Source organism: Arachis hypogaea, chromosome 7, assembly GCF_003086295.3.
Source record: "Arachis hypogaea cultivar Tifrunner chromosome 7, arahy.Tifrunner.gnm2.J5K5, whole genome shotgun sequence".
NCBI lineage: Eukaryota > Viridiplantae > Streptophyta > Magnoliopsida > Fabales > Fabaceae > Arachis > Arachis hypogaea.
In genome coordinates this window covers 47,901,457-47,973,545 of record NC_092042.1, presented here as the reverse complement: position 1 = coordinate 47,973,545, position 72,089 = coordinate 47,901,457, and the positions used below count along the sequence as shown (strand labels likewise).

Here is a 72,089-nt window from a genome sequence, read left to right as displayed (position 1 = left end):
ATTTTATTTATTTTAGGTAGCATTCGGAGGGATTTGATGAAGTTTCTGCAGAGAAAAAGAAGAAACCAAAGAGATGACAAGCGAAGACCGATGCGGACGCATGGCTCACGCGACCGCACGGAATGGAGAAATTGCAATGATGCGATCGCGTGCCTGACGCGAACGCGTGGACTAGAATCTGCACAAATGACGCGAGCGCGTGGACGACGCGGACGTGTCACATACGCGATCTGCAAAAATACAGAAAACGCTGGGGGCAATTTCTGGGCTGTTTCGACCCAGTTTCTAGCCCAGAAAACACAGATTAGAAGTTGCAGAATGGACACATCAAATGGTCCCCACCCATCAACTGAAGATCTGTTAATTAATTTGAATTTAAATTCAAATCTTATCTTTTAGGAAAAGATATTATTTTTTATTTTAGATAATTAGATTTTAAAACCTATTAGGATTAGTTATAAATAGGAATTTAGATCCCATCATTGGAGGAGAGTACATTACATGAGGGGGATTTCATTAGGAAATTCTATACAAATTTACATCTCACATTTAATGAGCAACTAATCCTCCATTGTTAAGGTTAGGAGCTCTGTCTATTTGTATGGATTGATTCTATTACTTTTTCTATTTTAGTTTATGTTTTGGATTTATATTTAAGAATTGTTTTCGTTCTTTATCTTATGAATTTGGGTGGAACGGAAGTATGACCCTCTTTCTATTTGAGTTCTTGTATAACTTGGAAAAGCTCTATACTTGAACAACAGCTTGAAAACATATTCTCCTAAATTCTAATTATCTGGATTTAACGGGATACGTGACATATAATCCTTTTATTCTTTGGGTAATTAGAGTTTTTGTGGCATGCAAACTGAAATTTGATCATGTACCTTTAATTGGAATTAATTGACCAAGGACTTGGCAGTTAATGAATTTTAGAGGAGACTAGGAAGGTCTAAGGAATTAGGGTCTAGTCACATATAGTTTGCCATAAATTAAATTCTACATAATTAAAATAGTTAGTAAGAAAAGTTAATCCGGAAAAATAGATAACTCTGAAGCCTTAACTATTTTTCCATATTTTATTTTTAACTTAATTACTTGCGTATCTACCTTATGATATTTTCAACTTAACCTTTTAAACATCTCAATATCAAAACCAATTTCTGCTTGCCTAACTAAGCCAATCAATCAATCATTGTTGCTTGATCCATCAATCCTCGTGGGATCGACCCATACTCACGTAAGGTATTACTTGGTACGACCCGGTGCACTTGCCGGTAAGTTTGTGGGTTTTTTAAAATACCGCACCACTTTGCCGACTTGAATTGCTTGCCTAATTGTATAACATGATCATTTGCTTCTTGAATTTCTTGATATACATGCTATACTTGTGCATTGTTATTACTTTTATTTTCTACTGGGATTGAGGAGGTTTGAAAGGCGGTGGCGATGGGATTGCATGGCGGTTAGGCTGGCGAAGGTTGTGGGACAGCGGAGAATTGCTAGATTAGAAATCCACTAAGTTATATTCTCTTATTTCATTATGTTTTTTTTTTAAGTAATGGTTTTAATTTTAGTATGCTTTATGTTGAATCTCATAATTGATATGAAGCTCAAGGATTGCCTCTGGCGTCCCGGAGTCTTATATCTTACATTATTGGGCACTGTTACCATACTGAGAACCTCCGATTCTCATACCATATTCTGTTATTGTTTTTCAGATGCAGGTCGCAACCCATCTCGGTGAGTTGCTTGATGGTGGCAGAGTAGAGGACCTTATTCCATTTTGTTGTCATTTTAGTTATTTTGACAAGTTCTCTCACTTTTGTATTTGCATTTGCCTTAGAGGCTTACTTTGAGAGAGATATTCTATATATACGGTTTTAACTTTCAAAACTCTATATGTCTGTATAACACTAGTCGGCCTAAACTTCGTGGGTTGAGGCTAGTTCCTTATGACTATTATACTCTCTTATATACTTATATTTTGTTATCTTGTATCTTTATCTTGTGCCTTAACTTTGTAGTTTCGTATGAATGTTTTGCGATTTCGTAACTCTGTTTTTGAGCTTATTTCTTCATCGGACTTCTAGAATTATTATTCCTTCTATATATATTTATGTATAAGCCTTAGGATTATCGTGACCTCTGATTAACCTTTGCTTTACGACATGAGGTAAAATTTAGGGTAATTAGGGTGTTAAAATTATGGTATTAGGATAATAAAGAGATATTTACACCCCTTTTAAGAGACCAAGTTTGATGGTACCAATCATTATGGAATATGTGAGAAAAATTCACAATGCTTTTCCAAAAAAAGTGTGGAAAAAGTATCATAAGGCAGAAAGAGAAAATCCATATAGCTTGGAAAAAACCTCCAGAGCAATGGGTAAAACTAAATTATGATGGGGCAGTTAGTGGCAATCCGGGCAATGCGAGATGCGGTGAACTGCTTAGACACGATTGTGGAAGATGGATTGCGAGGTATAATGTAAATGTTGGTTTCTGCAGCGTGTTTACTGTAGAATTATGGGGCGTTTATTATGACTTGAAAGTAGCATGGAATCTGGGGTTGAGGAAGATTGTTGTTGAGGTTGATTCAAAGCCAGTTTTTGAAACACTGATAAAGAAAACTGCTTTGGTGAATCATCCAAAAATTTTGGTCAGAGATAAACTCATAAAGAGAAGTTGGAGGATAAGATTTAGGCGCCCAATTTAGCCTTCATGTATGGTTACCGGATGCTATGGAGGGGTGTGAGATATCACATTGTTCGAGGAACCCTAGATGCTGTCGGAGTAAATGATCGTCAACAAGGTCGTTCTAGTGCGTTGTAGATTCTTATCCAAGACTTGTATCATTTGATAATGCCATGTGAATCGCTAGAAACATGTGAAGTGTATGGCTAACCCAATAACGAAAGTTTCGTAAGGGAACTGGAGCAGGCTACCATGAGACAAAAGATCTTCTTTCTAAAGAGATTCGATTCGGAACTATGATATGTCCAATATATATATATATATATATATAGCAATAGAAGAGCTGATTTCTTGGCGAAACAGAGTATTACCAACCATAATAAGCTAAGATTAATCTTAGATGATGATATTAGAGGGGTGCAATTACCCCGTAAGATTTCCATAATATAAGGATTTTTATTTTGGGCGTTAAACCTTAATGAAATACAAAAAAAAATTTACTATCATCTATTTTTTATGATTTTAGGGTTTTAGAATTTTACAATCTTTTATATTATAATTTAATCAAACACTTGCATTTTTATGTCTTTTGAGACAAATATCTGATTGAATCAAATATTTTTTGGTGGTATGATACTATATAATTGAATAGTTATAGAAAATTCTTTATGTTTATATTGTATGCAAATTAAATTATTGCAATATCTATGTATTAACTGTTATTCATTATTCATTATATTAACTTTTGATTTTATAGATGGATTAACAAGAAAACTATATTAATTACTAAGTGTATAAAGGTATTTCTTGACTTCATAGACAATAATAAAATTCTTTTAGAAGAACGTTACATCTCCTTAAGATCTTAAGCAATAAAATTTTTTAGCAAAAAATTGACAGAAATATTTTTTCTAGAATTGTTAGAGACCGATATTTTTAGTAGGAATAAATAGAGAGTTAGATAGTATTAACTTAAATATAAAATAAATACAAGAGAAAAATATTGGTCAACTTATATATTTTTCATTTAGTTAAACATCTATTATATATTACTAATTTCATGATTAAAATGTGTCACATATTACTCTATTATTATAATTGAAATAATTTTTTTCTCCAAAATTAAAGAGTTTTCCTCTTCTCTTTCTTTTTCTTTTTCTATCTTACTCATTCATTCATCCACTCTATTTTTTTTATATATTATTAGTAATTACTAATTATAAATTTGACTATCAAAATATGTAACATGATATTTTCTAATTGCACTTAAATTAAATTAAAATTAAAATTAAAATATAACTATATTATATATTACTAACTAATTTAATGACAAAAATGTATCATATGATACTCTCTTATTAAAATTGAAAAAAAATATTTTTCTCCAAAATTAATAAATTCTCTTCCTATATTCTCTTATCTACCTCTCTATCTTTTTTCTATTTCTCTCTATCCTTTCTACTCTATATATAATTTATATTTTATATTTTATATTAATAATTTGTCAAATTAAAATGTCACTAGATATTTTTTCATTACAATTAAAATAATTTCTTCTTTTCAAAATTAACAAACTCCCTCTCTCATTCTTCTTATTTATCTTTCTATTTTTCTCTACATTTCTATTCTACCAAAAATAAAATAAAATAAAATAAACAAAATATTATTATTATTATTATTATTATTATTATTATTATTATTATTATTATTATTATTATTATTATTGTTATTATTATTATTATTATTATTATTATTATTATTTAGTTTTAAACTTTTACTGCTTATCTTTCTAATCTATATTTTTACTTTTCTTCCTTCAAATATTTATTACATATAATTTTAAAAGAATACTAATGTTGTGATTAAAAGTTAGAATGAAGATTCAATTGTTTAAAAAAAATTTGAGTTAATTTTATAACTATCAATATGAATTTTTTTATGCTAATATCTAATGATATTTTTTATATACATAGAGAGAAAAAATGTTATTTTTAAATAACAAGTATAAAAATTAATTATTTTTATTTGTGTAACAGATTTAACACCTAATCAAATGTAAAAATATATACATTAATTTTTTTAAAATTTTAGATAATGAATAAAATTAATTATTAGTAAAGAATTAAACACTTTTGCAAGAAAATAATAACTAAAAATCTTATTATTTGATTTTTTTATCTACGGATACTTAGGTCTTCTTAACCAATGAGACCTTTTGTCTCCTACAACTTTTTTGGAAAAGTAATTTGATTCTATAAATTTTTTGTGTCATAATCTATAATGTCATGACAAAACCAACATAATCTTAAAAGATTTATATTCTCGTAATATTATTACCATCTATTCTATTATATATAAAAATCGGGTTTCCGCACTTAATAATGGAGCTGGCGTGGTATGTTTCTAAGAGCGTTTCCCGATTTATTTCTTTTAACTCATTAAATACAAGTTATAACGATAAACTAACTATATCACTTAATTGATTTGATTAGATATTTAAATATTATTTAATTTATTATAATTTATATCAATTTGATTTGGTAGTATTTCCTAATTTATTTATTTTAATATTTTGTTAATATTTTTTAATTTATTTCTTTTAATTTATTAAACTAAATTTATTGTGTGTGCTAATTAATTAATTTAATTAATTTATTAGTCATTAAAATAATAAATCTATGAATAAAATAGGCAATTGAAATATTTTTAACTAATAATTAAATCAAATCATATCATATATATTGAGCTAAATTCAAATCATGTGAATTAAGGACTAAATTTGTAACACCCTACCACACAAAGCTTTACGCCTAGGTCGTAAATCAATGGTGGTGAGGTATCACGACTTCTAAAAATAAAATGCATTCGTATATAATGGAAAGAATTTGATATACTAGGAGCCCGTAAAGAAAAGACACAAGCAAAATCGCATCATACTAAAAAACCGGCGATATATATAAGCAGAAATGACCGAAGTATAATATATATGATTCAAAAAGTATACATAACAACACTAGTCTTAACCTGTGAAGATAAGGCCGACTAGTTAACATAATACAACCCGAAAGTAGGACTAAAAATAGTAAACATAAATCCTATTTCTCCATAATCAACCTCTAAGAGGGATACACAAGTTATAAAATACAGTAGTGGAGAATATTTAAAATATCTAAGCAAAAGTAAAATTCCCAAAAGACAATCTTCGCTTCTTGAAAGCAAATTCTGCATGCTCAACAAGGTGCATTACGTCCAATACCTGTAAGATGGAAATTCCCGAAACGGGTGAGAACATCATCCCTTTCGGGGTTCTCAGCAGGGGTAACAGTTCCAAAGCAGAGATGATGTAAAGACTACACGAAATCTCTAGGCAATCCTAACACTTCAACAACAAAGAAATCCAAGCCTAGAAATATACTAAACCAGAAAACAGTAATGTATGCTAGACTAACTAACTGCACTCATGCACCTTTGATTTCATTCGACTTTTCTCTCTCCAATAACCCTCAAGTTCTTAAACTATCTCTTATTAGTTCTTTCACCTTTCACTTGTCATATTTCTTTCGGTCTCAAGTTCACCCCATATCATCTCAACATTTATTCTAGTGTTCATACATAAAATTGGAGACAATGAAGAGAGTTAAGCTTCCTTACCTTAACCCACACGAAATATAGATGGAATTCACTAGGAATTCATGCTAGAGCATCCTTAAACAACCAAAATCACAAAAATTCAACAACCCAAAACAAAAAATGTGAATATATAAGGAATAGAAAACTGGGCAAAAAATTGAGAGCTCTTTACCACAAATATTAGATAGAATTGAAGAGGATGAGAAAAGCTACGCGTGACTGTAAACGACTCGTCAATCAGAGTTTCGGATAAAAAATTATGTGGAATTGAAATTTGAGTTGAAAGATGAGTTAGGGTTTGAGGTTTGCTGCTGCTCCTCAACGTGTTTCAAGTGAAATGAAGGGGAAGGAGGCTGCATTTGGTTTCTTATATGTTGGGCCATGGGTCCAATTTAGGCTCGGTCCAATCGGTTTGGCTCGTTCGGTTCAATTTTTGGACAAATTCTTTAAAATTAGTGTCAAAATTTTCGTTTTAATTTTCTCTATCATATTAAACCATGAAAATCTCATTTCTCACTTTCTAAAATATATTTTAATTTATGAGTTAATTAGTCATTAATTATGTTAAAAAATTAATTTTATAATAATAATGTAATTTACATATTAATTTTTTTGAGTAAATTCATTTCAAAATTAAATGTAGAAATTAGACTCAATTACGCTAAAATTTTAAAGGTAATATAGAATTTGACAACAAAATTAACATTCATTAAGGAAATAAATTTATTTATGGCTATTTTCTAATTATAAACAATAACAAGACTTATGAAAAAATATTAATGTCATTATTTTTATTAATTAAATCATAATATTAGGTAGTTGATAGTTTTATAGGTGAAAATTATTAAATAATTACGTAAAAATTAGTAAACGAACAAGCAATAAGGATTCAGAAAAAATCGAGTATATAATACTAATTTCATAATTAAAATATGTCACATACCATATTCTCATATATTCTATTTATTATCTATTCTATAATATAAAAATCAGGTTTCTACACTTAATGATGGAGTTAACGTGACATATTTATGAGAGTGTTTAGCGATTTGTTTCTTTTAACTCATTAAATACAATTTATTATGATAAATTAACTATATTAACTAATTGATTTGATTAGATATTTAAATATTACACAATTTATTATAATTTATATCAATTTGATTTCGTAGTATTTTTAAATTTATTTCTTTTAATGTTCAGTTAGTATTTTTTAATTTATTTTTTTAAATTATTAAACTAAATTAATTATACTAATTATCTGTATTAATTAATTAATCATTAAAATAATAAATCTATGAATAAAATAGGTTTTCGAGATATTTTTCACTAATAATTAAATCAAATTATATTTATTGAGCTAAATTTAAATCATGTGAATTAAGGACTAAACTAAAATAAGATTATTTTGTACTCATTCAAATTGAACACAATGAATAAAATTAATTTTGTTAGATAATCATGGTCTTTTGGTCTTCTATATATAGATAGCCACACAAAATTATAAAAATCATAATATTTTTTAAGTTAATACACAAATATTATATTTTAGGTAATTATATATTTTTTATGTTATTTTGAAAATTATTATATAATTTAAGATAATTTTATTATGTTTATTTTTTTAAAATCATTGTTATTATTAGAGAGTAACTAATGTTTGTGATAGTCTAAAATTAAAAAATAAAAATATAAAATATTAATATACTAAATTTTCGAAGTATTAACATGTTTATCTTAAATTTTATTTCCCTATTAATTAGTATTTTTTGTACATTTAATTGTCATGAACTTATATAAATTAAAATGTATAACTTTAAAAATAGATACGTGTCTAAAAAATAAAAAAATATTTTTTTTGTTAGTAAAAAATTTATGTCGCTTTAGCTTTTTTTTTTTTGGTATCATATCTTACATTTTTATTATAATTAAAAGTTAGAGATAAGTTATTAAATATAAATTTGCAAAAAAAATATAATACTGAAAGAATTATCATAATCACATTTAAAAGTATTTAAGTTATTTTCATTTAATAAAAGTGATATGCTTCAAAAAATATTTGTATATAATTTACTAACAAATGTATGAGATATTTATCATAATTTTTATTTTTAATAAAAATATCATTGTATTAAAGTAATGCATTTTAAAGATGTATAAATGAGATTTTTATTAAAAAGTTTACAAGATAGTAAATGCAATTTTATTTTAATTTTATCCTTAACATTTAGTTTTAATTTTACCTTTAGAATTTTAATATGTTTTAGTTATACTATTAGAGTGAACAACATTAATTATAACTAATCAATTATATTATCTGATTTGAACAAAATTAAATAAATATTAAATTATAATAAATAAAAAATAAAAAATAAAATAAATAAATTTAATTTGAATTATTTTCTTATTATTTTCTATATCTAGAAATTAGAATGTGCTTTTATGTATTTTGATTAATAGTTCTTAAAGGAGTTACTATTTTATTTACTAACATTTTAAATTTTTTATAATATTTTTATAAAACTTAATTAATAGATTTTTCTTCACAATATTTTTCTTGAATTTTTTAACAAAAATATATCTTAATTTTTGTCTTTATCTTTTATATTATTTATTATACTAATTTTTTTACAGTGTATTTTTATCAACTACATACATTATTTTTATGTCTTTTTTTATTTTTTTAATTATTTTATTACGTTATTTTTAATTATTTATTTTACTTTCACTCCTTATATGTTTATTGTATTTCACTTCATTTTAGTTTCAATTTCATAGTTAACTTTCAATTATATAAAAGTCAATAGTTTCTTTCAAAACATGATTAAATATATTATCTATTATATAAAATCATTAGGATAAATAAACAAATATAAATTGAATATATAATTTAATTTTAATTTCAACTAAAAACTAAATAAATTGTTAGAAAAATAGCAACTAATTTTGTTTTTAATTTCTCTATAATTTATTTAAAGGTAAAAATCTCTTTATAACCACTAATATCACCGATAAAAAAATTATAAGTCTCTATAAAATAAATAACGTATATATAATTTTAAAGTTATTAATCATAGACTATGGACAAATTTAAAAAAAAAATTTATGGGCCAACATGTAATTTTTTATATTTTTATTTTTTTTCTAAAATTTTTCAAATTTATCAACATTTAAATTGTCTATACATCAATTCTCAAAATATTATGATTTCACAAGATATAATATGTGGGGTAAATCACCTTTATAAACCATTTGCATACCAATTTTACGTATATCCCCAAATTAAAAAAGGCTATGTACGTGTCTCAATTTACATATCTATGTAAATCAAATTTTATGGACTTCAAATGATGTGTTTTCGTAGTAAATCGAATCTATAAGATTCGAATTACTTGGATGCTATCTATGCTACTAAATCGAACGAAAGAGATTCGATTTAAAATGAGTTGGATTGCTATTAAGTGAGTATAAATCGAACTTTATTGCTTCGATTTAGTATGGACCATATAAATGGAACCTTATTGCTTCGATTTTATATGTTTAGGTGGGGCGAGGCAGACCAGCCCTCTAGATAGCGGACTTTTGGTGAGACAAGGCAGGTTTTTCCATTTGTCACCCCTAACGGAGACACGGACATAATTACCCACTCATAATAAATATACACAAATATAAAATTAGTAATTTATCCTAATTAATATATACATAAATCCATTTCTTGAATTTAGTCACCCTAATTTCTGCCTCGAATTTGAATTTTTCTTTTTTCTTCCAAACTCATTCTCAACCTTGATCCTCTCTCTCTAACTCACTTTCTCTGTCTCTCAAGTCCGTCACTACGTTACTCAGTATCATCCCAAAAAATTATGTTATGTTATTATGTTGGAATATGTTTTTATGTTTTCTCCTTTTAAAATGTTATTTTTCATAACGAATATATTATAAAGGGATTGTGTTGAATTATATTAAATTGATTATTTTATGATTATTATATTATATCTTTTTGTGTTAATTTTTTTCAAAAGGTTTAAAAAATATTTGTAGATACCCGAAACGATCAGGGATAATTAAACAGAAACTTGCAATGACGAAGAAGGAACGAGATCATTTTTTTTAAATAGGAATGAGCGATGAGAATGTGGCTTCTCACGCTTTTCTAAGTACTCATTACCATATCTAACTAGTAATGGAAATCCAATCTGAGTCGATTTAAGAGGGACGTGTGGACTTTATGCATTGGGCCTTTAAAGTAATGAACCTAAGTTAGATTTGGGACTTAACAATGGATTTTAGTTGATTTTGCTTGCATTAAGGTTTACTAGACCCAAATATATCTTGGATTAATATTTTGAGTCATTGTTATAGCAAATACTATACTATTTAATATTATAACACTTAATATATATAAGAGTTGAATATTTTTACAAGATATTTTTTAATTCAAATTAAAAAAATTAATTATCTCTTTTTTAGCTTTAAATATTATTTTCTAATGAAAATAACAATAATCACTCACATCATTAAAATAGATAATCTTAATATATACATGACACTATATATATCAAGGATTATTATATATGATATATAATTTTTTTCTGTAATGGCTATTTATATAATTTATTGAACAATTTTTTCATCTTAATATTTAATAAATTTAAAATACAAAATAAATAATTTAAGTCATCATCTAAGACAATAAATATAATAGTGTAAATATTTATTTATTTATTAGTAGAAAAAAATATGTAAATAGTATAAATTGATATTTTTTAGTATAAAAGCAATAATAAAAGTTAAACATAATTAAAAAATTATGAAGAATTTCTTAAATAATAATAAAAAAATAAGATCACTATTTTTATATATTACAAATTTTATGAAAAAATTTTGAATAATAAATCAATCCTCAATAAATTATACATTAATTTTGTCAAAAATAAATAAATAATAAGTGCATTGGATATTATTATTTACGTACTAATATAATATATATTATCGATTATTAAGTTTATAATTAATTTTAACCCAATTTTTGGTAATTAAATTTAAATGACTGAAATTAATAAATGCTGAATATTTTGCATTTAACTAATTCATTTTTTTATTGAAATTAAAAAAAATGAGTTGTTAATCAATTCTAAATTTAAATTTAAAGTTGAGTAAAAAAATAAAAGAATATTTTAAATTTTATCTCACTAACCAGAATTAATTTCAAGATAAGAAATTACTTTGTACATCGTATATATAGTATGATCATTTACTATTTTTTAATAGTAAATATTGGTGTAAGAAATTAGAAGAAAATGTATTTATAAGTTTAGGAAATATTAATTTATTTTTCAATAGAATAAATTATATATTGAATAACAAAAGTTATTATTAGTTTCTCTTCACACTAACTAATACTCAACGATGGTGTTCGGTACACCATGTTACCAAGAAATATTAATCGATCTAATAACTTTTGTAATGATATAAGTTTAAGAATTTGAAAATTTAAAAATCATTTCATAAAATGTGAAGTTTTAACGAGTAACAATGTTGATCATATTGTTTTGACTTCAAGAATGAGTATGATACTAACGAATAAAATTGTCCTAAGTAAATTTTAACAAAGACAAAAGTTCATAAGTATTGTTATTAATGAAAAATTAATCTATTTTAAAGACAAATACAATTTTTTTCTACAGATTTCTAACTCGGCAAGTCGAGGACTAATCCACCACATATTAATGTTTTATTTATTAAGGGTCTGTTACTAACTAATGGATTATTTATACACAATATGAGATTCAAACTCCAAATACTTGCTTAAGTGGATAAATAAGATGATCATTCAACCAATTCAAATTGATTAAAACAAATATTAATTATTTTTAATATTTTTAAATTGTAAAATATTTATAATAATAATTACTATATATATTTTTATTTAAATTTTAATTAAAAATTTTATATAATTTTATGTATTATCCAACACGAGAACATACACTAGTTACAAATAAAAATATTAGTTAAGCATCTAATTTGAGAACACAAGAAATGATCACAATAATTTATTATTATTATTCAAGATAATTTTATATTAATTTTATAATTTGATTTTTTAATTCAAATCATTTAACCAATTTAAATCCGAATCGGATCCAAATCCGTATTAGGATCCAAAATTGGAAAACCCTAACTCGGTGAACCATATCACAGTTTCACTTTCACACTAGACACGCGCAAATCCAGTCGTCTTCTCCTTCGGCTCTTCTCCTTCAACCGTGTAGTCTCCGCCGCAGCCGGCACCGGAGCAGACAACTGGCACCGGCACGGCGGCACCGTGTTGTCTCCTTCAACCGGCCTCACCTCTGTTTCAGTGTTTCTCTTCTTCTGCCTTTGGTCTTTTCCTTCTCGTTCGCCGTCGTCATCCTTTGATTTCACCGTGTGGGCTTCCGGTTCTTTTGCTTTCCATTCCCCTCTGCTCGTGCTTCTTGCCTGTGGGCCACAAGGTTAGTACCATTTGCCTCTGCTCGTGCCTCTTCTAGAGGAATTTCGGGTTGTCGTGCTTCTGATTTGATTGCATTGCAGATTTTGTTTTTCCACCCAGGAGCACAACAAAGTTCGTGAAACTGGAAGTAACCATGAATTTTCACTGAACCAGAACAAGCAGAACAAGCAGTTCCAGCACAAGCAGAACAAGCAGTAGCCCTTGTTTCTCTTCTTTCCACAGAGTTCCGACGCAGTTCTAGCACGCCGGCGCTGCCTGTAGCAGCGTCCTCCATCCACCGCCGCTGCAACACCCTGTCCCCTTTCCTTTTGCCCTGTTCTAGTTCTCTGCTTTCAGGTTTTTGTCCATTTTCCTTTTTATTTTTATTAAGTTTGATTAATTTTGGTTAATTAGTTGATTTTGCTTAATTAGCTTAGTTAGATTAGTTGATTATAGGTGGTTAGGTTAGGATGATTTTCTTTAGATTGTTAGGTTTCTATTGTTGCTGAAAGTGTTTGGAGCTAGTTTGCTGTTTATGATGGAATTGTTGTTTTGATGAGAAACTGGGCTGAGATGGTCTGAAGTCTGAACATTGTTTGCTTGTGTGGAAATTTACTACTTTATTGCAAAATTGCTGAAATTGTTGCTGAAACTATTGAGATTGTTTAATCCTATTAATCCACTATGTCGTATCTAATTTTGCTGCCATATGCTTACCGAATCAATTGGCTTGCGCGTAAGAATTGCTGTTTTGCATTATTTTCATCATGCTATCATGCTATTCTTGAGTTTGAATTGCAATTTGTTTGGATTGCTGAGATATTGTTGAGATATTGCTGCTGGGATTCTTGATTTTAAATTGCATTTTGATTAATTGAACTCCTCCACTTTGTTGTTGTTGTTGCTGCTGCCAAGTTCTCCTCCATCTAAGAATCTCACCAATAATTGAACTTCCACTCATCACCACACTAAACCCAGCAAATGTTGCAAGAATTATTGACAGAATTGCTCTCTTGGTAACCTGAAATTGACCATTCTAATCCACTCAAGTCAGTTTTCTACTACTACAAACTCTCAGATTTTTTTCATCTGATTTTTTATCAGATTCTATTCCCATTCTCTTTTATATCTTTTATACCTTATAAAAAAATGGGAAGCATTAAGGGGTGTTTCAATTTCTAATTTTCTATGTAACCTTTATCATGTTCTCTTAGCATATTGAATGGGGTTTAGCTGAGTTTCAATCCATTTTAGTTTCTGGGTACTCAACATGCTATTGTAAAGATTGTAGTATGTTTCTTTGGCTGTTGTTAAGCGGGTGCAAGAGATTGCTTGTTCAGCTTTTGCAACACTTGAAGAGGTTCTGATTACAATATCTGTTTGTTTTCGCTTAATGAATCATATTCAGTTATCCAATTTACTTAATTTTATGTATGGCCCACATTTGGTTTACTTCAAACAGGAGGCTGCAGAAGAGTTGGCACCACGATTAGAAATTATATTGAAGCACCTGATGCTAGCGTTTGAGAAATATTAGGTTGTGGTTGTTTGATGTATTTGCAGATATATTTTGTTATTTGTCGATATATTTTCCTCAAAAGTTGTGGTTGTTTGATGATTTTGTTGGCATCTTTTGATATTTTGTGCTTGTTGTTTTAGGGAGAATTATTAGTGGTATCATTTTGATGTTTTGAGAATGATTAAATGTTATTTAGATTAGCGATTGTCATTAGATTTATAAAGAATCAAATCCTAGTTGTAATGAACCTATATAGTTTAAAAAGGCTTTAGTATTAATTTTACTTTTAAAAAAAATTATGGTTTGAAAATGGGATTTTCTAAAAATTGGTTTTAAAACTGGACTTTTGGTTAAAAATTTGGTTTGGAAATGGATTTCTAAAATCTGGTTTTAAAACTGGATTTTTGGTTAAAAAAAATCTGGTTTAAAATTGGATTTAAAAGAAAAAAAACCGGATTTTAAATTTGGATAATAAAAAACTAGATTCAAAACCGGATTTTAAATTTGGATGTTAAAAAACCGGATTTAAAACCGGTTTATATATATAACCGGATTTACATATTAAAGCCGGTTTGAAACTGGTTTTTTATTTTTCAAACCGGTTTAGAACCAGTTTCTCTTTTTAATCCGGTTCCAGTTTGGTTTCATGAACCATAAAACTGGTTCTAAGGTGGTTGCAGTTTGGATTTTTGAAAATCCAAACCATGCCCACCCCTAGGGGTTAGGGGTAGTATGGGTTGTTGACTTCTTGAAAAAATTCTTGTCATAAAGATGGGCAAAGGCCCAAAATTTTGTTATCTGTATAAAATTTACGTTTTCTTGATTTTTGGGCTTGTGGCCCATTATAAAGAAAAATTCCATCTGACCCAAAATTTTTCCTTTGTTGGGGTTGGACCCGAAGCCGCAGCTGTCTCCGACTCCAAGCTTCCATTTCCATTTCCATCAACACTTGACACTCCACCGGCGACGACGACAGCTTGTCGGCGCCGACTCGACAGAGGCTTCATTTAGTAATCAGTAGTATTTGCAGTTCAGATAAGGTCGTGGTTTAATGGAGCCTGCAAACGTAGTGTTCGACAAATTGAAAGCCGTCGCTAAATCCGGAAACGAATTCTTTCATGGACTCTTCGATCCTCGTCGCAATCCGGTACATTTTCTTCTCCTTCTTATCTCTTGCTTTAGGTTTGTCTCTTCTTCGTTCATGCATTCAACTTTGTTGATTCTGTTTAACCTGTTCGCTTATTTGTTGTGGTTTCATCTGAATTGGATAACGTTAATCCTATTATACTACTACATTCACACTATGCTTCTTCCTTTTATGATTCAAAAGAAGAACCGCTGTGAAGGTCTATAGTGCTAAGCCTGAAAGGGAAATGTAAGAGAAAAAGTGTGAAGAAAGTGTTTGATGATTTTACTCGCTGAAATAACTGTACATGAATAGTCCTTATACACATTTTTGTAAATGATAGAAAATAACATGAAATTTGTGTTCTAAACATAAACATATTTTTGCTTCTTTTTGTCTCTGTATTTGTGTGTGTCTAATTTATCAAACACAACCTTGCATAACAGACTATAAACTCAATTACACAAGTGACAGCTGGCATAACAAAACTAACTCTTAAGCTAGTTTTTTGTCTGTTTCATATTGTTAACACCAAAAGTTGTGCCTGTCAAATGGATGCATAGTTCTTCAGTGATACTTTATGATTGTTTGATGGTTGCTTCCACTATGATTATTCCAGATTCAAATCCTCAAACGTTTAAACCGAGAAGCATTCTCTGACATTATGAAACTCAGATAGACAAGAGAAGGTTGAGAGATTGCTTTCCTTCTATAAATCATCCAAGGGAGGTCCCTTCCAGGAATCTACCACTCATGTAAGAGGAAGGGTCGATATGCAGGATGCTTTATTGATTATGAATAGCCTTGATCAACAGAGCTTAGATGCCATTACTACGTCCAGAATAAGAACTGGCATTGGATCAAAGTTTATTTTTGAAACCAACATTGGGCAGGATACTCTTGCTGCAGAGTTTGTGACAAGTCAAAACGGGAAGGAGTGCCCCAATGATATCCTTGAAATGCCACTTTCTCTAGCAAAACTCAGTTATACTAAAAATGTTAATGATTGGTTATCTCTGATGGCTATCCCAATAGGAGCTAAATGTAGAGATGTTGGAATTGCTTCAAATTCTTCTGATGAGGTACTATTTGATTCTGTGCCTCTCTTTGATGAATTTAGTAACGTTCACTGTTGGTATGTGATGGAACTACCATTTAGTGTGATACACTCTTTAAAATTCAGTATTAGAAGTTTCAAGGATGGGCTGAGCTCTCAGTTTTTAAACATGTGTTTTCTCTACATGAATGTGGTTTGTCTTGGGAAGCTGTGATACACTAACCCTGAGGTTTACCAGTGTATATCTAGAGTCAAAATGAATGGTTTATCTTACATCAGTTTTATCTGATTGAGAGATTTCATAACTGTAATGAAATAGACTATTGCTCACTTTAGATATACTTCTTATAATATGAGGCACTAGATAAATGTATTTTGCATAGAGTAGAGAAACACCACCATGATTCGTGTATACTGCCAGTGTATATTTTTCTTTTCTACTTTTTGCTAGTTAGATCCCTGACATAATAATATCATATTTCTGCTCACTTACCTTGAAAAGGGCCTTACGGACTTCTCCTCTTTTGGACCTCCCATTCTAAATTTGCACAATGGTAGTGGTATTGGCATAACTGTGAGGAAGTCAAATATAACAGCTTCATTGGCTCAATTTGTTGCTGGACTTGGAATGCCAACTGGGACTAATACAATGGAGAGTATATCCAGCACTTTTGGGAAAATTGTATCTGAATTTTCTTGGGGGAAGCTGTCTCTTCTGGGTCTTCAACGAGTGCCTTTACAATTTGCGCAATTTAGAAAAGTTGGAGCTCATATGATTCCAATAGTCTTGTCCAGGCAACATAAAGTATCCGAGACAGTACCTGAAGTATCACCATGGGTGGGAGCAAGGACACAGGTCTCAACTGGTTCCATTGCTCTGTTGGCGGAGTCTGAACTTGCCGACTTTGTAAAATTTGGAGGCTGGATCGAGATGAAAGATCCAAATTTCAATTCTGTTCAATGGGCTCTAACCATGTCTGATGTTTCTGAAGATCCAGTTGGCTGGGGCATTAGTCTCAGCGGGATGATTGGAGATTCAACCAGTGATCATTTTCAGGTTGAATCCTATCTAAAATTTAACATGGGTAATAAACTTTGCTTGAAGCCTGGCCTTGCATATGTGATGCATGGGGATTCCATGGTAGCTGCTTTAATGCTTCGTTCTGAATGGTCCCTGTGATGATTGTCCTCTGCCTATTGCTATCTATATACCATGCAGTTTTTTCAGGTTCTTGCTACACTTCCATCGAGATGTATAGGTAAACCATTCTTTGTTTAGATTTGTTTACTCGTAATAATTCAAAGTTTGTCCTCATTACATCCTTACAAGATCCCTTGAGGACTTTTAAATACAGAACACAATTTTGTTCAGCTAAATTACACAAATTAAATATCAATGGTTTAATAGTTTTTTAGTTCAAAGCTTGATTAGTTCAAGCGGTTTGAACTTGTTTTCCCAAATTAGGTTTTCTATTGAAATCCTAACAATTGCTTTAAAAAAAATTTTGGGGGGGGGGGGGGTTGAACTGAGATGAAAAGGATGTTGTATCCTCATATTAGACTGTTAGTCAGCTCGATGATCTCACTCGAGGCAGGTTATTTATTATTTAAGTACACTTTGAATACCATGGTTTAGAGTTTGAAAAATTAAAGGGAGTAATGTCTCTATTTGAGCATTCCTAGCAATATTATTATTTAAAAAAATAATAAAGAGAAGTCATTTTATTGATTGGATTAGGTGCTCTGGCAGCTTTTCTTTACAAACCAGTTTGAGAAATTTTATTATTCTATTTGTGAATCAAGGTGCTGAGTTAATCATCTCAATAGATTGACTGTTGTTGCTGCTGTTGTTATCCTATCTGACATTGTACCCAAGTATGACAATCATCTAATAGTTTCACACCTATGTTCATTTCTCTCTCTTTAAGCAAAACAGTGAAACACACAAATAAATTAAATTTCTAATAATCTGAATCAAACTGGTTGTCAGGAGTTTTGTAGTTTACAATTTTTAACTCATTTTGTTTGGTATTTGACTATTAACACATACCCTCAGAAAGGAGAGAATAATAAAGGGGAATAATATTGATACCAAATTGGTCCTAAAATTAACAAAACTGATTGGTAATAAGCCAAAGGCCAAACTGGTGTCAATACATCTTTGGAGTATCAAAATAACAAATGCGCATAAGTTTGTGGATTGTCTTCTTAAACTTGATCTATTTTCTGTTAATTAATAAGAAATAGCTCCCATTACTTACCATCACTGTTTATACCACTTAATGTAATGTTGAATTTGGCTTGTTCCTTTTTAGAGAAGGATTTCAAACCCTAGAGGAACTTATATTATATGACATGGTTGCATATGTTCAAACGCATGCATGCACCACGTTTTTAAGTGTTGTTGCAAGCCTCTTCAATATAAGTACAAAATAAGTGATCATTTATGTGATTGGTTCAAGTGAATCTAGGGCTTGAGCATATGGGATAGCAGCATGGATCTCTACAGTGATTATTTGGTATAGTTTAGCTGATGCAGGGGCAAATAGTTTGATGTACTTTACATAACTGCTAACTTTTTCCCTTTTTCCAGTTTTGGTTTCATGTCAATATACCTCAGTTAAATCTTAATCCATGAGTCCAAATTTGTTCCTATATTTGACAAGATCTATAATAGTTAAGCAGAACAAGGAATGAAAAATAACTTTTGCTGTTGAGATGAGAAAACACTCATGCCTGGAAGATTAAATTGTTGTAAATAGGAATTCTACAGAAGATTCCACTGATTTCAGGTGATTTCAGCAATCTCTTATGCAGAACAGTATTTATCTTTTCTTTATATATTGTGTAAGGAATTCTTGCAAAGAGAATCCCAGTTGGTTACAGATTTGGGAATGATAATGAAGCATAACTATGATTTCTTGCGAGCATGGTAGAGTCAGGGGTAATGATTGATATTGCCATCTTTAAATTTTACCTAACAGAAACCAGATAACTGTTATTTCAAGAGATTCTTCAGGGAACAAATTTCAATCCTGTGTGGCTACATATTACCTTGACAATCAATACTATGATTGAGTAACCTCAACCGGTCAACCCTACTACTCCCTAGCTTCAAGCCCAAATGAACTTTAGGTATCAGTTCAAACTTTAGTTTTGAACATTATGTCTATTCATATCCTGTTAATGCATAAATGTGAAATGATTTAACTATGGTCATCTATATACATTCAAAATGCCATGCAGTGGACAGAGTTGTTGTGCTAAAAAAGAATGAGGACAATGCATGTAGATTTAGAGCACATATCAAGTTTGTACTTAGCTTTAAAATTTGTAAATACAAAAAACAAATTTTCAATTTATGCTAATGGTTGATGATTAATGATGATTAGATTGGAAAACTTTCAAAAATGGAACTGTAACTTAAAAGACCTAATAAATATGTATATGTATATGTATATCATTGGCCAACCATTTTCAATGGCATTATGATGGTTTAAATTCTGTTGTCAGTTGTCACCATTGTTAGAAAGTGATGTAAGTTTCAAATTTTTTAATTCTCTTTGATATGTAGGGTTTCAAATCGTCAGTATAATTGTTGGCTGTCGGTGATGACAATCAATTGTGTGAGCTCTACTCTGATGGTAATAGGTAATCAACAAATGAACAAACATAAAATGTCATTTTCCTTCTAACTGCATTATTTGGCCATTGAAGTATTGAACAATTCTCTTCTGTCTAATATATATATATATATATATATATATATCTTAGAGACCGTTTTTCTTGGGTCATTGGTGCTATACCACTAATTAAGATTCCACAAAATACTGCTGAGCAACCACTATGCACAGTTTATAAATGAAATGAACATTTCAAATGTGCTATTGCATGACATGTCTGTGATACCAATTTTGAAATTCAAAATAATTTTATATTTGTGGCGACAGCTTTGACCTTTCCAAAGGACTTGTCAGAAGGAAACTTGACTAAAGAAGAAGATTCCTTGATGCATTCACAAGCCAACAACAGCAATAACACAATTTGTATATATAATTGTTTTATTTTTATTATTAAGGTCTTGGGGCCTTGGGGGTGGTTTTTTTAGCAAAATAATTTTCACATATTATCACATTTTGTTTCATAATATATCATCAATGAATTTCTTTCAAATTTGTTAGGCGCCTGCTTTGCTATATATAATTATATATTGATTGGTCTTTTTGCTTTAACCAATCATTTGCACGGAGTTAGATGGTCCTTGGCCAGCAATAATAAAATTATCTGATTTTTTTCTTTTTATTTTAAATAATGTTTATGTGATTCATTGTTGTGCTCATTAATCACCTTTGCTTCCTACTAAAGTGTATGCTTGAATTAGATGCTTAATCAATCAGATTTTGTTGACTGCCTGTCATCCATCTACCACCCCCATCATGACCAAGGTGTCATATTCTGTAATTTCGAGGTTATGTCGCTTTTTCAAATGGACTTATCTTGGGTCATTATGACATATTAGATTTTGCTTCAAACGTGCATTGCATTAGGCTTTCAATAATAAGTTATATATTGGAATGGATCTTCTAATGGTTGTTACCCAAATCCATGAAAAATATTCAATTCATAAATATATGAGAGAAGTAATTCTCTAGGACCAAAAAGTCTAAAAGCATGATTCAACATTAGCAGAGTAAGTTTGTCACTCAACAAAATTGCTTTTGGCTCATAACAATTTTTAGATATCTATGTCTTTATATTGCACCATTTTAACCTCCATTTTAGTAAAACATCATTTTTACCCTCATTTAAAAAAAATAAATAGTGCACATATGCATTCAGCATTTCCCTCTCTATGTGGTGGGGAATGACATGTTCTATGGTCGAGGAGTACTTGCTCTTTCTCTTTCAGGACATGGGTCTCCATTTGTTTGTATTTCCTGAAGGTTATGTAAGATATCACACCACTCACCCCAACACATGGACACTCTTACCATTTCAACAAAATTCCTAATCAATATGTTAGATGATGCCACTATAAGCATGAACTCTAATGTAACATCCAATGTCCCCATCATATAGTATAATTATAGAGGTTTAGTCATTCTCAAAAAGGAGGGCAAAAAGAGTCTAGTGATAGGACCTCAAAGAAACTGCATTTATCTTTTACTCCCTCCTTTTTGAGAATTTGATATTGCCAGCATGCCCTATGGACAAAGCTGTATCTTCTTCAGCTAAATTTGGGTTTCTTTTTCAACTTTTAGGTGAAATGGGGCATTACTCTCCATATGAGACAATTTTTGCACACCGTTTTTCTCCCGTGCTAAACTAATAAATTTCACTCGTAAGTGTCGCGAACTCGAATCTCATTTTGTACATACAGCAATTCAATGGTAATCAAAAAGATATATATTTAATTCAAACTAATTGAGTCATAAATCTCTTCTGATAATATTTTCATAAAACACAGTTCTTTATATGTTTAATTGATTTACTTTTATCTATCAGACTGAAATTAATTTAATGGTATACTCAATTCAATAATAATAAAAAAAATAAATACATACTGCAATTGGCTATTGCTACTAGCTCTATTATTTGTCATCACTTCTCGAGCCACCCTCCCTCCCCACACCCACAAATGGATTTCTTTAGGCATTGGTTATGGAAAACATATCTGGTAACACTAAATTTGGTACATGTCTCTATCAGACATAACATCTGTAATATTCTGAACATGTTTATGACAATTACTATTAATATTAATTAACAATTAATAATGAATGTAGTAGGTCCTAATAACTTAATTAGTCTAGCTGTCTAAAGTACCATTTGGTTTCTTGGCATTATTATTAAGAGGGTCTCGGATCAGATAACTTTAAGTCTTTAACTGTAAATTGTGTCACTATATTACAAGAGGCTTCAGGAAATGAAAATTCTATATATGTAAATAAATTGTACCTTCAAGGTGTTGTGTAAGATTATCATAAAAGGGAAATTATATGTGAAAGTGTGAAGAATGATGGTGTGCTTTCCAGGTTGGTGCTATATTCACAAGTAAAATGTCCATGGATAGTACTATGCTGTTGATGACGTTTTCAGCAATCATCATCATCATCATTATGTGAGTGAATGACTTAAGAAACAGTTGTCAAAGTAATTTCACACCACTGAATTTCAAACTGCTTGCATGTTCTCATGTTTTGGAAAATTTTCTTTCATAGTTAAGGCTAATAATAACGCCTAATATTTGAAGACACTCGTTAATAAAGTTAGTGGATGTCACAATCATTTGAGTATGTTTATATTTGGAACCAAATTGAAGAGCTTCATTTTTATTGTACATATATTTAAGAGTATATACTTATTTTGGTCCTCAAAGAATTTTAGATTCGACACTTTAGTTCCCAACTAAATTAATTCTTAACAATTAATTCTGTCAGTCACTTAGGTTCTTTACTCCGTTAACTCTAACAGAGGATAAAATAGTCCCTGATAACTCTAACAGGGAACAAAATGGTCCCTGATCTCCTCTGTTCGGAAACGATACTGTTCTCTCCCAATTTCCATCATATCTCGCATAATACTAACAGTCTAACACTGTAACTTCAAACTACACAATGCACACTCTATAAATTTAATGTTCATAAGAAAAAAAATTCTCAACTTGTTCTCAACCAATTCATACTCAGGAAACTACTGCCTATGTCTCTCAACTAGTTATCGTTTTCGATGGATCCCATGAATCTAGACAGCAAGTCTGATTTGTTAAGACTCGTCGTCGTCGTTGCCATCTCCCTCCTCCTCTGCCCTATTATCTCCATGACCACATTGTCCACCACTCCGATCGCTTCCTTCAGCTTCTTCTCTGAACCAATGTTCAGTAATCGCTTCAGTTTTCATATGAGCGACAATGGCGACATTGCTCTTTGTACTGATAGCTTGGATGCGAGGTCAAAGTTGTCTGCCAACTTGGACTATGGAAAAGAAGGAATGAAGCACTTGGTGTCTATTTCAAATGAGAATTTGCATATGATGTCAAAGGAGAATCTTCTCATGATGTCCTAATGTCCAACAATCTATATTGCTTGCCGGAGAGTGGGGAAAGGCGTGCCCTTGGAGTAATTGTGAAACTTGGTCTTGAGGATGTCGTGGACGTATCAGGGTTGGAGGTGATGTTATTGAAGACATGGAAGTGGATGCTTTTTGTGGGTGAAGTGCAGAGGAGGTGGATGTACCAGTCACAAAGATTTAGAAAGTGTGTAGTCCATGACATGTTGAGGTAGCTGCGACACGTGTGACAATTACACCATGGCTTAATCTTGGAGCTAAAGAAGGAAGAGTATAAATGTTAGGAGAAGAAGGAGAGTATAAATGTTAGGGTTATGCGAGATATGATAAAAATTGGAGAAGAACAGTGTCGTTTTCGAATAAAGGGGTCAGGGATCATTGTTAGAGTTGTCAGGGACCATTTTGTCTTCTATTAGAATTGTTAGGGACTATTTTGTCCTCCGTTAGAGTTAACAGAGTAAAAGACCTAAGTGACTGACGGAATTAATTGTTAGGGATCAATCGAGTAATTAATTTTAGTTGGGGACTAAAATGTCCAATTTAAAATTCTTTGAGTACTAAAATAGGTATATACTCTATATTTAAACATAAGATGTTATATTTATGTCCATATTTTGAACCTAAATAGTAATATTTGTATTTGGTTTAAAAGCTGTTGGGTAAAGTAATAAAGTATTACCCAAAAATTTATATTTCTGAGAAAAATAATATAAAAGTTACGAATCATAAATAAATTAAAAAAACTAAAATAATCATATATATTCTCAAAAATAGTTTTATATATTGAATTTTGATGTAATTTTTTGCAAGTATGATAAAAAAGAATATTTTTATTCTTAAAATTTAGTGATTTTAAAGTTTATACAAAATAAATTGTTTCATGATTTTTTTTAATGATTGAAAAATTTTAAAAAATGAAAATGTAGTTAGTGATTGAATTTTTCTTTAATTTTTTGCATGCTCCTTTTAAATAAGTATTCAAATATTCTACAAAAATGTGTAAATCATTTGTATAAAATATATTTGCTACTAAAAAGGAAAATATTTTTTTATGACATTTTTAAATCTTTTAAAAGCTTATTTGTCTTTTATATCTTTTAGAATTATTTTTGTTAGCTGACATAGAGTTTTTTTTATACTATTTTAATTATTTACTCATAATTATTTTATAATATAGACACATTGAAAAAACAAAAACTTTTCTATTTTAACTTTTTCAATACTTATCTTTCCGTACACAATTTTTTTTATCTCATTTTGTTGAGAGTAAATTATAATTTTTTATCATAAAAGATTTAAACACTACTAATTTTAACTGTGAAAAATAAAAATTAACTTTATATTTATAAAAAATTAAGTTAGTTCCATAAAACTATCCAAAATAGATAGTTGATTGAATATTTTGGATATTTTATCAAATTTACCCCATCATTGATTAATATCGAATTAGTTTTATTTTTTATAATTTTTTCACTGTCAAAATGGTAGTTTATAGCATTTTGTTTATAGATTGGATTACTACATGAGTTCAAAATAATATTTTATTTGAAAATTATGCAATAATTTTTTTTTTTTGTAAAAACATACATTAATAAAAAGAAATTTATATGCCATTTGAATGTTGATGCTCCTGTATTTTAAAGATATGGCACTATATAAACATGAGGGGAAAAAAATCAAAGTTTTCTTTTTTCATTTTGTAATCCATTCTTGATAACATTTCACATATTCCTTCTAAGGCAACTTTAATATATGTATAATATAAAATTATAATTATTATTATGTACAAATAATAGTACGACTCTGGTCTTGTATTGCACATTGCACAAGGTACAATTTACACGTCTGCTTTCAATGAAAATTAGGAAGTGATGACTAATAAGAAATGGGGGGTGAAAATGTGAAACAATTAAAGTAAAAGAAATTATTAAATTAAATAGGTTAATTAAGAAGCATCTGAGTCAAAGACAAACACAACACAAAAGAGAGAATGGGATATGCGTGAGAATTCAGATCATGAGACAGGGCCTGCAGTGTATGTTATGTTATGTTATGTTATGTTATTTGTAATAAATTTGGCGAGCCATAATTACTTATGATTAATGGAAAAAGAAACACAAACGAAGATTAGTCAAAGATCCTTTGCTATCATCACATGGGGGAGCAGGCCATAGTATATTACTCTTTATTTATTTAGTCTAACTTTATAATCTTATTTTATAATAAAAGGAAGAAAAATATTTAAGATTGATTGTCAAGTATTAAGAAAACAAGATGTCTTGATTCGTTAATCTTGCTTGGTTGTCACGATATTAGGAGACAAATCAATAAATGGTAATTTTCTGAAAGGCCTATTTTATGAGACAAGCAAATAAAACATATAAAAATTAAAAATAACATTGTGCATGCATATTATATCATATTGTAAGTATATACAATGAATAATCTATTATATATTTCTAATTTTACAACTAAAATATGACACATGTCACTTTTTCATTATAATTGAAATCAAATCTTTCTTTCTAAAATAAGGAGAATTCTTTCCTCCTCCATACTAATTTTACAATCAAAATGTGGCACATATCACTTCCTCATTGCAATTGAAATCAAATCTTTTTCTCCAAAATTAAAGAGTTCTCTCCTCCTTTATTCCTTTCTCTATCTCTCTCGTTCTTTCAACTACTCTATCTCTTTTTATATATCATTATCAATATCAATGACTAATTACTAATTTAAAAATCAAAATGTATAACATGACATTCTTTAATTGCATTAAAATTAAAATTGAAATAGAAATATACCTATATTATGTATCATATATTACTATCTAATTTAATAATCAAATATATCACATGACACTCTCTTATTAAAATTGAGAGAGCATATTTTTCTCTAAAATTAATAATTTTCCTTCCTAAATTCTCTCATCTACCTCTCTCCATTTTTCTATTTTTCTCTGCCATTTTCACTCTATATAAAATTTATATTTTATATTAGTAATTTGACAAATCAAAATATATCATCCGATATATTTTTATTACAATTAAAATAATTTTTTTCTTCCAAAATTAACAAACTCTCTCACTCTCACTTTCATTCTTCATCTTTTCTTTCATTCTCTATTTTTTCTACCTATTTGTTTTACAGAAAACAAAATTAACAAAATAATAATTAAAAATTTTATTATTTGATTTTTTATTTACAGAGACCTTGGTCTTCTTAGCTAGACTTTTGTCAACCTACTTTTTTTTTGTAAAAATAGTTTTATTTTATAAATCTTTTGAAACATGCATAATTTATACTATCAGACCAAGTGAACTGTAATTTTAAAAAAATTATATTCCGTAAGGTTACTATGAGTAAAAGTACTAGTTTTATTCTAAAAAGTTGTTACAAAAGTCGCAATCTCTATTGCAATCCTTCAACAATCTTTCAATCCGCAATCTTTGCAATAAGAATAAACTAGTTAAAAAAAGATAAAAGATAAAAAGAAAAACACACTTATCTTTGTTAGACAGGAGTTTATTTGCACCTTTTAATTTCGAAGAACCCTAGATATTAGTTGCACCTATTGTCACTGTTAGAATATAATTAGGATCAATTAGAATCAATTAGCATATCTGAATATTTATTATAGGATATTACATCTTTATTATTCCGATTCTCTTAGCACCTATAAATACCCTTCTATATTGTATCGTTCTAAGAGACAACTTGAATACACTCAATAATACACAAATCCTTTTTCCTGTTTAGTCTCTTGTTTCTAACATGGTATCAGAGTCATGGTATCCTCCTTGAAGAGGATATGTTATTTTTCTTGTGGTGAAATCACCGTAATTTTTGCATTTTTTTATGTCATTCTTCTTTCCCTTTTCTCACTCCTTTGATGCTTTTTCACCTCACCGACTAGTCTATTTTCTCTGTCTTGTGTTTTTTCGAGTCGAATGATCAAACACTATTGTCATCCGCTGTTTACATATTCTCATGAAGAAATCATATAGTTTTCGCTCTCTTTCGGCAGTTCTGTCTGCGTTTTCTCGTGACAATTCCGTTTGTTTTCTCTCGTGCCAATTCCGTTTGCGTTCTCTTGTGACAGTTCCATTTGCGTTTTCTCGTAACAGTTTCATCCGCGTTCTCTCGTGGCAATTCCATCTGCGTTCTCTCGTGGTAGTTTTGTCTGCATTTTTTCGTGGCAGTTCCGTCTGCGTTTTCTTGTGGCAGTTCCGTCTGCATTTCGTCTGTGTTTCCTTGTGGCAGTTCCGTTTGCGTTTCTTTCCGGTAGTTTCGTTTCCATCTGCACTTTCTTCAGACAGCGGCAGTTCCATCTGCGCTTCCTTCCGGCAGTTCCGTCTGCACCCGCGGTAGTTCCATCTGCACTTCCTTTCGACAACGGCAGTTCCGTCTGCGCTTTCTTTCGATAGTTCCGTCTGTATCCGTTCTATTAGTTTATGCATTTTTTTTCGTTATGTTAAATATGTTTTACTTGAGTTTGAGGGAGATGTTAGAATATAATTAGGATCAATTAGAATCAATTAGCATATCTGAATATTTATTATAGGATATTACGTCTTTATTATTACGATTCTCTTAGCACCTATAAATACCTTTCTATATTGTATCGTTCCAAAAAACAACTTAAATAGACAACTTGAATACACTCAATAATACACAAATCATTTCTCCTTCTCCTGTTTAGTCTCTTGTTTCTAACCGCCACAAAAACGGAATGCGTCAAATTCTGTCCGCTATAGTAATCCAATATGTAAAGTAGTTTTGTTTGCTTGTAGGAGAAACCAATTTAATAATCGTGAGGTAATCAATCATTCAATTAGGCATCTAGATCAAGCTGATGAGTCATCACCTCCATTGATCAAGTCATTACGTTTCAATAGGAAACTTCATTCCGACTTTTATTTACGTCAGACAAGCAATTATCCTCCTAATCGGGATTTTCATAATTTACTTTAATGACCACCGTGCCCTTGACACGTATTCATTAATTGTTTCTGGATAACAATGAAATTTCCGCCTCCATATTCCCACATTTTCAACGTGGTAACAGGTCAAACTATTCGTTTACTTTTCCAAAATCCAAATGTTGGTCCAACATGTCCTTCCACACATTACGTAAAACCTTTATAAGGACGCTTGCATACCATCCTTTCTACATAAATTCATTAATTGTGTTCTTTCTTATTATTAGAGCAAAAGATTTCATTAATCAATCATCAAAGGGTGCTATTTTCTTTTATAACTATGGAGAGCAGCTTAGGTGACATCCTGTTGAAGGTGGCAGTGTTCTTCCTAGTACAGGCTTTGGTATACCTTATCCTTTCAAATTCATCAAATATCTTTTCCAAGAACATCAAGAGAACCCACAGCTTCAAACCTGCACGGTCTGTGAGCATTCGGCAGATGCTGGCTTTGCTCTCCGATTTTCCGCCGGAAGGAGAACCCTCCCCCTCTTCAAAGAGTCCTCAATCGCCATCCCTTCATAGTTATGATAAGAAGCGATCTTAAGTGTTATCAGGAACAGATTGCATGTAAATTAAACTAGTTAGTTCTCTCTTTTATTTTAGAGTATACAGAATTGTTAAGCAATCCTAAGTTATTGGAGAGGTCTTCAATTCTTTTGTTCATTTGATATTTGTTGAAATATTAAGATTTATTTATTCTTTATTTCACCCCTATTTTGTTCAATGATTATTATCATTTATCAAGTATTCAATTAAGAACTCGATATGGTTGTAAGTTGTAACTTCTTGGTCATAAATACTTGCTTGTAATAATTGCTTGTTAGTCTCTCTACACGTAACCCATTCTGTTTGGTGTAAATGAAAAAACTCTTATACATGTATCTAATTGAATATTCTTACATCAATAAAAATAATATAAAAATTTTTATATAGTCAATAAATGAAATTAGTCTTTTTAAAAGTGATAATCCTCAATTGATCTGAGTTTTACAACCATGAATCAAGATGATCTTTCTGTCATCACAATAGTTAACGGAATATTTATATGAAAATTGTGACAATTTAACATCTAGCTCACATAACATTAAAAGTGTGGAACTTAATTTGGTTCCTCGATAAACTAAATTTCACAGATGTTAGATCATTCAATTTAGTCCAAATAATGGCTAAATTGAGTTTTACATCATTAGCGCAATGTCAGCTAGCATTAGACTGCCACAATGGCACAATGGGAATTTACAAAGTTGGTAACAAAAGGACCCGTGCAACTTGATTCATGGATCTCTTCTGTTCCATTCTGTGTAACCCCAAAGAGATAAAAACCAAATTAAAATTACCTAAAATGCGTTTTATTATTTTGTTTACTATAATGATAGTTATTTGGTATAGTAATTAATTACCTGGTTATCATCAGTTCATCACCATGGTCGACGAAATACTGCTGCAACTCCAATTGTGCCACCTCAGCTTTTGGAGACTCAAAATGCAAGGATTGGAGAAGGCAAGCTGATAAGTAGTTTTTGCAATAAGCCGCTGAGTGCTGCATAATGAACGGCATATTTACCAATAGTGATGAACGGGAGTATGAGTTAGGTGTTCAGTTTACAACTAACTTCCAAACCCAAAGTTCAATATTTTTCGAAAGGGCTGCAGCAAACTTTCATCCGTTTGTTTACATTTCCTTTTTGTCTTACGGATTTTCTAGGCACACCCTTCATTCTCAATCTCCCAGAGCAGTAAATTCAAAATCAAATAAAGATCCCTGCCTCCATAATGCTGTAATTGATTTGATGCGAACGAGTATACCTGATTTTTTATCGCTACACAACTGTATCCAATGAACTCTTTAGCACCTCTTTGTTCCACAGCCTTCCTGGCTCGAATTGAGCTCTCCCATTTGCCCCTCATCTGATAAGCCTGAGCCAACACCAAATATGGAAACAATGTCTGCGGTTCGCTTTTTGTTATTCTCTCTGCAACTCTTTCAATAACACACAAGTCTTCATGGATTGCGCATGCAGAAAGAACTGATCTCCAAATGTTGGAGGGGGTTTTACATTGCATTGTTTCAATAATGTCCATCGCTTCTTTGATCATACCAGCTTGACTCAACAACTCCACAGCATAAGCATAATGTTCTTCCCCAGGTTCTACGCCGAATTCCTTCTCCATTGATAATAATATTTTAATTGCTTCATCAACTAAACATCCATAGTTGCATGCTCGAAGAACTGCAGCAAGTGTAATTCTATCTGGTGGTGTAGGTTCTCCAATTAACTCCTTAAAGAGCTTCATGGTTACAGGCACTTTGCCATTGTAAGTCATTCCCATCATTATTGTATTCCATGACACCAAATCCTTTATTTTCATTTCATTGAAGATGTTTAAGGCATCATCAATAAATCCAAATTTTGCATACATATGAACAAGAGAACTGGCAACAACTACTTCTGACTCAAAACCTAATTTAGGAACCAGAGAATGGATTTGATTACCTACTTCAACTGGCATGAAAATTGAAACTGAACTCAGAAGACAACTTATCATGTATTCTGTTGGTCTGATATTCTTCCTCAGGGTCAGCATAAAGAGTTGCAATGCATCCTCCACTAAATCATGTTTCGTGTAGCTCGAAATCATGGAATTGCATAGAACTGAATCCCATTGATCTTGTTCTTTGAAGAGCTGGATGGAGTCCTCCAATCTGTTGCATCTGGAAAAGAGGGCAATAGCAGCGCTTGACACGGTGCTATTTGAAACAAATCCCAACTTGAAACAAAGGGTGAAAACTTGCTTACCCCTTCCCAAATCCTGCAAGTTAGAACAGACACTCATCAATATCGAACACGTAAACTGGTCAGGTAAAAACTCCATAGCTCTCATCTGATGAAACTGCTCAAGAGACAACTCTGGATATCCAGCTCTACAACAGGCCCATATCAAAGAGTTCCAAGATATAACATCAAAGTTCTCCATGGTCAAAATCACACCAAAGCAATAATCAACAAGACCAAGTCTCCCATACATAGCTATCACCGAATTTGCAAGCACCACATTGGACAAATCAATACCACTCCTGATCATCCTACTGTGGACCTGCTTAGCATGACAGGGACTTGACACAATTGACGTCATTATTGAGAAAGTGAACTCACTTGGCCTCACACCAGTACCCTGCATCTCAACAAAAAGCTCAAAGGCTTGACAACAAAACCCATTTAGTGCAAAACCCGAAATCATCGTGTTCCAACTAACAACATCTCTGACAGGCATTACATCAAACAAGTGGCATGCCTCCCCAAGGTGGCCACTTTTGAGAAACCCCTTCAAATAAATGTTCCATGATGTCAAATTCTTATAAGTAATTTCATCAAACACCTTAACGGCATCATTGATTTGGCCAAACTCACAGTATAGATCAAAACAGCGATTACCCAGATATGAATACGAGTTAAAACCCAATTTGATGAAATGAGCATGGAGGGTTCTGAGAAAGGCAAATGATTTATTATGGGATGAACAATGATCCAAGAGAAAAGAGCAATAGGAGAGTGAAGAGTGAGGAATTCGTGTTAGCTTCAAAAACGGGTACATGCAAATAAAGTGTTATGCAATGCTTTAACATGAAATATGCATAGTGGAGCAATTCACACTCAAATAATATGCGTCTCTCCCATTGTGACAACATATGGAGGAATGTAGTGATGGCCAAAGGGTTGAGATAATTGACACCGCAAAGTTTAGTAGAGGGAAGTATTGCATGGGAAGTTGACTCCACCTTACCCTTTGACTCCCCGGCTAAACCAAATCCACTATTCCTATTACGTCTTTAGTCCCACTCCAAAGAAGCAAGCTTCAAACATGTTCATGGCCTAATTAATCAAACACATTCCAACTGCCTTAATGCCAATCGGCAATTGAAGCTGCAGGAGCTCAGACAAGGATGCAATGCAGCAGTAGCCTTCATCATGTTCAAGGTGGTGTAGGAAAAATTTATGCACCAGATGTGGTTTACAATGTAGCAGCCTTTTCACAGTTTTATGTGGTACTGAGGAATTGATTGCACTTTTACTTATACAAGGTGTGCTTCAAACATTTTTTTGGCATATATCTTTGCATGCAAACCTGCATAGAAATTAGTGCAGATTAAATCAACAAATATTAAAACAATAATGGAGCTGTCAATTGATTGGTGTACAAAATCTGTATGATTGTTCTAAGCCATAGCTTGGGCAGCAAAGATGAAAAAGCAATGTTATTTGCATGCATGTAAGCAACATTCACCATTGATTAACACTCTCGACTTGACTAATGTCTTAAACCAATATGCTCCCTTATGTTTGAAATCTGACACACTTGGTTAACTATTGAATAATTATTTCTACCAGCTCAAGAATACATTGAGATTCGTAGTCCAATCTATTCACTTGCACACTAGCTATCATTTCCCTGCTCTCTAAACACGATGACTTCATAATTGTTTTGTCCCTCTCTGTTCTCAATTTTACTGTCTTCAATCTCCTAACTTCTTTTATTCTAGTTTTAAAACGGCTCCAAAGTTTGACATTCTTACTATTGTTACATCAAAGCTCAATTGGAACTTCAAACTTTATTTAGACCGTGCTATTCGATTTGAGAATTTATGAGTGCCTAATATCTCTTTACTTATAATGCAGATTCAATATAATAAATTGCACCTCATTTGGAGACTTTGTAGATCAAATCTTGCCTCATTTTGGCAAAACTGGTACTGAATATCTTATGGTGGTCCTGCAGCAGTTCAAAGCCAGAAAAAACAATCGTGATTACAGTTAGTGAAATTCTTTCTAGATAACTCCCAACCTATTAATCACATCATACATCAGATACATAAGAATATAACTATCACAGTAAACTTACACTTAGTGATATAGATATTTACACGATTATAGTTAGTGATATTCTTAATATTGTCTCTAAATATCTACACTAATAACTGTAATTTACTGTCTCTGATATCACTATCTAATGAGCTATCGCTAATTGCTTTCAGTGTCTTTGGCTTAATTCAATCTAAAGTCTCTAACTCTGCCTAAAAAATATCAATTTTAATTAATTGTGATGTTTCATTGGCAGCAACACCCAATTCAAAATGCCGTTGGAAATACACAATTAGAAACATCAAATATGTACTTTCTTTTGATATGGTTATGAGCTTTTATTTATTTGTTTATTTATTTATTTATGAGTGCATCACAAATTATGGCATCAATAGTCAGATTGATGTATACTAATTTCAATTTTTTTGGAGTATTTAATTGAAAAGGAAACATGCACTTGTGAAGGTTGCAAAAGTCAAAATGTAGATAGAGTATTGGCATATCATGCAAGTAATGCAACAAGTAATACCAATGCCTACTATTTAGGCTCCAACAATGACTAACAAATAGTTTGAAGCCAGCGCATGATAGAGAATCAGCCGTTGTCTTCTAAAGGTATTAGCTTTTCATACAATAATCTTTGTGGAGTAGCAATGTTAATAAAAGTATTCATTAAACTGATAGAAATTAAAAGTGTTGATAAAAGAAGGCTTGGTGTTTCCTTTAGCATACACGTGATAAATCAACAGCAACATTTGATGCCTTGGTGCCAACTTATGGACATAGACTTATGCAAATTAAAGCTAGGCTTGACTGCTTGAGTGGGAGAGAGAGGGGGAGAGGGGGGGTTGGAATCTCTATTGGTGGCAAAGGATGAAAAAGCAACAACAAAGGGTATTGCTTATTAACCTCTCAACCAAGTTCTTCAGACTAGACACAATCAAAAACATCATTTCAAGCATTGCATGGGAACTGTGGGAGCTGGGTTTGGTTTAGCCCAGACCTACCTGCACAGAGCCCGGAGACTACGACTAGCAGAGAGCGACGGAGAACAGCTCAGGGGAAGCAGCGGTGACGACGAGCTCAGAGGTAGCAGCGACGGCTGAGTACAGATGTTGTAGCCCCGGCCGAGAGAGATTACAGAGCAGCAGCGACAGCGGAGACAGAACACAAACCAGAAATCACAGAAGAGAGGGGGTAGTGAAGTCGGAGAGAGAGAGAGAGAGAGAGAGAGAGAGAGAGAGAGAAGGAAGCTTGGGTGCGTGGGAGCGAGAGAGAGGCTCAGGGTAAGGTGGGAGGCCGAGTGAGGTTAGTACGAAACTAAGAATCCCAAACCTAATTGTTGGTTCAACCGTGCCGAGTGACGCAAACATTGATCTAGCCTGGTTAAAATTGGAGACCGGCTAAAAGGGTAATTATCCAAATTAATTTTCAAAAATTAAAAAAAAATATTTTAATCTTTAAAAAAATTAATACACAGATTAATTTTTAATATTTTTTTATCATATATAATAGTCTTATGTCTATTTTTTTGACATGACTCACTAACAAAAAATATTAAGTTGGCAAGTAAACTCACACACATAATAGTTAAGAGTCTACCTATGCGAAAAAGACAAAACCTTCTTCGATCTATAATTAGAAAATGGCATCGTATAGTGTCTTCTTATATTGAAGGTCTCGTTCTTCATTGTTAAGGCTTTATATTGAAACTTATGCATATTGTCACCAACACCAACGACAGTACCACCACCAAATTCATAATTGCCAAGGAAAAATCAAACAGTCACCAATGAGCATGATTGTTCCAATTTCAGCAATGGCATGGAGGATCACGTGGTGGAGTAAGTGGATGATGAAGAAGAAGAAGATGGTGACGATGGTAAAGATGGTGAAAGAGAACAAACTAGATCTATTTTTTGGCAACCTTCGAGAACCCTTTTCACTAATCTCGGGCAGGCCCTTGCCCAAACCCTTCAAAACAAATTCTCCTTTTTATCTTTGATTTGTTTTGTTTAATCGCCACAATAAAGACGGCGACGATCTTGCCTTTGACGTCATGATTCTACCTCTGACGATTATCCTCAAGCAACGATAATGACATTCTTTTGAACTAGGTCAAGAGCTAATTCAATTAAAAAATGATAAACAAATTAAAAGAGTGAATGAAGAAGAGGGAAAGATCAAGAGAGGGAACATAAGAGGAGAGAAAAAGGTGGCAGTAACATGACTGGTGATTAAGGCAACAAAAGACGAAACATAGAATGTCAAAAAGGAGTTGTTGTTGATGAGTGATAGAGGAGACATTTTTTCTTTTTTGTGATGAAGGAGTTGCGTTGATGACGATACAATATATAAGATTTTACAGTAGAAGAGGCATATGGTAAAGGAGAGTGAGGCGGTGGTGGTGGTTAGGTCTAATTGTAGAAGAAAAATGAGAGAAAAGGAGGAGGAAGAAGGAAGAAGAGAAAACGGGAGAGAGAATGTAGAAGCAGTGGTAGTGGTCTGTGTGGCTAGTAAGTCATGCCAGGGATTGTTTTGTCCTTCTTGCATATGTGGACACTTAACTGCTATGTATGCGATTTTATCTACCAACCCAGCATTCTTCATTAGTGAGTCATACTAGAAAATAGACAGAGAATTGTTAGTTGTATCTAACAGAGAAAAAGTTAAAAGATTGATTTACATATTAATTTTTTTGAAGGACTAAAATGTTCATTTTAAAAATTTTTGGAGACTAATTTAAATAATTATTCTCGGATAAAATATACATGAAATTTTCAAAAAATAAATACTAATACCTAACTATAAAAGATTGAAGCGCTAATAAATTTCTATACAAAATAACAAAATTGATATTATATCCATAAAAAAATAAATTATAGTTGATAATATTATCTTAATCGTAAAACATGATTTAAAATGTTTAAATTACTTCTTATAACTTCATTTAATCCACCATTTCTCTTCTTTTTCTTCCACCACCACATTCTGATGCACCCTCTTCAAACAATAATTAGATGTTTCTTTTAGACATCTAATAAAAAAATAATAATTATATTTTATTATTTAAAAAAAATATTAAAATTAATTATCTGACCCATTTAAAAAAAAGTCACACAAAATAAAAATACATCAAAATTTTAACCATATATCACAAATATTGGTCATTCAATTATTGAAATAATTTTGCCAGTAATTCTATTTTATATAGTGTTGATATCGATTAACTTATTTGAATAAAAAGTTACTTTAAAAAAAGTAAAATACTTTTTAAAAAGTAAGTACTTTTATTAAATTTTAAGTACATTTAGATATATCTTTTAAAAAATAAATTATTTTTATGAAAAAATAAATTATTTTTATTTTAAAAATTAATACATTACTTTTAGAAAAAGCAAAAACAAAAGATGTTTTTTAATTTTTAAAAACTCTTTTTAAATAATCTATCCAAATTTAAAATAATATTTTTTTATTAAATTTTTTTAAAAAAATGATAAATAAAATAAGTATTTTTTTTCTTAATCTATACTGATTTGTAGTTTATATGAAAAGTAACCATGTTGCAGATCACGCATGTTTTTTGAGAAATAAAAGTAAAAATAAAGGAAACAAATATTCTTATGGTGTGCGAAATTAAAACTCACACAACTTCAACGGTAAGTGCATCGGGTCGTCCAAGTAATATCTTGGGTAAGTGAGGGTCGATCCCACGAAAATTTTTTAGATTGAGCAAGTAATAGTTATTTTGCTAGAATTTGTCAGGCAAACAGTAAAAGATGATTGTTGGTGTAAAACGCATAAGTAGTAAAAAGCAAGTAAAGAAAAAGGGTTTAGAATAAAACAGTAATGAGAAAATAGTTAAGGTCTCAGAGATGTTTATTTTTCCGGATTAAAATGCCTTACCAACTATTTTAACAATGAGTGATTCATTCTATGACAAACCATAAGTGATTAAAACCTAATCTCTTAGCGATTTAATCTCCTCGAATCCTCATCAAAAGCCACTCTCGTGGTCATTCAATTCAGATCAGAGGGTGAAGCTCAGCAAACTGGTTTAGCGCCACAAAAACCTCAATTACCCATAACTAACTGAATTTTATGTTACATATCTAATTAGCTTAGGTAAATTGCAGTTTAGGAGAAATAGTATTTGAATTAATTTCCTAGAGAGAAATACTGCCCTGCTGCGAGGGTTTTTCAAGTTCTGCTAGGGTTTGCAGAAAATACTTATTTTGCTAGTCAAAATCTCTAGAGTGTCAATGATAATACAATGGCAGCTCCTACTGCCTCACAGGGAACGGGTAGAGAACAGACTAAATTAGAGGAAGAACAGATCATAGTTTTTATAGATGAGGACATCAAAGAAGGATTGGATTTATGTAACAAAAGTTTGATTGGAAGATTACTGGCGGACAAATCATTCAGTGCAGGTATATTGGAGGCTGCTCTAAATACAATATGGAGACAACCAGAAGGCTTCTAGGTTTTAGATCACGGAGGTAACAAATTCCAATTTTTTTTCAAGGATGAAATCGAATTGCTCAGGGTGGAGAAAGAGGCTCCTTGGTTGTTCAAGAATTATATTCTGTTACGGACTCGCACAGTCCAGCCCAATTACCCGACAAGTCGAAAAAACTGCCTCCGACCCAAGCCCCAAACCATCCTCTACAATAAGGAAAACCCGACGGGTCGGTCCCCCGCACCTGACCCGAAGCACGCGCGACTCGAGTCACCACGCCCAGCAAATGGTCGGGTCAGTATCCCCGGACAGCACCCAAAGCCCCAATCCGGTGACCGAAATGACCTACTCCTCCCCCACGTGGACTAGGATAGCTCATAGAAGCTTCCTGGCCAGTGGGTTAGGTCACCTATGGGCCCACCCAATACAGTATATAAGGGACGAGACCAGCTCTTCCCCCAAGGTACGTAACATCCTACCTAATTTGGCTATCACCTCGTACAGACACTGACTTGATCGTCAGAGTGTCTTTGCAGGTGGCCACCCCTCTTCCACACCATCTCCGGCACCTCCAACTTTCAACCCACATCTCTACACCCGCTCCAAGTTAGCCCAAGGCCTCACCCTCTCATCCTTTTGTCGCTACCCGACTCGACGAACATCCGAGACCTTTCAGGTAAGCAACATTGGTGCCATCTGTGGAGATCCTGGAGCAAACATGGAGCGACTTCCCACGTCAGAGGAATTTCGCGAAGGAGGAGGGGCCCGCCTGAGTAGGGCGAGTTTGATGGCTTGCACCGGCGAACAACCACGATCCTCTGTTCAGCCAAACCAACCAATCTACACCAAGGCCCCCGAAAGACGTCCCTTCGGAGGGACGGGAGCCGACAGTGCCAAGATTATGCAGGAGCTTAGACACAGAGTACAAAACCTCTAAAGGGAGCTGGCAGCAAGGAGTCGATCCCACGGAGACGTCAGCCGATCCCGCACCCGTTCCCCCTCCCAAAGATACAAGAACCGAGAAAGGAGCCCGACAAGACACGAAGATGAAGCGCATACACAGGCGACCTCTCGATATACCCAAGGTAGGTCCAAGAGCTGCAGGGAGTCCCAAAACGGAAAAGCCAAGAAACGGCTGGAACCCGTCATCATAAGAGCCACCCCTTTCCACCCTTCGATCCTCAAGGTCTGGCTTCTGAAAAATTTTGACAAGCCAACGGACATGAGGTACGATGGGACTAAGGACCCCCAAGAGCACCTCACAGCATTTGAAGCAAGAATGAATTTGGAAGGGGTAGGCGATGCGGTCAGGTGTCGCGCATTCCCCGTGACAATGGCCGGCCCAGCACTCTGATAGTTTAACGCGCTCCCACAAGGATCTATCACGGCCTTTACGGACATCTCCCAAAGCTTCCTAGCTCAGTTCACGACACGCATAGCCAAGCAAAACACCCGATTAACTTGCTAAGGGTTACCCAAAAACTCGGAGAGCCGACCAGAAAGTTCCTGGATAGGTTCAACGATGAATGCTTAGATATCGACGGCTTCACGGACTCGGTTGCCAGTCTCTGCCTAACGAACGACATGCTAAACAAGGACTTTAGAAAGCACCTCACCACTAAGCCTGTCTGGACCATGCAGGAAATTCAAAGCGTGGCTAAGGAATACATCAACGATGAGAAGGCGAGTCGGGTTGTAGCAGCCAATAAACGGCAGCTTTCGAACCCCTCGGTTCGGCAAGCCCCCTAGGTCGACAGATATAAGGACAGGACAATCCCAGGGACGGGACCTTGGCCAGGCAACCCAAGCAACCCCCACAGGTAGGGAGGTTCACGAACTACACGCCACTCACGGTGCCCATAGTGGAAGTCTACCAGCAGATTGCGGACAAGAGAATCCTATCCAGACCTAGACCATTGAAAGAGAGAACAAGAGGCAACAAAAGCCTTTACTGTGATTATCATAAGGAATTCAGCCACAAGACCCAGAACTGCTTCGATCTCAAAGATGCCTTAGAGCAAGCCATCCGAGAAGGGAAGTTAAGCGAGTTCTCCCATCTCATCTGGGAACCGAGGAGGCGGGAACGAGAACGCTCCGAAGAAGATCACAGCCGGACTATCAAACAAAGACAAGAGCCCATAGGGAACGCTGACAACCCCCCAACTTTTGTGGTCAACATCGTGGTCGAGCGTGGCACCCCCCAAGTCCAAATCAGCAGCAAAAAAGGATACTCAGATCCTTTCCATCTCGACAGGGGGTCCCACCGCTCCAAGCAGAGGACCCCCTATGATATCTTTCGGTCCGGAAGATCAATGGTTTCACGATTTCCCCGAAAACCCCCCATGGTAGTCACAACAATGGTCGGGACAGGATTAGTCAGACGAATCCTCGTTGATACCGAGGCCGACTCCAACATCCTGTTTAGGAATGTATTCGACGCCATGGGGCTCAAGGAATCCGACCTCAAGAATCACCAGCACGGGGTTATGGGGCTGGGTGATAACTATATAAAACCTGACGGGACAATCTGTCTCCCAATCTGCCTAGGAGCCGGTGACGACAGGAGGTTGGTTATGGCGGACTTTGTAGTCTTTAGAGACTCCACAGCCTACAACATCATTCTAGGGAGAAAGACCATCAACGAGTTCTCAGTCGCGACATGTACTAAATTCCTAACAATGAAGTTCGTAACGGACAAGGGAACCGTTGGCTCCATTAGGGGAGACTTAGAAGCGGCAGTTGCCTACGACAACGCCAGTCTCTCCCTAAGAAAAGAGTCTAAGAAGGCAGCCAGAGTGTTCTTGGCAGACCTGGACGTAAGGATGGAGGACAAGCCGACGCTGGAACCAGAAGGGGACATGGAGAAATTCTAGATAGGAAAGTCAGCAGAGCAGTTTACCTTCGTAAGCAGGAACCTGCCTCACGAACTCAAGGGCCCCCTCATGGAGATCGTAAGGGTGAACGTCGACCTCTTCTCATGGACACCATCAAACATGCCGGGCTTGGATCCCGAAGTCATGTCCCACCGACTAGCTGTCAAACCAGACATCAAGCCAGTAGCCCAACGGCGAAAAAAGATGTCTCAAGAAAGGGCCAATGAGGTCGCCAAACAAATAGCCGGGCTACTAGAAGTCGGGTTCATCAAAGAGCTCGAGTACTTGACATGGCTGTCCAACGTCGTCCTGGTCAAAAAAGCCAGCGGGACGTGGAGAATATGCGTCGATTATTCCGACCTGAACAAAGCATGCTCTAAAGACTCTTTCCCCCTCCCCAACATCGACACCTTGGTAGACTCGGCGACAGGGTACCGTTTCCTCAGCTTCATGGATGCGTACACCGAGTATAACCAGATCCCGATGCACCGACCTGATGAAGACAAAACGGCGTTCATAACGCCAGGAGGCACCTATTGCTACAAAGTAATGCCATTCGAGTTGAAGAATGCAAGAGCCACCTACCAAAGGCTAATGAGAAAGGTCTTCCACGACCTCATCGGCAAAATAGTAGAAGTTTATGTCGACGACATCTTGGTGAAAACGGCATAACCGAGCAACCTTATAGACGATCTCCAAGCTGTCTTCAAGGCTCTAAGAAAATTCAAGATGAGGCTCAACCCACTCAAATGCACATTTGCCATGGAAGCTGGGAAATTCCTAGGCTTCATGATAACGCAAAGAGGGATGGAGGCCAATCCAGACAAATGCGAAGCTGTCCTCAAAATGACGAGCCCAGGGTGCGTCAAAGATGTGTAGCGACTCACCGAGAAACTTACGGCTTTATCCCGATTCTTTGCGGCCTTGGCAGAAAGGACCATCCCATTCTTCAACCTAATGAAGAAAGGAATCGTCTTCGAATGGACCTCGGCATGCGAAGAAGCGTTTAGCCATTTCAAAAAGATACTCTCAGAACCCCCCGTGCTCAGCAAGCCCAAAGAAGGAGAACCTCTGTACTTATATCTGGCGGTGACCACACAAGCCATGGCGGCAGTCCTCATCCGAGAAGAAGACAAGACACAACGCCTAATATACTTTATCAGCAAAGTACTCCAAGTAACAAACCCCTTTAAAAATTGTTAACCGAGTATTTAAACCTCGGGTCGTCTTCTCAAGGAATTGCAGGGAGGTATGTTCTTATTATTGGTTATGAAAAAGTGCGTTTGGGGTTTTGGATTAAGGTAAAAGGTTAGTTGGGCAATGGGCACAGGTATATTTTCAAAGCAATAAAAGTAAATGAATGACTGTAAAATAAACTTTTGGCAAGGTGTAAGAACTGGAAGTCTTATCCTAGTTATCCTTATCAATTGTGATGAGAATTGGATTTTTCTCCCACTTTGTTAACCTCTAACTATGAAGGTAAGTTAAGTGGATAAATTAATTCTAATTCTCAACTAACAATGAGTTTGATAACTCAAGAGTCACCAATTATTTAACCAAGACCAAAAGGAAAGAAAATTGTATCTACTGGAATAACAATATCTTCAGATTGGGGATAATAAAAAAAAGCAAACACAATTCTGAAATACCTCAATTATATTAAATAAAATATTCAAATCATAACATGGGAAACTTCATAAATTTAATTGGAAAAATAAATAAAAAGGAACATTGAACCTGAATCGAAAGTCACTCTTAAAAACCAAGAGAAGTCCTAAATCCTAGTTTCTAAAAATCCTAATTTCTAATCCTAATCCTAATCCTAATCCTAAGAGAGAGGAGAGAACCTCTCTCTTTGAAAACTACATCTAAAAATATGAAAAGTGAATTATGAGAGCCTGATTTGAATGGATGCAATCCCTCTACTTTATAGCCTCTAATCTGAGTTTTCTGGGCTGAAAACTGGGTCGAACACAGCCCAGAAATCGCTGGAGAAGAAATCTACCACGCTGGTTTTTCGTCACTGCGATGCGGCCGCATGGAGCACGCGGTCGCGTCATCTAGCGTCAGGGCCACTATGGCATATTATATATCAAATCGAAGCTCCGGACGTTATCTTTCTAACGCAACTAAAACCGCATCATTTGGACCTCTGTAGCTTAAGTTATGGTCGTTTTAGTGCGAGAGGGTCAGGCTGACAGCTTTGCAGTTTCTCCAACTTCTTGTATTCTTTCCACTTTTGCATGCTTCCTTTCCATCCTCCAAGCCATTCCTGCCCTATAATATCTAAAAATACTTAACACACATATCAAGACATCTAATGGTCATAAGAGAGGATTAATAATAAGCAAATATAAGATCAAAGAAGCATGTTTTCAATCATAGCACAAAATTAGGAAGGAAAATGTAAAACATGCGAATTGTATGAATAAGTGAGTAAAGAGTTGATAAAAACTACTCAATTGAGCATAAGATAAACCATAAAATAGTGGTTTATCAACATCCCCACACTTAAACAATAGCATGTCCTCATGCTAAGCTCAAGGAAAACTATAAAGAGATGAAGAGGAATGATAGAATGTATGAGATGCAACCTATGAATGCAACTAAATGCTACATGCTTCTACCTACTTGGTTAAAAGTAAACAATTCTTTTAAGAACATATATGAACTGGATTTCACTAATTCAAATCATAAAAATGAAGTATAAATAGACTTGCAAGGAGAAAATAGCTCATGAAAGCCGGGAACAAGGGATTGAGAATCGAACCCTCACTGGTAGTGTATACACTCTAATCACTCAAGTGTTTAAGGTTCGATTCTCTCAATTCTCTACTAACCTTGCTTTCTAAGGCTTGTTTTTCTTCTACCAATCAACAAAAATTTAATGCATAAATGCACATATCAAGAGGTCTTTTAAGGGTTGTAATGGGGTTAGGGTCAAGGTAGGATTGTATTTGGCCAAGTGGACTAAAATCTGAATCCTTAATTAACAGAAACTTTCCCACCTAACTTAAACAATCCATGTAATCATAATACAACATCTAACCATCCATTAACCATGTTTTCCACATATTCATGCATTCTAATTTCAAGTACAGTACATATGCATTGCCTTCACTACTTACTTTGGGGCATTTTGTCCTCTTTTTCTTATTTGCTCTTTTTGTCTTCTTTTTTTTCAATGCATATGATTAAATTATTGGATGCATGAATCATGTCCTAAACATTTCTTTCACATTTTCAGAAAATTCTAACATACTCAATTCTCAAACCAAATGTTTCCAAATTCACTTCCCCACACTTAATTCATGAGCACTCTCACTAGTCTAAGCTAACCAAGGATTCAAATTAAGGATATTATTGTTTTCCGCTTAGAGTTAATGATGTGCTAAAGTAAAGAATAAAGGGGTATAATAGGCTCAACATTGGTTTGCAAGGGATAATGAAAGGTAAGGCCATATGGGTATGTAAGCTCAGTGAAACAAATGCCTCAATCATGCAAGTGCATGCATACATCAAATAATGGAAATATAGAATTAAGCAAGACAAAGATCACAATTTTAGAGAGAAAAATACACACTAAAACAAAATTTTGGTTGATAAAATGCAACCAATTCAAATAGGTGATAAACCCCATTTTGAGGGTTTATCTTGTGTTGGTTTCAGGGGTTTTATCAATGATTCCACACGCTTTCTATATGAAAATACAAGACTTTGTGTTCCTTTCCTAATTTTTCCCCATGGATGAAAACATGCTTATTTTGCACTAAAATAGATACATTTCTAATCTTCTCTTGGTGCCATTCGATGCCGTGACCTGTGTGTTAAGTGGTTTCAGAATATAGGGCAGGGATGGACCAGAAGAGAGAAGGAGGACGGGTGCAAAGGAAGGGAGCATGAGAATTGAGCTTTGGAAATTTCAGCACGGGCGCGTGCGCGGACTTGACGCGTCCGCGTGGATTGAGCAGCTAGAAGTCGAAGCCAAGAGCCAAGCCACGAGCCGGCTTGCGTAGTGGCTAGGCCATGATCTTCAGTGGCGCGCACGCGTACATCACGCCTCCGCGCACATTACAAGATGCTTCGGTGGCGCGCACGCGTACATTGCGCGTGCGCGCCGATGTTCGAATATGATTTTTTTTAGAGCCACGTGACTTAGGCGTGGAGGCAGTTGGGAATCCCATTTTGGGGAAATACCTTGGCGGGAAAAGCTTAAGAAGACCAAAGGAACAAGGGTTAAGGACTTTTAGCTCATTTTCTAGATTTTAGATTTTTTTTGAGGGATAGTTAGTTACACTCTTGGAGAAGGAGAGAGAGATTCCAAGCTCTCACTAGGGTTCATCTTCATCCAATTTCTAAATTTTCAATCACTCTTTGGTGAGATCCATTGCAATTCTTAATTCACTTTGTTCATGTCATAGATCTTCTTCTCCAATCTCAAGTAGTACTTGTAATTGCTCAATTCTCATAGATCTAGGATTCAACTTTGTAGTTTTGGATTTTATCAATTCCTTGAGAATTTGATTTTCATTGTTGTTCTTTGATAATTGTTGTTAGTTCCTTGTGTTGCAATACTTTTAATTCTATTTTTCTTCTCATTTTTACTATGACTTTCATTCTTGCTCATCAAATGTTTGATAAAATGTCAACACTAGTTATGGAGTAGAAATTTCTTACTTGGCATAGGGTTTGGGCCATTAGAAGAAGTTGAATAGTTGTGTCAATTGTTGATTTGGAATTAGGGATTACTAATTGACTTGGAGTGCACTAAAGCTAGATTTCCATAAGGTGAAGCTAGGACTTGTGACTCAAGTTGATTACTCTCATTTGACTTTCCTCTATGCCTAGGGGTTAACTAAATGAAGCAAGGCCTAATTGTTGTCATCATTGAAGGAACTATAAGGATAGAATCTCTAATGCCAACCCTAAGCCAAGTCTTTTAATGATTGATTGTTTGTTTCCTATTACTTTGCTAAAACCTTCAAAGAATCCTAACAAGGCTTTCTAATCAATAAGATGCACACTTTAGCAATTCCAAGGAAGGACGACTTGGGAGACTAGTACTCTCGGTTATAGATTGTAGGATTGTTTGGTGCGAAGTTTAAGTGTTGATTAGACTATACTCACGATCGTATTCATCATTGAATTCTAAATCGGCATGTTAAATTTCGTTTATCAAAATGGCGCCGTTGTCGGGGAATTTTGCTTAGTGTGCCATGTTATTGTTTGGAATAAGTGTGTGTATATATGTACATAGTTACATTTCATTGTAAATTGTTCAAGTGACTGACCCCTCATCGTTACCATGAATCTCATTTTCTCTTCATTGCATGACGCGTTCACAACCGAATCCGAGCTTAGTCCCCTTTGATCCGGAAATAGAACGAACTTTGTTTCATATTAGACATGCTCGGAGGCGGCTAAAGTTTGGGAAAGGTGAAGAGGTTTTCACCACCTCAACCACCTTACTAAAAGTGAACATTGAACCATCACTCAAGGAAGGCATTAGTCATACTTCCATCAATATCACTAACAACTCTTCTTTTGTTTTAGGTACTAACACCATGGATGCTCCGAGGAGAGTTACCATCAAGGAAGCAGGTGCACCAGATTATGTCCTTCAACCCCTTCATGTAACTCACCCCAACTTGAATGCAAACTTTGAATTGAAGACCGCTTTGATCAACCTCCTACCTAAGTTTCACGGGCTTCCCGCACAAGATCCTATTCGACATCTCAAGGACTTTCATCGTATATGCTCAACTACTAGACGGGAAGGATCCGATGAAGTTGCTATATGGTTGTTTGCTTTCCCTTTCTCTCTTGAGGACAAGGCTAAAGAATGGTTCTACACTCTATCTAGTGAAGTCACCTCCGATTGGGACTTACTTAAAAGAGGATTCTTGATTAAATTCTTGCCCCCGGAGAAGATGGATAGGCTAAGGAAGGAAATGTCTTGTATTGTGCAAGGTGAAACGGAACCCCTATACGAGTATTGGGAACGGTTTCGTAAGCTACTAGACGCATGCCCTAATCACATGATTGACACTCAAGTATTGCTTGGATACATATGTCAAGGGATGCGAGAGCAAGATAGAACTCTCTTGGACACCTCTAGCAATGGTTCTTTGTCCAAATATAAAACAGTGGAGGAGGCATGGCAACTTATCATTGACTTAGCTGAATCCAATCAACATATGAGACGAAGAGTCAACCACCCAAGAACCGTGAATGAGGTATCAACTAGTAGTGAAACCACCGCTCTAACTCAATCCTTGAGCGAAATGACATCCATCTTGAGGCAACCCCAATTGAACCAACAACAACCACAACAACCTCAATCATACCAACAACACTCTCCACAACCTCAACAACACAACCAACAATTGGTTCCTCAAAAAGTGTTTGGCATTTGTTCTTGCTACTCCCACTACACGGATGAGTGCCCGAGCCTTCAAGAAGATAACACCTTGGCGGCTACACATAATTTCTATGACCGCCCAAATCAAGGGTACTACCAAGGCGGTAATCCTAACCAAGGGCACCCTTATCAAGGAGGAAGCTACAATCAAGGAAGTGGATACCATAATCAAAATTGGAGAGACAATCATCAACAAGGGAATAGGGACAACAACAACAATGGAGGAGGTCAAAGATGGAGCAATAACTCACAAAATTTCTCACAAAACTGACCATACAACTCACAAAATCAACCATACAACCAACAAAACCCACAAAGAAACTACCAAACATACCAACCACCACATCAAAGACCACCACCCAACCAATCACAAACTCCTCAACTCACATATGCAACCACCCCCTCCAACCAAGACGAAACACTCCGAACCATCATCCAAGGCCAAAAGGAACTACAAAACACACTTGCTTCCGGTCTCACCGGCCTCACCTCTACACTACAAGCTCTTCTTGGATGCATGGATACACCATCAAATCCCACTCTTCAACCTCCAATCTAAAGCGTCATTCCCTCTCAACCTCAACCAAATCCTAAGGGGGGCATCAATGCCATCACCCTTAGATCCGGAACACAACTAAAAGAGAAGGAAGCAAAGGACTCAAATCCCATCACAACCACCCAAGAGGAGAAGAGAATAGATATAGAAGAGGTAGTGGAAGAGGAGACACCACAAGTCATAGTTGAGGATGAAGCCCAACCAACAAAGGAGACCCCCAAGGCCAAGAGAACCTTGGAAGAAGAAATTGCTCAACCACTCCCATTTCCAACACTTGCAAAGAAAGCTAGAAAGCGCATAGAACTCGACCCCAAAATGGTAGAAATGTTCAAGAAAGTTGAGGTAACCATCCCCCTCTTTGATGCTATCCATCAAGTTCCTAGATATGCAAAATTCCTTAAAGATCTATGCATGAACAAGGATAGAATTCTTGAATTGGAAACTATCCCATTGGGGAGTTCTATTTCCGCTTTAATGGGAGCATTGCCCGAGAAGTGTGATGATCCGGGCCCTTGTATGGTCACTTGCACCGTTAATGGAGTTCAATTTATAGATTGTTTGTGTGACCTCGGAGCATGTGTTAGCATCATGCCGCTCTCCGTCTACCGGGTATTGAAGTTGCCACCACTAAAAAGGTCGACGGCAAGATTTGTCCTAGCGGATAAAAGCATAATAACAGTGACGGGTGTTGCGGAAGACGTATTGGTGAATATCAAAAGGTTGGTGTTTCTGATCGACTTCTATGTCCTTGAAATGCCATCAAGCGAGACCGAGAGAGCATCATCTATCCTACTTGGAAGACCATTTTTGAGAACTTCTAGATTTAAGCTAGATGCCTACTCGAGGACCTACTCATTTGAAATAGATGGGAGAATCGTAAGTTTCAGCCTAGAAGAAGCAATGAAGCATCCACCGGAGAATCACTCTCTATTTCGGTGTGACCCAATTGACAACATGGTTGCCGAAGTGCACCTTTCAAAGTTAGATGAGAAGTACATGATTGAAGAAGCAAATGAAGGTCCAAGCAAACTAAACACCACACACCATACAAACCATCCGAAAACTCAAACTTCAAAGAATGACAAAAAGATGGAATTGAAGCCACTACCACCCCACTTAAGGTACTCATATCTTGATGAAGCCCAAAAGCTCCCCGTGATAATTGCAAAAGAGTTAACTCCTCAACAAGAAGAAAAATTGCTAGATGTATTGAGGAAAAACAAAAGGGCAATTGGGTGGAGTTTGGCGGATCTAGTGGGAATAAGCCCCCAAGTATGCGAGCACCGCATATTTCTTGAAGAAGGAGCAAGACCGGTCCGACAACCTCAAAGGAGACTTAATCCAACCATTCTTGAGGTTGTGAAAAAAGAAGTCACTAAGCTACTTGAAGCGGACATCATCTATCCTATCTCGGATAGCGAGTGGGTAAGCCCGGTCCAAGTAGTGCCAAAGAAGTCCGGGGTGACAACAATCAAAAACGAAAGTGGTGAACTTATAGCAACAAGAGTGCAAAATTCTTGGAGAGTATGCATAGACTACCGAAGGTTGAATGCGGCCACAAGAAAAGATCACTTCCCACTACCATTCATTGATCAAATGCTTGATCGATTAGCCGGTAAATCATATTATTGCTTTCTTGATGGTTACTCCGGATACTTCCAAATTCACATTGCTCTAGAGGACTAAGAAAAAAACCACATTTACTTGCCCCTTTGGAACGTATGCTTACAAGCGTATGCCATTTGGCCTATGCAATGCACCGACAACGTTTCAAAGATGCATGATGAGCTTATTTGCGGACTTTCTAGAGCAATGTATGGAAGTTTTCATGGACGACTTTAGTGTGTACGGTGATTCATTTGAGCATTGCTTAGGTAACCTTGAAAAAGTCTTAGAGAGATGCACCAAAACAAACCTTGTCTTAAATTTTGAAAAATATCATTTCATGGTCAAACAAGGCATTGTTTTGGGATACATAGTCTCAAAAGAAGGCATTTCCGTAGATCCGGCAAAAATAAATGTCATATCTAGTTTACCTTACCCCTCCTCCGAGAGGGAAGTCCGCTCTTTTCTTGGACATGCAGGATTCTACCTGAGATTCATCAAAGACTTTAGCAAGGTGGCCTTACCTCTCTCTCGACTACTACAAAAGGACACTGAATTTGAGCTGAGCAAGGAATATATGGAAGCATATGACAAACTTAAAGTAGCATTGACACAAGCTCCTATTGTGCGAGGACCGAATTGGACTCAACCATTTGAAATCATGTGTGATGCTTCGAATTATGCGATAGGAGCTGCGTTAGCACAACGCGAGGGTAAGATTCCCTATGTCATAGCTTATGCCTCCAAAACACTAGACGGAGCCCAATCCAACTACACTAATACCGAAAAGGAACTCCTAGCTATTGTTTTTGCTTTGGACAAGTTCCGAGCCTATCTTTTTGGTTCCAAGGTTGTAGTGTACTCGGATCACGCGGCACTAAAGTATTTGTTGGCCAAAAAGGAATCAAAACCGAGATTAATTCGTTGGGTGCTTTTGTTACAAGAATTTGACTTGGAGATCAAGGATAGGAGTGGTTTCCAAAACCTAGTGGCGGACCATCTAAGTCACCTCGAACACACAAAAGGCAACACCACTCCTATCAATGACTCCTTTCCTTTAGATGCTTTGCACGCAATCTCGGATGTAGTTCTTTGGTATGCCCCAATAGCAAACTACTTGGTTTCACGCACTTTCCCTCCCAATCTCAACAAACACCAAAAGGATAAGCTGAAAAGCGAATCCAAATATTATGTTTGGGACGATCCCTATTTATGGAGGTGTGGAGCGGACCAAATAGTGCGACGGTGCATACCTCAAACCGAATTCCAAGCAATCTTGGACGCTTGCCATGCTTCCGAAGGAGGTGGCCACTACGGCCCCCAAAGAACGGCAAGAAAGGTCCTTGATTGCAGATTTTGGTGGCCAACCCTTCTCAAAGATTATTCTCTCTATTACAAATCTTGTCCCCAATGCATTCGGTTTGGAAATATTTCTAAGAAGGACGAAATCCCCCAACAAAATATGCTTTTTTGTGAAATCTTTGATGTATGGGGAATCGACTTCATGGGACCATTTCCAAATTCCAATGGCTTTCTCTACATCTTGTTAGCCGTCGATTATGTGTCAAAATGGGTGGAGGCAATCCCCACCCGAACGGATGACGCTCATGTTGTTTATTCTTTTGTGAGGAATAATATCATTTGTCGCTTTGGCTCCCCAAGAGCAATCATAAGTGACCAAGGATCCCACTTTTGCAACAAAAAAATGGACGGCCTCATGAAAAAGTATGGCATCATACACAAAGTCGCCACGGCTTACCACCCTCAGACAAATGGCCAAGCCGAAGTTTCTAACCGGGAAATCAAACATGTGTTGGAAAGGATCGTGAAGCCGAATCGGAAGGATTGGAGCACTAAACTCTCCGATGCACTTTGGGCTTATCAAACGGCTTACAAAACACCCATTGGAAAGAGCCCCTTTAGGCTTGTATATGGTAAAGCATGCCACTTACCGGTAGAAATCGAACACAAAGCTTATTGGGCCATAAAGGAATGTAATATGAGCTTGGGTGGAACTGGAGTAGAGAGAAAGCTTCAATTAGTGGAATTGGAATGCTTAAGATTAGAAGCTTATGACAACTCTAGACTTTACAAGGAAAAGATGAAAGCCATCCATGACAAGAACATTAGGAGAAGGGAATTCCGACCCGGTGACCTAGTCCTTCTTTACAACTCAAGGTTGAGATTACTACCCGGAAAACTTAGATCAAGGTGGGATGGACCCTACCAAGTGGAGAAAGTAGAACCTTATGGGGTCTACCACTTGCGCCACCCATCAAGTCCGGACATTTTCAAGGTAAATGGGCACCGTCTCAAATTGTATCATGGTGAGCAAAGAAAGAACTCCAAGGAATTTGAAGTATTCCTCTTGAGGAATGCACCTCTTGAGCATGAACTTTGAGCTAGTGAAAGTCCAACTTAAGGACGGTAAACAAAAGTGCTAGGTGGGAGACACCCCACCATGGTAAGATCTTCCTTTGTACATAGCCATTGCATCATTCTTTGATTGACACTTGCTTAACACTTGACTTCATGTTTTTTAGCTAGATTTCAATTTTAATTCTGCTTCATTTGTTGAGTTCATTGGTAGTTTATCAAGTTCAAACGCCCTTCTATAGTGCTTAAGTGGCTGTTTGGAGGGTTGGAATGCTATAAGTGGTGCAAAAACATGCAAACTTTTGAAAAAGGCACCCTTCTGCGCGTGCGCGCACCTGGCGCGTACGCGCCCTTGAGGCATTTGACGACCACCCACGCGGATGCGCACCGTGCGCGGACGCGTGGGTTGCGAAAAACACCCCTCCATACATTTTCCCGAGAGTTACGCCCACACCACGCCAGCACCATGCCTGAGGCATAGGCCACTTACGCGTGCGCGCACACGGCGCGTACGCGCGCTTGGGCGAAATCTGCAGATCGACGCATTAGCGTACCGTGCGCGTCCGCGTCGATCACCCTTTTGCACTCCTGGTACATATTCCAGAGAGTTAGGCCACTCTCGGGCCCGCACTAAGCCTCCGGCCCAGCACCTCTGCCGCGTGCGCGCACCTGGCGCGCACGCGTCCATATGCTAGCAACACGAGGTGCGCGCGCGCCTAGGCGGCGCACGCGTCCCTCATTCTGCACCCCCCTCTAGGCCACTCCACAGAGAGTTAGGCCCACCCCAGGCCCATCTCATGCCTGGGGCATAACCAGTGGGTGCGCGCGCGCGCCAACAGCCCTGCAGCCAACTTCTGGTACCTCGTCCAGAGAGTTGTGCCACCTCTAAGCCACCCCTGTGCTGCCAGCCCAAGTGCATGGGCACGTGCGCGCAACGTACGCGCGCGCCCCCCCACTCCACCTCGCTCCCTTGCGCGAGCGCGCACCGTGCGCGCACGCGCGGGTGATCGACGCCAACTTAATAGGGAGCATACTTGCCCCCTTCATTCTTCTTCTCCTTTCCCTTTTCTTCTCACTCTTTCTACTACCCATCCACCTACTACCATCTCTTCTTCCAGTCAACCACCTCCTACCACCTACCTCCGGTGGCCCCACACTACCCCTCCACTCTCCATCACTCCACTTTACAACTGCTTCTTCCATATCCTCTTCCATCTCTCAAGGTACTATACTAAGCTACCCTCTTAGTCCACCTCTCTCTTTTTGATTCTTAATCATTTAGTTTCATTTTCTTTTAGGTAGTCTCTTTCCTTTTCTCCTCCCTCTTTTAGTTACTTCTTTAGGGTGTTTTTGTTTTTTTTTTCAATTTAACTCTTCATAGGCATTTGGGTCTTAACTTCTCTTGCATTGGTAGATGAGATATGCTGCTTGATTTTCTTACAACCACTGTGCACTGTAGTCATTAATAATGGATTGTGAAATGTACATTGCTTTCACCTTCATCTAATCACATACTACAAAAAGGATGCACACCAAGTGTTCGACGAAAGGCATACTTGAGTTTTGAGCTCATTTTGACTAAATTGCCTCTCAACTAATCACTTTTGGGTGCATCCCCACATTCTCCAATCCATCCACTCACCTTTTCATAACTTGCTTCCCACTTTTGGTATTTGAGGGTGTATGCTTCTCATGCTTCTTACTTGCATGCTTAAACTACCCTTGCACCACATGCAAATGATTTGCCTTACTCTTCACATGTTATCTTAAGTTACATGTTGCAGCTGTCATGTAATAAGGATACCCATATTCTATGGCATAACTTTTCATTGCATAATCGCATTCAATTACGCTTCTTTGGGTTTGATGTTATCCCCTTTCTTTGCTATCACAGGATGGTCATCAAAAAGAACAAAGGGAAGGCCCCGAAGAAGCCAGCTTCCAATAGAGCGCGCCAAGAACTAACGGCCAAGCCACTCCTGAAGAAGGCTAAGGGCCCCGTTGATGTTCTAGAGAAGGACAACCCTCCAAAGGATTCAAATAAGTTCCCTAACCGCTACTGCGAACTTGTTTACTCAAGAATGATTGAAAGGAATTATCACCCGGAGCCCCTTCTAGTCCTACCAGCTCACCTCACTCCGATTGTGATGCCACACATTGACCGGAGGCAATGGAGGTTCCTCTTGAGGCAACCAAAGGAGGCCAATCTCTCATGGGTGGTGGAATTCTACTCCAACTACCACTCACCCCTTCTCACATCAATATTTGTGCGCCGGAAGCAAGTGTCAGTCACAGTGGAAACCATCCGCGAAGTCCTTGGGATTGGGCCGTTGACGGATGGATATTGATGAGCGGATAATTTATACGCTTTTTGGCATTGTTTTTAGGTAGTTTTTAGTAAGTTTAAGCTACTTTTAGGGATGTTTTCATTAGTTTTTATGTTAAATTCGAATTTCTGGACTTCACTATGAGTTTGTGTGTTTTTCTATGATTTCAGGTAATTTCTGGCTGAAATTGAGGGACTTGAGCAAAACTCTGAAAAAGACTGACAAAAGGAATGCTGATGATGTTGGAATCTGACCTCTCTGCACTCAAAATGGATTTTCTGGAGCTACAGAACTCCAAATGGCGTGCTCTCAATGGCGTTGGAAATTACACATCTAGAGCTTTCCAGCAATATATAATAGTCCATACTTTATTCGGGAATTGACGACGTAACTTGGCGTTGAACGCCAAGTACATGCTGCTGTCTGGAGTTAAACGCCAGAAAAACGTCATGATCCGGAGTTGAACGCCCAAAACACGTTATAACTTGGAGTTTAACTCCAAGAAAAGCCTCAGCTCGTGGATAGATCAAGCTCAGCCCAAGCATACACCAAGTGGGCTCCGGAAGTGGATTTATGCATCAATTACTTACTCATGTAAACCCTAGTAGCTAGTCTAGTATATATAGAACCTCTTACTATTGTACTAGATATCTTTGGTCTCAGTTTTGTTTTATTCTTCATCTTAAGAGGCTATTGATCACGTTTTGGGGGCTGGCCATTCGGCCATGCCTGAACCTTTCACTTATGTATTTTCAACGGTGGAGTTTCTGCACACCATAGATTAAGGGTGAGGAGCTCTGCTGTACCTCAAGCTTCAATACAATTACTATTACTTTTTATTCAATTCTCTTTTATTCTTATTCCAAGATATACGTTGCACAACACTTTGATGAATATGATGATCCGTGACACTCATCATCATTCTCACCTATGAACGTGCGTGATTGACAACCACTTCCGTTCTACCTTAGGCCGGGCGCATATCTCTTAGATTCCCCAACAGAATCTTTGTGGTATAAGTTAGATAGATGGCGGCATTCATGAGGATCCGGAAAGTCTAAACCTTGTCTATGGTATTCTGAGTAGGATTCTGGGATTGAATGACTGTGACGAGCTTCAAACTCCTGAAGGCTGGGCGTGATGACAAACGCAAAAGAATCAAGGGATTCTATTCCAACCTGATTGAGAACCGACAGATGATTAGCCGTGCTGTAACAGAGCATAGGAACGTTTTCACTGAGAGGATGGGATGTAGCCATTGACAACGGTGATGCCCTACATACAGCTTGCCATGGAAAGGAGTAAGAATGATTGGATGAAGGCAATGAGAAAGTAGAGATTCAAGAGGAGCACATCATCTCCATACGCCTATCTGAAATTCCCACTATTAATTTACATAAGTATTTCTATCCCTTTTTATTTTCTATTTATTATTAATTTTCGAAACCCATAACCATTTAATCTGCCTAACTGAGATTTACAAGGTGACCATAGCTTGCTTCATACCAACAATCTCTGTGGGATCGTCCCTTACTCACGTAAGGTATTACTTGGATGACCCAGTACACTTGCTGGTTAAGTTGAACGAAGTTGTGAACCATGGTATTGGCATCATGTTTTTGGCGCCATTACCAGGGAATGAAAAGCAATGCATTTTGCAAAATGGAATAACACATGAATAACAATTTCGTCCACCAAGTTTTTGGCGCCGTTGCCGGGGATTGTTCGAGTATGGACAACTGACGGTTCATCTTGTTGCTCAGATTAGGTAATTTTCTTTTCAAAAACCTTTTCAAAATTTTTCTTTTCTTTTTCGTTTTTCCAAAAATATTTTCGAAAAAAATTAATAAAAATCCAAAAAAAATCATAAAATCATAAAAATAAAAAATATTTTGTGTTTCTTGTTTGAGTCTTGAGTCAATTTTTAAGTTTAGTGTCAATTGCATGCTTTAAAAATTTTTTTTTTGCATTTTTCGAAAATTCCATGCATTCCTAGTGTTCTTCATGATCTTCAAGTTGTTCTTGAGAAGTCCTCTTGTTTGATCTTGATGTTTTCTTGCTTTGTGTTGTTTGTTGTTTTTCATATGCATTTTTCGTTTGTTAGAGTCCATGCCTTAAAGATTTCTAAGTTTGGTGTCTTGCATGTTTTCTTTGCATTAAAAAATTTTTCAAAAATATGATCTTGATGTTCATCATAATCTTCAAAGTGTTCTTGGTGTTCATCTTGACATTCATAGCATTCTTGCATGCATTCATTGTTTTGATCTAAAAATTTCATGCATTGAGTATTTTTGTTGTTTTTCTCTCTCATAATTAAAAATTCAAAAATAAAAAAATATCTTTTCCTTATTTTCCTCCAAATTTTCGAAATTTTGGGTTGACTTGGTCAAAAATTTTTAAAATTAGTTATTTCTTACAAGTCAAGTCAAATTTTCAAAAATTTAAAAATCTTATCTTTTCAAAATCTTTTTCAAAAATCATATCTTTTTCATTTTTTTATTATTTTCGAAAATTTCAAAAAAATCTTTTTCAAAATATTTTCAAAATCTTTTTCTTATCTTTTATATCATATTTTCGAAAATATGCTAACAATTAATGTGATTGATTCAAAAATTTGAAGTTTGTTACTTTCTTGTTAAGAAAGGTTCAATCTTTAAATTCTAGAATCTTATCTTGTAGTTTCTTGTTAGTTAAGTCATTTTAAAAATTAAATCTTTTTTAAAATATCTTTTTATTAAAATTTTTATCTTATCTTTTTATCTTATCCTTCTCAAAATTTTATTTTTTTCAAAATTTGATTTCAAAATATCTTATCTAACTTCTTATCTTTTTATCTTTTTCAAATTTGATTTTAATATCTTTTTCAACTAACTATTTGACTTTTTGTTTGTTTCTTATCTTTTTCAAAATCACCTAACTACTTTTCCCTCTTCAATTTTCGAAAATACCTCTCTTTTTCAAAATTTTTTTTAATTAATTAATTGTTTTAAATTTTAATTTCAATTACATCTTATCTCTAATTTTCGAAAATTGCTAATCCCTTTTTCAAAATTATTTTCGAAATTCTCTTTCTCTATTCTTCTTCTATTTTATTATTTAATTACTAACACTTCTCTTCACCTCTCTTCATCTAAAAATCCGAACCACTCTTCTACATTCTTCTCCCCTTTCTTTTTCTACTAACATAAAGGAATCTCTATACTGTGACATAGAGGATTCCTCTTTCTTTTCTTGTTTTCTTCTCTTTCATATGAGCAGGAACAAGGAAAAAGGCACTCTTGTTGAAATTGATCCAGAACTTGAAAGGACTCTAAAGAGAAAATTAAGAGAAGCTAAATTACAACAATCCAAAAGTAACCTTTCAGAAAATTTCGAACAAGAGAAGGAGATGGCAGCCGAACCCAATAATAATAATGCAAGGAGAATGCTTGGTGACTTCACAAAGCCAACGTCCAAATTTGTTGGAAGAAGCATCTCCATTCCTGCCATTGGAGCCAACAACTTTGAGTTGAAACCTCAGCTAGTTGCCTTGATGCAACAAAACTGCAAGTTTTATGGACTTTCATCTGAAGATCCTTATCAGTTTTTAACTGAGTTCTTGCAGATCTGTGAGACTGTAAAGACGAATGGAGTTGATCCTGAAGTCTACAGACTCATGCTTTTCCCTTTTGCTGTAAGAGACAGAGCTAGAATATGGTTGGATTCACAACCCAAGGATAGCCTGGACTCCTGGGATAAGCTGGTCATAACCTTCTTGGATAAATTCTTTCCTCCTCAAAAGCTGAGCAAGCTGAGAGTGGATGTTCAAACCTTCAAACAAAAAGATGGTGAATCCCTCTATGAAGCTTGGAAAAGATACAAGCAGCTGACCAAAAGATGTCCATCTGACATGTTTTCAGAATGGACCATATTTGATATATTCTATTATGGTCTCTCTGAATTTTCGAAAATGTCATTGGACCATTCTGCAGGTGGATCTATTCACCTAAAGAAAACGCCTGAAGAGGCTCAAGAACTCATTGACATGGTTGCAAACAACCAATTCATGTACACTTCTGAGAGGAATTCCGTGAATAATGGGATACCTCAGAAGAAAGGAGTTCTTGAAATTGATGCTCTGAATGCCATATTGGCTCAGAACAAAGTGTTGACTCAACAGGTCAAGATGATCTCTCAAAATCTGAATGGATGGCAACATGCATCCAACAGTACTAAAGAAGCAGCTTCTGAAGAAGCTTATGATCCTGAGAACCCTGCCATGGCAGAGGTTAATTACATGGGTGAACCTTATGGAAACACCTATAACTCATCATGGAGAAATCATCCAAATTTCTCATGGAAGGATCAACAAAAGCCTCAACAAGGCTTTAACAATGGTGGACGCAACAGGCTGAGCAATAGCAAGCCTTTCCCATCATCTTCTCAGCAACAGACAGAGAATTCTGAACAAAACACTTCTAATTTAGCCAATCTAGTCTCTGATCTGTCAAAGGCCACTTTCAGTTTCATGAGTGAAACAAGATCCTCCATCAGAAATATGGAGGCACAAGTGGGCCAGCTGAGTAAGAAAGTCATTGAAACTCCTCTCAGTATTCTCCCAAGCAATACAGAAAAGAATCCAAAAGGAGAGTGCAAGGCCATTGATATAGTCAATTTGGCCGAATGCACAAGGGAGGAGGAGGACGAAAATCCTAGTGAGGAAGACCTCCTGGGACGTCCCTCAAGTAAGAAGGAGTTTTCTATTACGGATCCAAGGGAATCTGAGGCTCATATAGAGACCATAGAGATTCCATTAAATCTTCTTCTGCCATTCATGAGCTCTGAAGACTATTCTTCCTCTGAAGAGGATGAAGATGTAACTGGAGAGCAAGTTGCTCAATATTTAGGAGCTATCATGAAGCTGAATGCCAAGTTGTTTGGTAATGAGACTTGGGAAAGTGAACCTCCCTTGCTCATTAGTGAACTAGATACCTGGATTCAGCAAATTTTACCTCAAAAGAGACAAGATCCTGGCAAGTTCTTAATACCTTGTACCATAGGCACCATGACCTTTGCAAAAGCTCTGTGTGATCTGGGTCAGGGATAAATCTTATGCCACTCTCTGTAATGGAGAAGCTGGGGATCATTGAGGTACAACTTGCCTTGTTCTCATTACAATTGGCAGACAAGTCATTGAGACAAGCTTATGCAATAGTAGAGGACGTGTTAGTAAAGATTGAAGGCCTTTACATCCCTGCTGATTTCATAATCTTAGACACTAGGAAGGAAGAGGATGATTGCATCATCCTTGAAAGACCTTTCCTAGCCACAGCAGGAGCTGTGATAGATGTCAACAGAGGAGAATTAGTCCTTCAATTGAATGGGGACTACCTTGTGTTCAAGGCACATGGCCATCCCTCTGTGACAAAAGAGAGTAAGCATGCAGAGCTTCTCTCAGTTCAGAGTCAAGAAGAGCCCCCACAGTCAAACTCTAAGTTTGGTGTTGGGAGGCCACAACCAAACTCTAAGTTTGGTGTTAAGACCCCATATCCAAACTCTAAGTTTGGTGTTGGGACTATACAACATTGACCTGATCACCTTGTGGCTCCATGAGAGCCACTGTCAAGCTATTGACATTAAAGAAGCGCTACCCAATTTTATTTATCTAATTTTTATTTTATTTTATTTTATTGTTATTTTGTGTTTTATTAGGTACATGATCATGAGGAGTCACGAAAAAATCATAAAAATTAAAAACAGAATCAAAAATAGCAGAAGAAAAAAATTCACACCCTGGAGGAAGCACAGGCTGGCGTTCAACGCCAGTAAGATGCATCTGGCCGGCGTTCAACGCCAGAACAGAGCATCATTCTGGCGCTGAACGCCAGAAACAAACAACATTCTGGCGCTGAACGCCAGGAATGTGCCTAGAGAAGAAAAGCTGGCGCTGAACGCCAGTAACAAGCATGAAACTGGCGTTCAACGCCAGAAACATGCTTTACATGGGCGTTGAACGCCCAGAATGTGCACCACACGGCGTTTAAACGCCAGAATGGTGTGCAAAGGCAATTTACATGCCTATTTGGTGCAGGGATGGAATTCCTTGACACCTCAGGACCTGTGGACCCCACATGATCACCTCAGGATCTGTGGACCCCACAGGATCCCCACCTACCATATTCCCACCTTACCTCCTAATCCTAGTTTTTGTGATTACTATTCCCCATGTCACAATTCCCAACACTCTTCACCAATCACCTCAATTCCTCTCACCAATCACCCCCTTCACCACTCACATCCATCCACTCTTCCCCATAAACCCCATCTACCTTCAAAATTTCAAAAATATTTTCCCCACCCATTCCCACCCTAAATTGCCGAACATACACTCCCCCCTCTCCCTATATATACCCTTCCATTCTACTTCATTTTCACACAAAACAACCCCCTATTCTTCACCTTGGCCGAACCTACATCTCTCCCTCTCTACCATATTCTCTTCTTCTTCTTCTTCTCTTCTTTCTTCTATTGCTCGAGGGCGAGCAATATTTTAAGTTTGGTATGGAAAAAGTAGAAGCTTTTTGTTTTTCCATTACCATCAATGGCACCTAAGGCCGGAGAATCCTCTAGAAAAGGAAAAAGGAAGACAAAAGCTTCCACCTCCGAGTCATGGGAGATGGAAAGATTCATCTCCAAGAGCCATCAAGACCACTTCTATGATGTTGTGGCAAAGAAGAAGGTGATCCCCGAGGTCCCTTTCAAGCTCAAGAAAAATGAGTATCCGAAAATCCGACATGAAATCCGAAGAAGAGGTTGGGAAGTCCTAACCAACCCTATGCAACAAGTCAAAATCTTAATGGTTCAAGAGTTCTATGCCAATGCATGGATCACTAGGAACCATGATCAAAGTATGAACCCGAGTCCAAAGAATTATCTCACAATGGTTCGGGGGAAATACTTAGATTTTAGTCCGGAGAATGTGAGGTTGGCGTTCCACTTGCCCATGATGCAAGGAGATGAACGCCCCTACACTAGAAGGGTCAACTTTAATCAAAGGTTAGACCAAGTCCTTATGGACATATGTGTGGAAGGAGCTCAATGGAAGAGAGACTCCAAAGGCAAGCCAGTCCAACTAAGAAGACTGGACCTCAAGCCTGTGGCTAGAGGATGGTTGGAGTTCATTCAACGCTCCATCATTCCTACTAGCAACCGATCTGAAGTTACTGTGGATCGGGCCATCATGATTCATAGCATCATGATTGGAGAGGAAGTAGAAGTTCATGAGGTCATCTCCAATGAAATCTACAAAATAGCCGACAAGCCCTCCACCATGGCACGGCTAGCTTTTCCTCACCTTATTTGCCATCTATGTTACTCAGCTGGAGTTATCATAGAAGGAGACATCCTCATTGAAGAGGATAGGCCCATCACCAAGAAGAAGATGGAGCAAGCAAGAGAGACCCTTCACGGTTCTCAAAGAGATGCATGAGGAAGCTCATCATCAAGAAACCCCTGAGATGCCTCAAGGGATGCACTTTCCTCCCAACAACTATTGGGAACAACTCAACACTTCCTTAGAAGATTTGAGCCACAATGTTGAACAATTAAGGGTGGAACATCATGAGCACTCCATCATTCTTCAAGAAGAAGACGCCACTAAAGGTGGATTCATTCCTTGTTCTTTATTTCTTTCTGTTTTCGGTTTTTAATGTTGTGTTTATCTATGTTTTGTGTCTTTACTTCATGATCATTAGTATGTAGTAACTATGTCTTAAAGCTATGAATAAATTCCATTAATCCTTCACCTCTCTTAAATGAAAAATGTTTTAATTCAAAAGAACAAGAAGTACATGAATTTCGAATTTTTCCTTGAATTTAATTTAATTATATTGATGTGGTGACAATACTTTTTGTTTTCTGAATGAATGCTTGAACAGTGCATATGTCTTTTGATATTGTTGTTTATGAATGTTAAAATTGTTGGCTCTTGAAAGAATGATGAACAAAGAGAAATGTTATTGATAATCTGAAAAATCATGAAATTGATTCTTGAAGCAAGAAAAAGCAGTGAAAAAGAAGAAGCTTGCAAAAAAAAAATGGCGAAAAAAAATAGAAAGAAAAAGAAAAAGCAAGCAGAAAAAGCCAATAGCCCTTAAAACCAAAAGGCAAGGGTAAAAAGGATCCAAGGCTTTGAGCATCAATGGATAGGAGGGTCCAAGGAAATAAAATCCAGGCCTAAGCGGCTAATTCAAGCTGTCCCTAACCATGTGCTTGTGTCATGAAGGTCCAAGTGAAAAGCTTGAGACTGAGTGGTTAAAGTCGTGATCCAAAACAAAAGAGTGTGCTTAAGAGCTCTGGACACCACTAACTAGGGACTCTAGCAAAGCTCAGTCACAATCTGAAAAGGTTCACCTAGTTATGTGTCTGTGGCATTTATGTATCCGGTGGTAATACTGGAAAACAAAGTGCTTAGGGCCACGGCCAAGACTCATAAGTAGCTGTGTTCAAGAATCAACATGCTTAACTAAGAAAGTCAATAACACTATCCAAAATTCTAAGTTCCTAAAGAAGCCAATCATTCTGAACTTCAAAGGAAAAAGTGAGATGCCAAAATTGTTCAGAAGCAAAAAGCTACAAGTCCCGCTCATCTAATTATAATTAATATTCATTGATATTCTGGAATTTATAGTATATTCTCTTCTTTTTATCCTAATTGATTTTCAATTGCTTGGGGACAAGCAACAATTTAAGTTTGGTGTTGTGATGAGCGGATAATTTATACGCTTTTTGGCATTGTTTTTAGGTAGTTTTTAGTAAGTTTAAGCTACTTTTAGGGATGTTTTCATTAGTTTTTATGTTAAATTCACATTTCTGGACTTCACTATGAGTTTGTGTGTTTTTCTGTGATTTCAGGTAATTTCTGGCTGAAATTGAGGGACTTGAGCAAAACTCTGAAAAAGGCTGACAAAAGGACTGCTGATGCTGTTGGAATCTGACCTCCCTGCACTCAAAATGGATTTTCTAGAGCTACAGAACTTCAAATGGCGCGCTCTCAACGGCGTTGGAAATTAGACATCCAGAGCTTTCCAGCAATATATAATAGTCCAAACTTTATTCGGGAATTGACGACATAACTTGGCGTTGAACGCCAAGTACATACTGCTGTCTAGAGTTAAACGCCAGAAAAACGTCATGATCCGGAGTTGAACGCCCAAAACACGTTATAACTTGGAGTTCAACTCCAAGAAAAGCCTCAGCTCGTGGATAGATCAAGCTCAGCCCAAGCATACACCAAGTGGGCCCCGGAAGTGGATTTATGCATCAATTACTTACTCATGTAAACCCTAGTAGCTAGTCTAGTATATATAGAACCTCTTACTATTGTACTAGATATCTTTGGTCTCAGTTTTGTTTTATTCTTCATCTTAAGAGGCTATTGATCACGTTTTGGGGGCTGGCCATTCGGCCATGCCTGAACCTTTCACTTATGTATTTTCAACGGTGGAGTTTCTGCACACCATAGATTAAGGGTGTGGAGCTTTGCTGTACCTCAAGCTTCAATACAATTACTATTACTTTTTATTCAATTCTCTTTTATTCTTATTCCAAGATATACGTTGCACAACACTTTGATGAATATGATGATCCGTGACACTCATCATCATTCTCACCTATGAACGTGCGTGATTGACAACCACTTCCGTTCTACCTTAGGCCGGGCGCATATCTCTTAGATTCCCCAACAGAATCTTCGTGGTATAAGTTAGATAGATGGCGGCATTCATGAGGATCCGGAAAGTCTAAACCTTGTCTATGGTATTCCGAGTAGGATTCTGGGATTGAATGACTGTGACGAGCTTCAAACTCCTGAAGGCTGGGCGTGATGACAAACGCAAAAGAATCAAGGGATTCTATTCCAACCTGATTGAGAACCGACAGATGATTAGCCGTGCTGTAACAGAGCATAGGAACGTTTTCACTGAGAGGATGGGATGTAGCCATTGACAACGGTGATGCCCTACATACAGCTTGCCATGGAAAGGAGTAAGAAGGGTTGGATGAAGGCAATGAGAAAGTAGAGATTCAAGAGGAGCACAGCATCTCCATACGCCTATCTGAAATTCCCACTATTAATTTACATAAGTATTTCTATCCCTTTTTATTTTCTATTTATTATTAATTTTCGAAACCCATAACCATTTAATCTGCCTAACTGAGATTTACAAGGTGGCCATAGCTTGCTTCATACCAACAATCTCTGTGGGATCGACCCTTACTCACGTAAGGTATTACTTGGATGACCCAGTACACTTGCTGGTTAAGTTGAACGAAGTTGTGAACCATGGTATTGGCATCATGTTTTTGGCGCCATTACCAGGGAATGAAAAGCAATGAATTTTGCAAAATGGAATAACACATGAATAACAATTTCGTCCACCAGATATGATGCCTACCAAGAAGTCTTGACTGCATGCGATGACCGTGCGTTCGATTGGAGCGCGATCCTCCGCGTAATTGCTTTACTCGACGCATATTGGATTCGGGGGACCATAAAGCAAAGACCAAAGGGTTTAGATGTCCGCCACCTCACTCAAGAAGCCACGGCATGGGCCCAAATTCTAGCTCACTACGTGCTTCCAAGCACCCATGGGTCATCCATTACCGCCAAGCTTACATTATTGATATGGTGCATCTTAACCGAGAAACCGGTCGACATTTCGCATGCCATTCACCAATCCATGGGGCGCATTCATGTCAAGGGAAATCTACCATTCCCCGCTATGGTGACCGAATTAGTTGCAAAGGCCGGCGTCAACCGAGAGGCTAAGGATAGGAGAACCTCAATTCCGGTCGAAGGCGATGTTATTCCGACTAAGAGGTGCCTCAAGCCTCCAGAATTCACCAAGGACATTGGACTACCCACACCAACTCGCAACACTACCACATCATCTACACCACAAAAATCAGCCACCCAACGCCTTGAAGTCCTTCACAAGAAGTTGGACCATTATGAGAGGCGTAACCAACGCCGATATGCTCATGTGAAGAAACTTCTAAGCGTAGTCACCCCACCTATGGAGGAACCAGATATCTCCACATCCACCGCAACTTCAAGCGGAGATAGCGATGACATTGGAGATGAGGGACAGTCGGGACTCGACCACCCATTGCGCCTAACCTATAGCACGGAGGACCGTGCTAAGTTTTAAGTGTGGGGAGGTCGGCCGACCGATCTCCGTAGGTAACATCCGAATAACTTCTTGTTCCTTGAACTCCTTTGTAATTAGGATAGGTTGCATGATTAGGTCTTAGTTGACACCATTCGCATGATAAATTTACTTGGTTGGAACAATGAAACTCTTTCTTAGGAAACCAATACTTTGGGGCAACCGTGGCATTGCCAATTTTAAATACCTTGATGCCAAATTTGCATGAAGAATTATATTTTGGAACATGGATTTTGAGTTAAGAACACAAGCTAGTGAGCTTTGAGCCTTGTTTGTGGCTACATCTTATAGTCACCTACTGTCCTTCTTGTGTGCAATTGTTTTCTCTCTCTATGAGTGTGACCCTTGATTTGTTTGATTCTTTATATCCATTATTTTGTGTATTCATGCATTTATATGATTGAGGCCATCATTTCATCAGCCCACTTACCCAAATGGCCTTACCTTTTATCTTCATTTGTTAGCCAAATTTGAGCCTACGATTAACCCACTTTGTTCTTAATTTAGCACATTACAAGCCTTAAAGCGAAAAACAACAAATGTCCTTAATTTGGATCTTTGATTAGCTTAGGCTGGTGTGTGTGAGTATCATTCAAGTGTGGGAACCTTGGGACATTGGGTGAATAAAAGGGTAGTTCTGTATCTTTATTGAAATTATTGGAAATTGGGTACATGCTCATGTATTGATCAATTGTAAAACCTTATGCATTGATGCTCTTGTATATAGGAAAAAAAAAGAGAGAAAAAGAAAAAAAAAGAAGAAAAACAATATGGAAAAGAAAAAAAAATATAGAAGAAGAAAGAAAAAAAAGAGAAGGAAAAGAAAGAAAAAAAAGGGGGGGGGGACAAAATGCCCCAAAGTAATGCTCAAATAAAAGTCAATGCATATGTGTTGTGAAATGAAAAGGGAATGCATGAGTATGTGGAAAGGCGAAGAATGGGTAGTTAGGTTAGAACTTAATTGTATAGGATGTCATAGGTTAGGTGGGAAGTCTAAGCCTATCAAAGATTCAAACTTCAAGCTCACTTGACCAACTATGCATCCTACCTTAACCCTAGCCCCATTACAACCTAAAGAAAAGACCTCATGATAATTGTATGCGTGCATTGAATAATTGTTGATTGTTATAAGAAAAACAAATCTTGGAAAGCATGATTAGGGGAGAATTGAGTGAATCAACCCCAAACACCGAGTGACTAGAGTGCAAACACTTTCGGTGAGGGTTCGATGCTCAATTCCTTGATTCCCGGCTCTCACGAGCATTCCTCATGCAAGGTTGCATATATTGCATTTGATGCTTAAAATTGGTAAGTCCTATACATTGACCACCATCGTATCCCATATGCTTGCGTATATCATAGGAAGGTTGATTTGTTCCTAACCAAGTAGATAATAGCACCAGTCATAGCTGCATTCATATAAGTAGGTTGCACTTCATGAGTCTTATACCTTTGTGCTCCCTCGGTCATTTGCGTTTCTTTTGCATTTCTCTAAGCATGAGGACATGCTAGAATTTAAGTGTGGGGAGGTTGATAAACCCCATTTTGAGGGTTTATCTTGTGTTGATTTCAGGGGTTTTATCAATGATTCCACACGCTTTCTATATGAAAATACAAGACTTTGTGTTCCTTTCCTAATTTTGCCCCATGGATGAAAACATGCTTATTTTGCACTAAAATAGATACATTTCTAATCTTCTCTTGGTGCCATTCGATGCCGTGACCTGTGTGTTAAGTGGTTTCAGAATATAGGGCAGGGATGGACCGGAAGAGAGAAGGAGGACGGGTGCAAAGGAAGGGAGCATGAGAATTGAGCTTTGAAAATTTCAGCATGGGCGCGTGCGCGCACTTGACGCGTCCGTGTGGATTGAGCAACTAGAAGTCGAAGCCAAGAGCCAAGCCACGAGCCGGCTTGCGTAGCGGCTAGGCCATGATCTTCAGTTGCGGGCACGCGTACATCACGCCTCCGCGCACATTACAAGATGCTTCGGTGGCGCGCACGCGTACATTACGCGTGTGCGCCGATGTTCGAATATGAATTTTTTTAGAGCCACGTGACTTAGGCGTGGAGGCAGTTGGGAATCCCATTTTGGGAAAATGCCTTGGCGGGAAAAGCTTAAGAAGACCAAAGGAACAAGGGTTAAGGACTTTTAGCTCATTTTCTAGATTTTAGATTTTTTTTAGGGATAGTTAGTTACACTCTTGGAGAAGGAGAGAGAGATTCCAAGCTCTCACTAGGGTTCATCTTCATCCAATTTCTGAATTTTCAATCACTCTTTGGTGAGATCCATTGCAATTCTTAATTCACTTTGTTCATGTCATAGATCTTCTTCTCCAATCTCAAGTAGTACTTGTAATTGCTCAATTCTCATAGATCTAGGATTCAACTTTGTAGTTTTGGATTTTATCAATTCCTTGAGAATTTGATTTTCATTGTTGTTCTTTGATAATTGTTGTTAGTTCCTTGTGTTGCAATACTTTTAATTCTATTTTTCTTCTCATTTTTACTATGACTTTCATTCTTGCTCATCAAATGTTTGATAAAATGTCAACACTAGTTATGGAGTGGAAATTTCTTACTTGGCATAGGGTTTGGGCCATTAGAAGAAGTTGAATAGTTGTGTCAATTGTTGATTTGGAATTAGGGATTACTAATTGACTTGGAGTGCACTAAAGCTAGATTTCCATAAGGTGAAGCTAGGACTTATGACTCAAGTTGATTACTCTCATTTGACTTTCCTCTATGCCTAGGGGTTAACTAAATGAAGCAAGGCCTAATTGTTGTCATCATTGAAGGAACTATAAGGATAGAATCTCTAATGCCAACCCTAAGCCAAGTCTTTTAATGATTGATTGTTTGTTTCCTATTACTTTGCTAAAACCTTCAAAGAATCCTAACAAGGCTTTCTAATCAATAAGATGCACACTTTAGCAATTCCAAGGGAGGACGACTCGGGAGACTAGTACTCTCGGTTATAGATTGTAGGATTGTTTGGTGCGAAGTTTAAGTGTCGATTAGACTATACTCACGATCGTATTCATCATTGAATTCTAAATCGGCATGTTAAATTTCGTTTATCAATAGGCTCAAAATCTCACAGGTTTTGTGTGTCCGAACTCTAAACCATGTTCCAAAATAATATTTTTTCAAACAAGTGTAACATTAAATTTTATTCAAATTAGTGAAATGCTCTAAAAGGTTTCTTGAAAAAGAAAATATTACTTTAACCAAGTGGTAAAATATGCAAAAATCAAACAAGTATGCAAATGCAACAACTAATCTACAAAGAAAATTTAAACATTGGTGTTTGAGACAAGAAAGTACTAACCCATGGAGATCGGTATCGACCTCCCCACACTTAAAGATTGCACCATTCTCGATGCATGCTGAGATGTGCAGGTGGATGGGTTGTTCCAACTGATGCTTTTCTTCAAGATTTTGCAGATGGACTTGTCTGTCTCCCCATGTAAACTTCTTTCAATTCCCTTTCTGGTGGCCATCCTGAAAGAAAAAGGAAAGAAAAGTAACCTAAAAATAAAGATAGAAAATAAATGAAATATGGGTTGGGTAATGCCAAATGATAATGGTCTCATTTACATGGAAGCTTCAACATGTACGTGAGAAAATAATAGAAGCCATGGCATACCAGTGGTATAAAATTTGAAACATAGGGGAGGAGTGTAGGTAGTGGAAGTATCAATACAAGCTTATGTCAATGCAGATGGAGTGTAGGTATCATAAAAGATTGGCATTGGCAGATAATTAATATCATCCCACATTGTAAAACAAGTTACCAAAATAATTTCAAGAAAAGATGCAACAGTAGAATACGAAATTTTTTTTAACACCAATGGAAAAATAAAAAATTCAGAAAAGAAAATAAAAACAATATGCACAAAATTAAGATGCGATGAATGAGATATGCAAATAAATTAAGTAAAATAAAATAAAAGATAAGAAGAATGAGAAGGGAAAGAAGTAAAGTAAGAAAGAAGAAAAGATAGAAGAAATTAGGATTGGGGAAGAAAAGATAAGATATTTGGCAAATTAGGATAAGCTGTGCGGCGCAAGCAACGCCGACGCGTGGGGCACGCGGTCGCGCGACTTGCGCTGTAAGTTAATCGACGCGGTCGCGTCGGTCACGCGGTCGCGTGACTCAATTTATGCTGCTGGCGCGAGGGCAGCCTCGCGCTCGCACAACTCTCTGTTCAAAATCTTATTTTGCCAAATTTTGGGTGACGCAATCACGTGGGTGACCATTTTTGGAAAACGACGCGGCCGCGTGGGGCACGCCTTCGCGTCGGAGGGCTTGGGCTTCTAGCACGAATTCAGCCCAATTCCAGCACAACTTTCGGCCATACACCCTTTTACGTCGATTTACAGGGCCACGCGGTCGCGTGGGTGATGCGGTCGCGTGGGAGGCCAAAGTTCCACATGACGCGGTCGCGTGGGGTCAAATGATGCTAAAGGCGCGACTCCAGCCACGCTCTCGCGTGACTCTCTGTTCAATGCTTTTCTTCCTCGCGCACTAGTGACGCGGACGCGTCAGCGATGCTGCCGCGTCGCGTGCGTGTTTTTCCTCTTTTTTTTTTTTGAAAAATACAGGGTGCAGTATGCAGAATGCAATGCTTAATGTGAATGCTATGCATGATTCCAGGTTCAATAAAATAAAATAAAACTAAAAAACAAACAAAACGAAATAGAATAAATTGAAAAAGAATGATCATACCATGGTGGGTTGTCTCCCACCTAGCACTTTTAGTTAAAGTCCTTAAGTTGGACATTTGAGGAGCTTCCTGTTATGGCAGCTTGTGCTTGAACTCATCCAGAAATTTCTACCAATGTTTGGAGTTCCAGTAGCCTCCGGGGTCCCAAACAAGGCGCAGAAAGCCTTCAAGCAAGTTAAAGCAAGTGACAAGGCCCCAAGAGTGTTGATTTCTAGAGTGAATTCCGGGGTCCCAAATCTTGCTTTTGCACCCGTCTTCTTGTTGAGAAATATTGTTCCATCCGAGTGGCAAGCAGTCTGAATTCTCACTGAAGCAGGCAGATAACTTCTTAGACCCATTCAGTTGAGCTCTACACCAACCTTTGCATTTAAATGTTGAGCACACAACTATGTTGAACCTTGCAGGATAAATCTTATCTTCGACCATCTTCTTCTTACTCTTAATGCCATAGAGAGCTCTAAGTTGACCATCCGTCTCCAGTAGCCCATATTCAAGTGGAATTAGAAAGCTAAGGGATATGAATTTTACCCACTTGAATGTTGTGAAGGATGATGGCAACTTAGGGGGAGGTATTTTTAATGAAATTGCAAGCTCCATTCCCTTGTGCTCTTCTCTGATAATTACCACCTCTTTGCAAGCTTCTTCAATTTCAACCTCTTTCTCTTGGTAGCTTTCTTCCAATTCAATCTTTTCTTCATTGCTCACCAAGGGCATGGGAGGTTGTGCTTCTTCTTCTTGAATCTCCATCTCTTGATCAACCTCTTCCAAGTCTTTAACTGTGATATGCCTTGGAGGTTGTACACCCTCCTCAGCATCAATTTCAAATGTCTTGGAAGGGGGTTCTATGACTGGACTTTTCCATGGAGGTTCTGTATCTCCTAAGTCTTCAACCACTTCTTCCTCTGCAATTATTATGGCTTCCTCCACTTGTTCCAATACAAAGCCATGTTCCTCATTGTCCACTGAAGTTTCGAGTATCTCCTTCATGCTTTGCTCTTCTGTTGATTCTCCACATGTAGCCATGGGAGTTCTTTGAGTGCTCAGATATTGGAAAGCTATTATATTTACTAACTCGCCTAAGGTGTCCACAAAATCTTGCACACTCTTATTTATCCTTTCTTGCCTTTCTGAAGAGTTTTGAAGAAAAACACGAAGTCTGTCATCCATTGGAGGTTGGGATGGATATGAGGATTCATTGGTTGGGAGAGAGGGTTCATAATAGGAAGGTGGTTCATCTTGATAATTATATGGAGATGGGGAATATTGAGGTGGTGGTTCTTGTGAGTAATTGGGTTGGAATTGGGGTGGTTCTATATATGGTTCATATGGCTCATAAGGTGGTTGGTATGGTGGTTGAGGGTTAGGGTTATATGGAGGTGAATGGCAGAAAGGGGCTTGTGAGTATGGTGGTCTAAAGTCATGTTGAGGGTGGGGGTTCATAGGCATATGGTGGTGGTTGTTGATAATCAAAAGAGTGCTCACCATAGCCATTGCCTTGATATGCATCACAGAATGGTTGTTGATAATCCATTGGAGGTGGTTGTTGCCATGAGGGTTGATCAAATCCTTGTGTCTCCTCCCATCTTTGATTGTTCCAACCATGGTGCATGTTGTCATTATAATCTTCCCTTCCTGCAACATAATTGTAACCAGACTCATAGCCAAAGGGGTGAGATTTCATGGTAGTAAGAGAAAATAAAAACAAAAATTAATAAAAAGAAAATATTTTGAAAAAGATATAATTTTTGAAAAAGATATGAAAATATTTTTGAAAAAGATATGACTTTTGAAAAAGATAAGATAAGATAAAAAAAAATTAAAATAATTTTTTTTTGAAAAATATTTACAATAACCAATAATAAGGCACACGTTTGCAATTTCCCGGCAACGGCGCCATTTTGACGTTGGGATTTTTACTAGTGAAGAATTTCATAAAAACAGTCGCGTTGTAGATATAGTCTCTAAACCGACAGAAATCCCTTCGTACAAACATTTTGGTTGTCACAAGTAACAAACCCCTTTAAAAATTGTTAACCGAGTATTTAAACCTCGGGTCGTCTTCTCAAGGAATTGCAGGGAGGTATGTTCTTATTATTGGTTATGAAAAAGTGCGTTTGGGGTTTT

The 72,089-nt window shown here is 36.1% G+C and overlaps 2 protein-coding genes and 1 pseudogene across 3 annotated transcripts; 2 read left to right on the top strand and 1 right to left on the bottom strand.

The window, feature by feature from the left end:
• The first annotated feature begins 12,449 nt into the window (after nt 1-12,449).
• Nucleotides 12,450-20,676, top strand: LOC112703015 (uncharacterized; annotated as a pseudogene).
• Nucleotides 20,677-28,636: 7,960 nt separating this feature from the next.
• LOC112703013 (pentatricopeptide repeat-containing protein At1g43980, mitochondrial) lies at nt 28,637-34,772 on the bottom strand. 2 transcript variants are annotated; one of them, XM_072199461.1, is made up of 4 exons: nt 34,418-34,772; nt 33,249-33,321; nt 29,952-32,676; nt 28,637-29,065 (listed from the first exon to the last, which is right to left on the bottom strand). In XM_072199461.1, the coding sequence occupies exon 3, from the start codon at nt 32,143-32,145 to the stop codon at nt 30,253-30,255; it is 1,893 nt and encodes a 630-aa protein (XP_072055562.1). In that variant the 5' UTR covers nt 32,146-32,676; nt 33,249-33,321; nt 34,418-34,772; the 3' UTR covers nt 28,637-29,065; nt 29,952-30,252. The 2 variants fall into 2 exon arrangements, with proteins under 2 accessions (XP_072055562.1, XP_072055563.1); XM_072199462.1 differs by lacking the exon at nt 28,637-29,065 and adding an exon at nt 29,563-29,848.
• Nucleotides 34,773-39,094: 4,322 nt separating this feature from the next.
• LOC112701442 (uncharacterized) lies at nt 39,095-40,745 on the top strand. Its single transcript, XM_025752197.1, has 3 exons — nt 39,095-39,183; nt 39,291-39,584; nt 39,671-40,745. The coding sequence occupies exons 1-3, from the start codon at nt 39,095-39,097 to the stop codon at nt 40,743-40,745; spliced, it is 1,458 nt and encodes a 485-aa protein (XP_025607982.1).
• Nucleotides 40,746-72,089: the final 31,344 nt, after the last annotated feature.

Excerpts from the sequence above, each read along its gene's own strand:
- LOC112703013 (XM_072199461.1), bottom strand. The coding sequence starts at position 32,145 with ATGTACCCGTTTTTGAAGCTAACACGAATTCCTCACTCTTCACTCTCC.
- LOC112701442 (XM_025752197.1), top strand. The coding sequence starts at position 39,095 with ATGAGGTACGATGGGACTAAGGACCCCCAAGAGCACCTCACAGCATTT. Across the intron at positions 39,184-39,290 it reads GGGGTAGGCGATGCGGTCAG|CTCAGTTCACGACACGCATA; the intron begins GTGTCGCGCATT and ends AAAGCTTCCTAG. Across the intron at positions 39,585-39,670 it reads GTTGTAGCAGCCAATAAACG|GCAACCCAAGCAACCCCCAC; the intron begins GCAGCTTTCGAA and ends GACCTTGGCCAG.